This window comes from Chenopodium album, chromosome 2 (genome assembly GCF_948465745.1).
Source record: "Chenopodium album chromosome 2, dcCheAlbu1.1, whole genome shotgun sequence".
NCBI classification, from domain to species: Eukaryota; Viridiplantae; Streptophyta; class Magnoliopsida; order Caryophyllales; family Amaranthaceae; genus Chenopodium; species Chenopodium album.
This window is the reverse complement of record NC_137835.1, coordinates 29,553,112-29,625,200: the sequence shown is the minus strand read 5'-3', so window position 1 is coordinate 29,625,200 and position 72,089 is coordinate 29,553,112. Positions and strand designations below refer to the sequence as shown.

At 33.8% G+C, this 72,089-nt stretch overlaps 2 protein-coding genes across 4 annotated transcripts; one reads left to right on the top strand and one right to left on the bottom strand.

The window, feature by feature from the left end:
• The first annotated feature begins 20,604 nt into the window (after positions 1-20,604).
• Positions 20,605-60,147, top strand: LOC145597923 (histone-lysine N-methyltransferase ATX2-like). 3 transcript variants are annotated; one of them, XR_014103456.1, is made up of 24 exons: positions 20,605-21,554; positions 21,668-21,719; positions 21,814-21,888; positions 21,987-22,203; positions 22,543-22,666; positions 22,858-22,962; positions 24,698-24,797; positions 25,149-25,292; positions 25,382-25,429; positions 27,112-27,226; positions 27,306-27,371; positions 27,449-27,510; positions 27,618-27,674; positions 32,332-32,400; positions 32,551-32,749; positions 34,065-34,340; positions 41,700-41,761; positions 41,847-41,924; positions 42,230-42,325; positions 42,964-43,067; positions 43,146-43,292; positions 46,397-46,520; positions 59,643-59,718; positions 59,838-60,147. XR_014103456.1 is itself a non-coding variant. In XM_081654198.1 (22 exons), exons 1-21 carry the CDS (start codon positions 20,812-20,814, stop codon positions 43,285-43,287), a joined length of 2,934 nt encoding a protein of 977 aa, XP_081510324.1. In that variant the 5' UTR covers positions 20,605-20,811; the 3' UTR covers positions 43,288-43,292; positions 46,397-46,743. The 3 variants fall into 3 exon arrangements, 1 of the variants encoding a protein (XP_081510324.1); XR_014103455.1 differs by lacking the exon at positions 46,397-46,520; XM_081654198.1 differs by lacking the exons at positions 59,643-59,718; positions 59,838-60,147 and having other exon boundaries at positions 46,397-46,743.
• A 4,897-nt stretch (positions 60,148-65,044) lies between these two features.
• Positions 65,045-68,323, bottom strand: LOC145571048 (uncharacterized). Its single transcript, XM_081630148.1, has one exon. The coding sequence runs from the start codon at positions 68,321-68,323 to the stop codon at positions 65,045-65,047; it is 3,279 nt and encodes a 1,092-aa protein (XP_081486274.1).
• Between the last annotated feature and the right edge of the window lie 3,766 nt (positions 68,324-72,089).

Genomic DNA, 72,089 nt, shown 5'->3' with positions numbered 1-72,089 from the left:
AGGAAAACCCAATGTGGAACAAAACCATGGTTAAGGGAAAAAGAGCGCAACGCGTATTTGCTCCCCCTGATGAATGCATAATGTATTAACGTGAAATCTTCCAGTGCAATAAATCCCATGCGATATGGTTGGGTAACTTCTTCAATGTAGCTGAACACCATTTCTTGATGATTGATCCTTTCAAATTGAACTTGAATCTTCAAATCTTCACATGGGCTTATTGAGGCGTCTTCATTACTTCATACTGTGGAAATAATACAAGTGTTTACCACTATTTCATTCGATAGTTTTAATTTGATTCGAATTATCATAACAATTATATGTATGCCTTCTTCTGGAGGTCATATATGTACTACAAAATGATGATCAATAATTGATCACATCATCCAAACATAATTTCATGGCAACACTTAATATCATCATATATATTTCATTTTCCAATATCATATGAATTAAGAAATCAAACTAATTACATATTTTGCTCATGGCTCTTCTGGACCATAAGTATATTATTCTCACTCAATGGTATCTCAACTCTATATGAGAGTTCGCCAATGAATACATAGACTTGTTGAATCTCACATACTCAAACATCAGATTGAGAAATCGATGATGTGGTCATCATATTGACTTTTATGAGTTTGATAATAATTGCAATATTCAAATATAAAATATGTAAGGATGGGTATCTAAATACGTTGTATATAAGTTCTTCAGGAACTCTTCTTACATGAATCATAACAAGATATTATTAGAACGACGTCATCAATAATTTCATCACTAGTGTAAGCCCATTGGAATATAAATATTTCTTTGTAAATTTCCATCAATGTTGTATATACGCCTTACTATACATTGGATAGACATTCACACATACCACAATTATTATATAGAAACTAGCTAGTGAATGAAATATGAGATATAGAAATCATGATAAGATATTGAACAAAATATACAATGAGTAATGTATCTTACAACTTTCTAAACATGTAATAACCAATCCATTAACCTATTACTCACACATGCACATGGGTATAAGACTCAAATTAATGCAAGACATTGTACGGTGTGGATTTAAAAATCCATATTTCATTGGACTTCTGGTCCATGATAAACTTTGATGATTATCATTATGTCGACATCATAATGGACATATGTTTTAGATCCCTTATTCAACAGACCATTCTATCATGCATATGCATATTATTCATCGGTTTCATTGTGTACCGGTATCATAAAATTACCTTAATGTACATTTCACATGCTATTTTATAATGATATCTGAATACATTTCTCATTGTTGGTACCATCATAACATTTCTTACATATATAATAGGTCATCTATTATAATAATTCAGATATCTATACCACCTATCAAGGGTATTTATCACTCTATGGTATTAATATGCTATTATTATACTTTAAAAGTATCAACTGCACTATCTTGCCATATATCACATATTTATATTGGAACCGAACATACAAACCTACACTTCAGGGGAAATGATTTAAAGTACACTTCAGGTACAGTGATTTAAAGAAAATTGGCAAGATCTATCTTAATCTATGCACATAATAACGTTAGCACTATAATCAAAATATCTCTCTCTATTCCTCTAGATGGGTCATAACGGTATACAAATCAAATTATAAATGTGCAGCATAGGTTGATAAAAAGTTGGCATGTAACTTTACAAATTATCATTAGAGGGATCAACTATTTATAGTTTTATAATTTTGCCAATTTACTTCAATTCTTCCCCCTAAGTTGGTAAAATATCTCAAATACTGGGGCAATTATTCACCAACTTAGAATATAATTTCATGTGCATCAAATTTCATCTAGTAGAATAATCATATCATATTATATTCAACAAAGTTCTATCTCTTCTGGAGAATAATGAAATTTTGTTCTCTTCTAGAAATTAATATTAATAGGGGGATAATAAATTGTGCAGTTGCTAATTTCTTATTCTATATGTGCTGACATACAATAGCCCCAATCAAGAGAATTGTTTTACAAATATAAACTTTCTTGTAATTTCACTAGGTAGTGATTTTCGGGATCACTAGAAGCATTGATAGTATGATATATACTAGTTACTTAAAATTTTCATATATAACTTGTACGTGGTGAGCTTCTGGTCACCTAATATTTGTCAACATATAAATTATTCTAGTGAGCTTCTAGTCACCAATTATTCAGAAAAACCAATATATTATCTCTTGAACTTTTCTTTTAACACAAACTATTAAAAATCACAATCCAATTATAGTTCAATCTCAATGTTATGTCTTGCCATTCAATTTATTTCATATATTTAACATGAGAGAGTGTCAGCACATTATTTCTTTCATATCAAATGAAACTTTATGTTTTCATAACGGGAATTTATTAAACCCCGTATGGCCTAATTATTAATTGTCACATCCAATCACTTTTCCTTTAGTATTTTAATTATGGTCAGTTTTATAATATTAGTGATCACCTTATTAGAGATACTTTATGCATGACCATGAATGTGATGTGATATAAGTACACTAATGTGTTTCTTACTACAATTGGCAAGACAATTAACTAATACTCATACTCCACTGGAGCATTGATTGTAATCTTGATACATGCTAACCTTGTTGGACAACATTTTACTCTTCTGGAGTACTTTATATAATCATATCACATTTTAATGTATTAGAAATGATCTCTTCAAGAAATACATAAAATGTGTCACTTTCTCAAATTTGTCTTGTCGATTAGTGCTCCTTTCCTCTTCCAAGGATTTTTATCGTTGTAACCTTTGGATTACCACACTTCAGGTGTGCTAGTTCAATAGCAACTGATCTTGCCCATCTAGGACATCAACTTAATACGTACATTTATAGCTAGTATATAGGTAATGACATTTATTTATATCCATCTTCAGGGTGGTATCATTCTAAATATTTGATTATCATGTGGCCACCTCTATTAAATTAAATCATTGATATTTATGCTAGTGTATGTATGTAGGGAATATTTCAAGCGTTAACCCTCTAGCTTGAACCCCACTGTGATCATACACTAAAGTACAGTGGCGTTCAAAGGGAAAGAAGATAGAGTAAAAGAGTCGCCAACAAGTTTTAAGAACTTGTAAACCGTTCACGAGGTGAAGATTACACCCCTTAACGATCCAAGAGATTGTCAACTCCATAATGTCTTGAACCAAATAGGGTGCGGGGATAAAGGTACAAATCCAACCTAAAAGATATTGGACCTGCCCTAATAATAGGCCTCTACTTTATTCTGATCGTATTCATGTGCGCTTTCTGACTAACATGCAATCAATAGGTTAACCCTAAACCTGTTTATCTATGTTGGTTGAATATTAATGCACAAATAAATCTATTATTGGCGATCACTTGAATTATAATCAAATTAACCCTAACAAGATTATTATTTATCTTATTAAGCGTGATTACAAGTACAAATTCCCTTTAAACATGCATAAAAGGCGTGATCAAGCAATAACAATAAATATCAAGCAACATAATATAATCATCACAATAATAATAATAATAATAATAATAATCATGTTAATAATAAAGCATAATAATAGCAAGATTCTAGGCATGATACTAACAAGATTAATAACAAACCCTAGCATATCACTAAACATTAAAGATCAAATATTTAGCCCCAACATGATACTAACAATCATAAATATTAGGAAGAACATAGGAAGCATCATACTTTTAATCATACTTAGTATTAAAGTTACCCTAGACATGATACTAGGAATATCATAATAACAACCTAAACATGAACTCTATATCATAACATCAATTAAAAAAACCATTAAAGTACTTACTTTGATGCCTCGTACCTCTTTCTAATGACAAAATACACACGTTAGTAACTTCAAGGAAAATAATAAACAAACAATTAAATTAAATAATCAAAAGAGAGATTTGGGACCAAACCCTCAGAAATTAAACCTTTCACGTCTAGGGCGAATGCAACTTCGAATATGGCTAGGTGTTTCTAGATCTAATGAATGCGGAATTTTGTATGTAAAAAGCTAGTTTAGAAAAGAGAGAGAGAGTAATCGAGAGAATCTTGATGAGAGTTGGTAAGAATTATTATTGAAGAGAACTGGTTAAAACTGGTTAATGAAAACAGAGTTTTTAATACGTTATTTATAGAGAAAATCAGCCAAAAAGATAAAATATCAAAACAGAGTTCTGGCGCAAACAAAACTGAACCAGCGCCAACGCTGGCTATTGGCGCCAGACGCTGACCCTGGCGCCAAGCGCCAAGGCTAGGGCCAGGCGCTACAGCTGGCGTTTGGCGCTGACCTGGAAATTCACGCGTTTTCTTAAAATCAGATAAAAATTGCCGTACAGGAGGATAAAATCGTATTTCCCTCAAAAATGCTCTTTGATTTTAATTAAAACTTTGAAAAGTCAACAAAAGTCAATTTATCAATGCTAATTGAATTAGGAATGAAAAGAACCTTCTAGAAGAATCTAGAAGACTAAAACCATTCCTAATTGCATTAGGAATGATAAATCTATATTAGACCCTCCCCTAGATCATTGGGCCGCATATAAGGCTCAAACAGGGCCCAGTTCAGTAAATTGGCCATAACTTCCTCAATATTCATCGGAATTGGGCTTATAATATATCGTTGGAAAGCTCTTGTCAAGCCCCATCCAACTACACTGCTATTGGACCCATATCATGGACCAACCAAACTGGATTGGCTGTTTTCTTAAAATAAGTTTTAAAAAATAGAGAGAAGAGAAAAGAAATTAAAACTATCCGCAACACTAGACTTTCCACACTTTCACTTCATTCAATTATGATTTGACGCAAAAGGTACTCATCACTGGGTTTGGTTTTGGGGAGACACAAATGGGTGTCTACAATGTACCAAACTGATGATTAACATATTTAATTATTCATGTGCAAGGATTACATAAAAACAATGGAAAAAACACTATCTCCCCCTAATCCTTGCTTATAAGGTATAAAAATAGTCCAACAATCTTTAAATCCATTCTCTTTTTAAGCCATAAATTCTTTTAGCATTGCATGTATCAAACAAAGCAAAGTTATTATTTTCCTCTTGCTCAATTATATGAATCTTTATATTGAAAATTCTCAAAATTAAAGTATGAATACAATTTTCAACTAAGAATTTTATAATGTCATGCTTAATTTCTTTAGCTCATAATTTTCTTACTCAAATGAATAATATGTAGTCATGTTTGCAATTCTTATGAGCTTTTACACAAATTATAATTGTCATGTAAACATTTACCCTTTCAATCATACAATTCAATTCTCATTCACTTCTGGGAATAATTAAATAAAGTTGCCTATTAACACTCCTATAGAGTTTAGTATCTTAAATATCAATATATTTACTGTTAAAAACATTTACAATATTAGTTCCATATGACATTGTGTTTATAGAATCACATTAGTATTGTGAATGGTAGATTATATATATTTAAGCAACATACTTTAGAAACTAATAGAAATTTCTAGGTCAAATATGTATCTTCATATTATTCTTGAAGATTTGTGAATCTTATATTCATCTTACACCCAAGATAAGTAGTTATTTCCAATGATATCATAGGATCACAAAATCAAGTTTTGCAAGATTCAACATGATATGATTCACTACACAAAGCAATAGTGCAAGTTAAGCATAATATTTACACAGAATAATAATCTACACGAAGAGGTTACTACTTACTAGCAATATATAGTTTTAGATAATCTTATAATATGGGTGATGCCAAATTACTGATAAAACAGGTTACATAAAATTAATTAATAAAAATAAAATTCATTTTCAAGATACCAAAGTACATACGAGGATTACACTGAAATAATGAAGTCTAACACTGATTATATAATCACCCTATTATTCAAACAATTTAACATTAATAAATCAAGATTAAAAAATAAGCATTAGTATAAAATTGATAGAATTAGTTCATAACTTTAACACATTCTTGTAGACTATCAAACTAACAGAGATAACTCAAGCAAAGTAATTTTAGTTTTAGAAATAGATGGCCACTTGCAAACACACATGAACAATCTGTGAGATTTTCATAGGAGTAAAATACACCGTTCAACTTCAAAGAGTCAATTGGGTTCTTCCGGTGGCAGTTAAGAAATCTTACAAGCTAAAAAGAAATCTCCATGAAGGGTATGGCCTTGGTGCTGAATTACTGATCATGCAAATTGATTATTGCTTCTTTACTTTGTATTAGGTTATTGCCAAGCAAGATAAACTAAGGAAGATATATACAATATAATCTATACTTTAGCACATTTCAAATCAGTTACATTAAAACCAAAGCAAGTGTACAAAACAATGAAAATCAAACATCACACAGTAATATCTTATACCATGGTTTAAAATAATAAGGTAACAATGACAATCATAAATTTGTGATGCATTATCCGAGTTCGATAACAATGACAAATATCGTATAATTTAATTATATAAGGTGGTATTATGATTGCTAGCAAAAAGAAAGAGAGAATATACGGTATGGTCAAATGGTTTCATAAGTGTAAAATTGTGATAAACTTTGGCTTAGCCTCCTTCATTCAAGAGCAGAATATTTATAATATAATATGCTTAGTTTTCTAAACCTCCTCAAAGCCGTGTACAGCTAGCAAACTACAGATAAACATAGGAAAATGTATCTAGTGAATCTAAATATTCACCCAATCAAATATGCACCTAAATATATCTCAGTAATAAGCAATTCAAATTAAAACAAATTAATAAAATTAACTATACAAATTAGTAGTTAGTACTGACACAACACTCAATAATAGCTAAATAATTGGATCTTAACTTGACGAAACATCGAGATAGCACAATCCATAAAAGTCTATCAGAATTATAAAGTACTTCATGACCCATCTTGAATTGCTTCAAACATTTACTACGAAACTTGCAAATAATTCATTATTCAACTTTATAGCATCTAATGGATTATTGTTGATACAAGAATGCCTCGGTGCTTATAACATTCATCAATAATCGATTACTTCTATTCTATTTTCTTTAATTAATTATACTATTACATGTAAATAATTTTCTCAATAATATAGATTAACCAGTAGCTTAATGAAAGCATAAATTCATCCAATTCCACACACACATAGCTAATTTAATTGGACAAAAATTAAAATCAAACAGAAAGTTACATTCGAAATTTATTCAAGAACAATAAAAAAGAAAAAACCTAACCTGTATTTATATCAAAAATTACGTGCTATTGATTTCTTTTGTTTGTTTGCATAGTCGGCTTGCTTAATTGACTAGATTTGGTGCTGATTACGTGTTATAAAATAAATTGAAAATATTAGAGATAGAGAGAGAATTAATCTACGTGTTCTACTTTTCCTTATATATATATATACTAGTTTTGTACCCCGTGCGATGCCCGGGTTGTTTATTGAAGATAAAATTTTAATCTATATGTCAAATTTTTAATTTTATCATTCATACAAATTTAGTTAGGAATTGATGTGCTTTTATGACGATTTGCTATATTTAATCGAAAATTTTTAACAAAATTATAATTCAATTTGTACCTCTGAAATATTGATATTTTATTAAAAATAAAACTCTAAACTAACAATTTATCCTAAAATTATATCCAAATAGAATTTTAAATTAACTTTTTAATCGTCTTTTTAAATATATCCAACGCACTTGGCGAAAAGTTGAAACGCCAAGTGTCGATGCCTCGTGACCTGGCTAAAAGTTTAGCTTTATATAGTAGTTATATGAGGCTAGTTTTGTGCCCGTGCGATGCCCGGGTTGTTTATTGAATTTTAAGCTAAATTTTTAATCTATATTTCAAATTTTAAAACATATCATTGATACAAAATTAGTTAGGAATTGATGTGTTTTTGTGATGATTTAAACTATATAGTAGGCATGTAATGACTAATAATAATAACATTGGTGAAAAACATTTCTTGACCCGTAACCTGAAATAATGACCCTTTCCGAAATGACTCGTGACCCGACCCGATTGACAGGTCTACACACAGTAATAAAATTATATTAGATTGTAAATTATATTGTTTTAATTGATTAGAATATATTATAAATAATGGATGTGGTGCATTTTGAGCTAATTCCTTCGCTCCAAAAAAATACTATGATACAAAAAATAAATTTATATGATAATTTATGAGTGTTATAATTTTTTTAATAAAATTATAATTTAATTTATACATATGAAATATTGGTACTTTATCGAAAATAAAACTCTAAAGTAGGCATGTAATGACTAATAATAATAACATTGGTGAAAAACATTTCTTGACCCGTAACCTGAAATAATGACCCTGTCCGAAATGACTCGTGACCCGACCCGATTGACAGATCTACACACAGTAATAAAATTATATTAGATTGTAAATTATATTGTTTTAATTGATTAGAATATATTATAAATAATGGATGTGGTGCATTTTGTGCTAATTCCTTCGCTCTAAAAAAATACTATGATACAAAAAATAAATTTATATGATAATTTACGAGTGTTATAATTTTTTTAATAAAATTATAATTTAATTTATACATATGAAATATTGGTACTTTATCGAAAATAAAACTCTAAAGTAACAATTTTATCCTAAAATTCTATCCAAATTTGATTGAAAATAGAATTTTAAATTAACTTTTTTATCCTATAAATTGAATTCTATATAACTCTATCCTACGTGGCGCGACACTTGGCGAAAAGTTAGAACGCCAAATGTCGCTACCTCGTCGCCTGGCTAAAAGTTTAGCTTTATATATTAGTTATATGATTTATATATATACTAGTTTTGTGCCCGTGCGATTCCCGGGTTGTTTATTAATTTTAAGATAAATTTTTAATCTATATGTCAAATTTTAAAACATATCATTGATACAAAATTAGTTAGGAATTGATGAGTTTTTGTGATTATTTAAACTATATAGTAGGCATGTAATGACTAATAATAATAACATTGGTGAAAAACATTTCTTGACTTGTAACCTGAAATAATGACCCTGTTCGAAATGACTCGTGACCCGACCCGATTGACAGGTCTACACACAGTAATAAAATTATATTAGATTGTAAAGTATATTGTTTTAATTGATTAGAATATATTATAAATAATGGATGTGGTGCATTTTGAGCTAATTCCTTAGCTCCAAAAAAATACTATGATAAAAAAAAAAAAATTATATGATAATTTATGAGTGTCATAATTTTTTTTTTAATAAAATTATAATTTAATTTATACATACGAAATATCAGTACTTTATTGAAAATAAAACTCTAAATTAACAATTTTATCCTAAAATTCTATCCAAATTTGATTGAAAATAGAATTCTAAATTAACTTTTTTATCCTACAAATTGAATTTTATATAACTTTATCCTACGTGGCGCGACACTTGGCGAAAAGTTGGAACGCCAAGTGTCGCTATTTCGTGCCCGTGCGATGCCCGAGTTGTTTATTGAATTTTAAGATAAATTTTTAATCTATATGTCAAATTTTAAAACATATCATTGATACAAAATTAGTTAGAAATTGATGTGTTTTTATGATGATTTAAACATTTCTTGACTCGTAACCTGAAATAATGACCCTGTTCGAAATGACTCGTGACCCGACCCGATTGAAAGGTCTACATAGAGTAATAAAATTATATTGTTTAAATTGATTAGAATATATTATAAATAATGGATGTGGTGCTAATTCCTTCGCTCCAAAAAAATACTATGATACAAAAAATAAATTTATATGATAATTTATGAGTGTTATAATTTTTTTTTAATAAAATTATAATTTAATTTGTACATATGAAATATTGGTACTTTATCAAAAATAAAACTCTAAATTAACAATTTTATCCTAAAATTCTATCCAAATCTAATATATATATATAAAGGGGAGTTTTTTCCCGCGTTTTTAGAGAGCCACATTGGATTTTGTTATTTTAAAAAAAATATAGAGCGCCACATAAAATTATGATTTTGCGCTATGTAGGATAAAATGTGCTATGTAGGATTTGATGTGTGCCACATAGGATAAAAACTATTAAAATATTAAAATTATAAAAGTCAAGATGAAATATAACAATCCAATTCATCAAATTGATCTTACGGTGATGCCTCAAAAAAAAAAATAATTAAAGGGGAGTTTTTTCCCGCGTTTTTAGAGTGCCACATTGGATTTTGTTATTTTTAAAAAAATATAGAGTGCCACATAAAATTATGATTTTGCGCTATGTAGGATAAAATGTGCTATGTTGTAGGATTTGATGTGTGCCACATAGGATAAAAACTATTAAAATATTTAAAGTCAAGATGAAATATAACAACCCAATTCATCAAATTGATCCTACGGTGGTGCCTCAAAAAAAAAAAAAAAATCCTACATGCATATTAATGTTTATCATAATTTAGAAAAAAATTAAAATTTTTGAAGAATGAATATCGTGTTGTTCAAAATACAACTGTCAAAGGCGTTGCAGATAAATAAAATTTCGTTGTATAGATTTGATTTTGTTCAATTGCAACATTTAGATAAGTTCCGTAGTAATGCAACACTCCCCGGTATATATTTTACATATTTCGTATTTTTATTTTTAAAAAATTTATAAAGTGTTATCATTTGCTTAACTAATTTCTTTTAATTGTTTTTTTTTTTTCGTATATCACTTTGTCCTACAAGATGTGGTTGGCATGGTTGTAAACGAAGTTGGAGATTCAATTGAAATAGAAGATAACTGGTAATTATTATATATTTGTATATATTTTTAGCACATAAATAAAAAAAATGTTTATAAAAATTAAAACAAACCGTGTATCGCACGGGCTTCATCTAGTTTGATTGAAAATAGAATTCTAAATTAACTTTTTTTATCCTACAAATTGAATTCTATATAACTCTATCCTATGTGGCGCAACACTTGGCGAAAAGTTGGAACGCCCTTTCGCCAAGTGTCGATATCTCGTCGCCTGGCTAAAAGTTTAACTTTATATATATATATATATATATATATAGGGTCGGGATCCGGTGAGAACCACCCTTTATGTGAAAACCCACACCTTATGTGAGAACAAATCTCAGCCGCTAGATTAGATGAAATCCAACCGCTGAGATTATAAGCTTGCCTAACAAACTAACTTTCAGCATCTAATTTATCTCTCTCCTCTATTCTGTCTGCAAATCAAAGCTCATCAATGGCGATTCACTGAGTATGCTCTTCTTTCGGCAAATTTCAACGGTTTCTTTCTGCAATTTTCAACGGTTTCTTTTTGCAAATTTCAACGGTCACAATTTCATCCATCATTGAGGTTTGTTCGTAATTTTAATTTTGAATTGCATGTTAATCTGAATGTTCAAAATATTTTGATTTTACATCTCTGAAAAATTTAGAATTGCATGTTAATTTTCGAATTGAATTACATGTTAATTTTCGAATTACATTAATCGAATTGAATGTTTAATTGCATCAATTATTTGATTGAGTTGAATCAATTATTTAGGTTTGATTAATTTGATAGAGATTTTAATAATATCAGATTAAACTTGATAGTGATTGAATAAATTATTTATGTTGTTAGTAGGTATTTATTTTCAATTGAATGCTGTTATTATGTTCTTATTTTCAATCAAATTCAAAATGAGCAAATAAATTAAAATGAGCAAACCTAAATATGTATAATAGAACATTTAAAATGAGGTAACTACAATTAAAATGAGCAAATATTAATGACATTCATAAGTAATTCAAGGATCTATAAGTACTCAGTGTTTTGGGTAAAAACACTACGTATACAGAATTGTGTATGTATGTGTGTGTGTGTGTGTGTGAGTGAGTGTAACAGTGTGTCTGTGTGTGAGTGTGAGTGTGAGTGTGATTGAGTGTAAGAGTTTATATATGTGGGCATTGAATTGCATGTTCATTTGACAAATGAGCAAACCTATCCCCCCTGTCCCCTCCTCTTTCTGCTTGCAATTCTGATTTCAGAAACTGATTTCAGTTCTAATTATAGATTATGAAATTATTGTGTGTGTGTGTGTGTGTGTGTGTGTGTGTGTGTAAATTTGTTTAAGAATCTGATTTCAGTTCTAATTATTGAGAGTGTATGTGTGTGTGTGTTTAAGTGTGTTTAAGTGTGTTTAAAAAGGTGCATATTCACAAATGATGAGCAACAACGAACAAGTTGAGAGTCAATCAAGTACCATCACAAATGTGCCAACTACTCCTACAATAGTAGTTTCTCCTAAAGTAGCACCTTTGATCACTCCTGGAGGAACAAAAGAATGGCATCCAATATGCCCCAATGAGTTGAAACCAGCTATAAGGATGAAGTTTAATAATCTTGAAGAGGGTCTTGAATTTTATAAAGGCTATGCATTTGCTTCCGGTTTCAATACAAGGAAGTCTACAACTAAAAGACAAAGAAGAAGCAAAGAATTGAAATATCAGTATATCTTGTGCAATAAGGAAGGATACAAAGAGAAAAGAAAGACTACTGTAGAAAAAGATTTAAATAACAAGGAAGGGGAAAACAATGAAGAAAAAGCCACTACTAGAAAACAGCTTAATTCCGACGGAAAAATTCCGTCGGAAACACCATGTTTCCCGTCGGAAACCGTGTTTCCGACGGAATTCCGTCGGAAGGTGTCGTCGGAAAAGTATTTGTAGGAAAATCGACATTTTACGACGGAATTTCCATCGGAAACACTTTTTCGACGGAAATTCCGATGGAATTTAGCGTCGAAAGAGGTTTTTCTGGTCTGGAAAAGTCCGTCGGAAATTTTCGACGGAATCCGATTCCGTTGGAATTTCCCGACGGAAATTCCGTCGGAAATTTATTAAAAAAAAAAAAAAAAAAAGCCCGCACCACCAACCCCCACCACCAGCTACCACCCCATACCACCAGCCCACCCAACCAGCCCCCACCGCACACCATCACACTCACACCGACACCACCCCACTGCACACCACCACTCGCACCGACACCACCACACTCGCACCGACACCACCCCACTGCACACCACCACACTCGCACCGACACCACCACTCACACCGACACCACCACACTCGCACCGACACCACTCCACTGCACACCACCACACTCACACCGACACCACCCCATTGCACACCACCACACTCACACCGACACCACCACACGCACACAATAACCCCAAAACACCAAACTTCGCAAAACCCAACCCAAAACCCAGCCACCCCTAACCGAGCCCACACTACCCACCCCTAACAAATCCCCACCAAAACCCACACCACCCTGACCGAATACACTAACCAAGCCACAACCACCACGAAAATCACCATAATACGACCCAGACCACAGCCACCACCGAAAATCACCCAAATTTAGATCCACCACCACCGAAAATCATCCAAAAATTAAATAAAAAATCAAAATTAAAAATTAGAACGTACCTTAAGATAAAAAAAAACTTCGAAATTAACCACGAACTTGGTTTAACAAGGCCAAATTCGACCACGAAAACCCTAGATCTAGGATTTTCATGGTCGAATTTGACCTTAAAAACCATTAATTTGACTAACATCACCATAAACGACATAAAAGGAGGAGAGCTTGCTTGAGAAGAGAGTAAGGAGGAGGAGGAGAGGAGAGAGAAAGCGTGAGAAGAGAAGGAGGAGGAGGAGAGAGAGAGCGTGAGGAGAGAGAAAGGGAGGAGACAGAGAGCGTGAGGAGAGAGAAAGGGAGGAGAGAGGCGGATTGTGACTGAGGGGGGTTGGGGCGCCGTTTTAATATTAGGGTTTTGGGGTTTTTTCCTTTTTTTTTAAAAAAAAATTAAATTCCGTCGGAAACGGGTTATAATCCGTCGTAAATTTACGACGGATTTTCAATCCGTCGTAAATTATACCATTTCCGACGAATTTTTCTGTCGTAAATTTCGTACTTTCCGACGGATTTTCTTGTCCGTCGGAACGGTTCCGTCGAAATTAAGCTGTTTTCTAGTAGTGAGCTTCAATCAAAAGGAAGAGACTCGTTACTCGTGTTGGGTGCAAGGCACATATTGTCCTAAAGCATTGTGATGATAACACATTCATAGTGACAAAATTTCATGAGGGACATACTCATGCACTTTATACACCTAGCTGCAATCTATTCCAAAAAGAAGGAAGGAAAATGAACATTTTACACAAAAAAATAATTGTGAATAATTCTAAGGTAACACTTTCAAATTCTCTTATGTTTCATGAATTCTATGTATGTTCTAATAAAAGTTGTTTGCTCATTTGACAAATGAGCAAATAATTTTTTGGTCATTTGCCAAATGAGCATTGAATTGTTTCATGAATTCTCTTATGTTTCAAATTCTCTTATGTTTCATGAATTCTCTGTATGTTCTAATAAAAGCTGTTTGCTCATTTGACAAATGGGCAAATAATTTTTTTCTCATTTGACAAATGAGCATTGAATTGTTTGCTCATTTTAAAAATGAGCATTGAATTATTTGCTCATGTGACAAACTGTTTTGTTCTTTAAATAGGTGAATATTGGTCCCGTTACAACTTTTCGAATGATGAAGGAAATTGTTGGAGGATATGAAAACATTGGTGCATCTAAGGAAGATTTCAAAAATTTTCATAGAGATTTAAAAGCATACATTCAAGGAAGCGATGCTCAAATGTTCGTGGATAACTTTACCAACAAAAAGCTAATGTGGAGGGCTTTTTTCTTTGATTTTGAGATAGATGAAGATTATTGCCTTTGTAGAGCATTGTGGGTAGACCCCCTTTGTAAAAAGAGTTATACTCTATTTGGTGATATGGTATCCTTTGATACCACATACCAAACCAATAGGTAATTCATTTATATGTTATTACTAGCTATGGCTAAAATTAATGACTTTGTTTTAAATAAAATTATTTTAATTGCTCATTACTTCTATGTGAAAATTGAATATCCCCATAAGTCTAATATTCTTTGATAAGAGTATGTATATGGGCATTGAATTGCATGTTCATTTGACAAATGAGCATTGAATTATTTGCTCATTTGACAAATGAGCATTGAATTGTTTGCTCATTTCACAAATGAACATTGAATTATTTGCTCATATGACAAATGAGCATTCAATTATTTGCACATTTGACAAAAGAGCAAAGAATTGTTTGCTTATTTCACAAATAAGCATTGAGTTATTTGCTCATTTGACAAATGAGCAATCGATTATTTGATAATTTTTCAAATGAGTATTAAATTATTTGCTCATTTAAACTTTATTTTGTATGTGTAAACAGGTACAACATGGTGTTTACTCCATTTAAAGGGGTTGACCATCATAAGAATTGCATTAATTTTGCTGCTGGTTTCATAGCAAAGGAAGATATCGTGTCATTTGAATGGATGTTCAGATCATTCCTCAAGGCAATGGGTGAGAATGAACCTAATTGTATGATCACAGATCAGGATCCAGCAATGAAAATTGCTGTTAGAAGTGTGTTTAAGAAGACTGAACATCGGTTCTGTATGTGGCACATAATGAAAAAGTTACCAGATAAGGTGGAGAAATCAATCATGCAAGAAGAAACCGGTTTCCTAAAAAAATTATGTGCTTGCGTTTGGCACCTTGAAATTGAACCCGCTGAGTTTGAAGAAAGGTGGAACAAGGTGATGATTGAATACCACTTGGAACAACATGACTGGTTAGGTTATATGTACAAGATAAGAGACAAGTGGATTCCGGCCTATTTCAGAGATGTGTTCCTTGGAGGAATAATGCATGCGTACAACATCAAGATCCGAAAGTGAAAACAACTTTTTCTGCTCCTTTATCAATCCTCATGTGTCACTTGTTGAGTTTTACTTGAGATATGAAATTGCAATTGATGCCCAGAGACACACTCAAGGTCAGAATGATAATGATTCAAAGCACAAATATCCTGAGTGCAAAACACCACTAGGGATAGAAAAGCATGCCTCACATTTTTATACTAACTCTTTCTTTTATGAATTTCAATACGAGGTTAAAATTGCTTGTTTTTCTTGTGATGTTGATGAATTGAAGAAAGAAAATGAATTGGAAGTTGCAACAGTAAGTGAAGGAAATCGGACTAGAACATTTGATGTTGTGTTTAATCCAACTAACTATGACACCACATGTTCTTGTAAGCTATTTTATAGGCAAGGAATTCCATGTAGACATATGATTTGGGTTTGGAAAGCAAAAAGGTTTGAAACCATTCCCGAGCAGTATATGATACACAGGTGGACTACTATGGCATTAAAGAAACCAATTTTTGACTTGGGAGGAAACCTGTTGGAGCAATGTGCAAATATAATAGACAAAAAAAAATTGTTAAATGATTTATGGTCAGAGATACACACTTGTGTAAGTTTGGCAGAAGGCAAAGATGAAGATATTCAAGACCTTGTGATAAATCTTCAAGGAATAAGAAAGGATTTGGAAGCAAAGAGGATTGCAAGAAATAATGAAACAACAGCTGGAAGTGCAAAAAACAAAGAGCAAGACATTGAGCTATTGATTGGAGCTAGTGTGCCAACTGAAATAATTGTCAAACCTCCTAAAGTTTCAAAGAATAAAGGGACTGGAGTTCATGTATCAAATGAAGAGACTTCAAAAAAGAAAGCGACTGAGATTGATGTGTCAAATGTTGAAACAAGAGGTAGAAGTGCAAAAAGGCTTAAGGGAGAAAAAGAAAAGGCTGTAGAACAAAACCAAAAAAAGAAGAGATTATGTAGAGGTTGTGGTGAATTGAGTCATCATGATATTAGAAATTGTCCAAAAAAAGTGTAATGGTACTTTTATATACATATAAGATTTTGTTGAATTTTTATATTTAATAATATATTATTAATTTTGTACTAATCATAGTTTAATGCTTTGCAATATTGTTGAATTGAAAATAGAACATATTTAAATGAGTGACTAAATATTTGTTCATTTCTCAAATGAGCAATAATTCCTTGCTCATTTATCAAATGAGCAAATAGTTAACTACTCATTTTGTCAAATGAGCAAATAATTATTCGCTCATTTGGCAAGTGAACAAATTAGCTATTATATGAACTTGGAACAATTGCACTCCTGTTTCATCTCCCAGTCCAAAATCAGCTCTCCTCGGGTCAAATGAGAAAACATATCTTTTCTCAATCATCAAATGAGCAAGTAATTCCTTGCTCATTTAGCAAATAATAAAAAAGGTAAAAGCTTATTTCTTAAATGAGCAAAAATAGTTGCTCATTTGTGAAATGAGCAAACATTTCTTTACTCATTTATCAAATGAGCAAAAAATTCTTTGAACATTTATCAAATGAGCAAGAATTCATTGATCTATCATTTAATGAGCAAACATCTGTTTGCTCATTTAACAAATGAACGAATATTTCAAATGAACACTGGTTGTATATAACAAGGTATGTGAAGTAAAAACAAATAAAAGATTGAATTTTAATTCAAATATAATCATCACTATAGTAAAAAAGGGTAGGCTTCTGTTGGTAAAATCTGTTTATAAATCAGTTTTACATCATTCAAAGACTACTTAAAATTAGATAAAATCTTAATTTACCCAATTCCCTAAACCAAAAAAGACAAATCATCACTACTAACTATTCAATTCCCTAACATTCAGCTTTCTTCAGTCTTTTGCTCTTTCTTCCTTGAACTTTTTCTTCTTCAGGCTCTTCTTTTTCAACATTTTCATCTTTGTCAGCAACAAAAACTTTACTTTGCTTTTTCTTCTTCTGAGCAATTTCTTTAACAGATTGAATAGTGTTCACTTCACTTGTAATTATTCCCAGGGTGTACTTTTCACGAAGTTTAGCCAAGATTATCAGCTGCAAAACAAATAACATAATCAAACCCTATACAATTTAGGAGATTTCAATAACATGAGCAAACATGTAAAAGTAACACCACAAGTTGCAGTTGTAACTTGTAAGGCAATGGCCTACGGCATTGCTAGATTAATGGACCATAGACCTCAAAATTAAAGTAATCATTTGATAGGAATCCTTGCTCATTTATGAAATGAACAAGTAAATCCTTGCTCATTTGTCAAATGAGCAAACATTTCTTTGCTCATTTGATAAATGAGCAAGTAATTTCTTGCTCATTTAGCAAATAATCAAAAAGTTAATTGCTCATTTCTTAAATGAGCAAAGAATTAGTTGCTCATTTGTGAAATGAGCAAACATTTCTTTGTTCATTTATGAAATGAACAAGTAAATCCTTGCTCATTTGTCAAATGAGCAAACATTTCTTTGCTCATTTGATAAATGAGCAAGTAATTTTTTGCTCATTTAGCAAATAATCAAAAAGTTAATTGCTCATTTCTTAAATGAGCAAAGAATTAGTTGCTCATTTGTGAAATGAGCAAACATTTCTTTGTTCATTTATGAAATGAACAAGTAAGCAAATAGGCCAAAACATCTTATTATTAATGAGATTAATCTGAAAGACTTACATTATTTTTCTTCAAACTAGGACCCCACTTTGCAATTCATTGCTGGATTTCATCTCCACTACATTAATCATCTATTTTTCTTTCTTTAATGTGTCCTTTAAAACCATTTTTCCTTTGTCATTAGAAGATCCTGTCTTGAAACTCATTCCTTTATATTGTGGCTGTGTAGAACGACCAACAACTCCTAATTGTGCTGGCCCTGCTGCATCTTCGTCACCACCAACAACTCCTAAATGTGATGCCCCTGCTGCATCTTGCTCACCACCAACTCTTAACTGTGCTGCCCCTGCTGCATCTTGGTCACCACCAATAACTCTTAACTGTCCTGCCCCTGCTGCATCTTGCTCACCAACATTAACAGCAAAATCTGTCTCAACAGATGTCCTGCTCAACAAAATAGGTATCCTTGATGTCAAATGAGCAAATACTTAGCTACTAATTTAACAAAATGAACAAAAACTTAAATGCTCATTTCTCAAATGAGCAAATAGTTAATTGCTCATTTCTCAAATGAGCAAATAGTTAAATGCTCATTTGTCAAATGAGCAAATACTTAGTGCTAAAATGAACAACAAAACATAAAATGAACAAGTTATCAACTACTTTCAAAGTTGTGAAGAAGTTAGAGAACTTGTTTTTAAACTCAAATTCTTTCTCACTAATATCTACTTTAAGACCTGATGTGCAACATAATGAAATAACTTCTAGGCTTCTGATGTGAAAAGTCGAACAGTAAAACGCCTTCAAACTATCAGCTTCTTGGCTTCTGATGTGAAAAGCCGAACTAAGTACACGACAAAGTTGGTAGCTTTGTGGTGACGATAGTAATAACATTGCACAGGGAATTTTGATTGTGAGAATTTCTAAGACAAACAAAAGAGATGAGAGCCCTGTACTCCCATCTTAAACTGTTTTTTTTCCTATTTGCTTTCACATACAAGTATTAACCTGTGGCAGTTTTAGATGTATTGAAAATTACTTCCCAACATAATCTACAACTTTTTATTGCTTGTAACTGTCAATTAAAAAGCTAATATTTCATAAATGAACAACAAAACATAAAATGAACAAGTTATCAACTAATCTACAAGAACTCCCATACAAGTAATACAACTCATCAACTAATCTACAACAACAACAAAAATAATAATAACTCAAATAATAAAAATAAAATGAGCAGAAACACATACATTGTATTTTCTTGAGGAACATTTGCAGAATCCATAGCAATTACTTCTAGGTTTCCAAAAAAACAAAGAAAATGTAAGATAATTACGCATATGAAGCAAAATTAAAACTAAAATCAACTAATAATTACTCAAATAAAGCTACAATCAAACAAAAAATAAGATAAAACTAGAAAATAAAACATAATTGAGAACTAAAGTAAACCGAAAATCAAATTAAAATACACAAAATAATTAAAATACCTAAAATCAAGCTAAAATCAACATAATAGCACAAATTATCAGTGATTTCTAGGTTTCCAAAAAAACGAAAAAACTGGACAATAACGAAAATAAGCAAAATCAACTTGATAACTACTCAAAAAAACGAAAATAAAACTAAAATCAATGAAAAAACAAAGTAAAACATTATCGACACAAATTGATAAACAATGTGAGCTGAAATCAGCGAAAATCAAAACGAAAATCAACAAATGTAACTGAATGTGACCTAAAATTAATTGTAAAACACGAAAATATAAACAATAAACTCACCTTGACAAAGAATTGATGACGATTGAAGGAGTAGTGATGAAAAATCAGAGAGAATAGCAGAGAGAAAGAGAGTAGAAAACAGAGAAATTGTGAGGAGAGAGAAAATAGCGCGTGAAAGAGGAAGGAGGAGAGAGAAAAAACGCAGGAGTTTTGTTTGACCGGGATTTAATTGTGGCCGTTGGATGTAATTGATCCAACGGTTATAATTAGTCCTCACATATAATAGGGTTCTCACATAAGGGATGTGGTCTCATATGATCCCTATATATATATATATATATATAATATTATTTTTTTTAAAAAAAATCCATAGCACACACATGTAACTCGGATGGGTATAAATACGAAACCGCAAAATCTCCAACATCAAAACCCCCTCTTTTTCTCTCTCTCTACATCTTCACTCAGTCAGTCGCACGCTCTCCAAACGGCGGGAAAACGGAAGTTTTTAGGCCGAAATTCTCAAATCTTCATCCCTCCAAAACACCCCCAAATCCCCAATTTCAAACCCTAGATTAACATTCTCACTCACAATTTCATCCTCATTTTCTCTCTCCTCTTCTTCTTCAATGGCGTTTCCTGCGTCGCAAAATTCGATGCAGGAAAACTGCCATGAACAAACTCACGAACAACAGCAGCAGCAGCAGGAACATTTACCAGATTCGCAGAAATTGGGGTGTGCTGAAGATATCGATAATCATTACGCCGGAACTCCAATTAGGTTTCTTCCTCTTCGCCATGTTTACTCCGCTACTTCTCCTTGTGTTAGTGCTAGTGGTTCTTCCAATGTCGTTTCCAAGAAAGTTCGAGCTCGAAAGCTAACCCTAATTGACGACTGCTTGGGCGATCATATTTGTCATCAGTTAGAGGAAGGGGAGGAGAAGGAGGGGATGAAGGAAGGGGTTAGTAAGGAAATTAAGGGTGAACCCTTATCGGATTCGTCGCAGGTGATCCGGGTTTATTCTCGCCGGGGAAAGAAGAATTCGTCGTTGCAGCGTTGTGATTCCAAGGTGGAGAAATTGGACGGTGAGGGGGAGGGAATTGTGGTGAAAGAGGAGCCGGTTGAGGAGGAGGGTTTTGTTGGGGATGTGTTTGTGGGGTTCCCGAATAAGAAAAGGCGACTCGGGAATTCGGAGCTTGTGAAATTAGGGGTGGATTCGAGTGTTTTGTGTAGGTTGAATGGCCCCAGATTGAGGGAATCGCGGTTTCAATACAATGTAAATACTAATAAATCTGCTGTAAAGAAAGGGAAGCAAAATTCTTCGGCTAATCAAAAGAATAACAATGATTCTCGGGCAAAAAAATGGTTTCTGTATGTTGTTTGTTCTCTAATTTGAGGCTTTTGAGATCATAATATATTTATGTGTTTATTTATGTTTATGAGGATTTTTACATTAATTTGATTTGAACTGTATTATGCACCAGGTTAACTTTTGATGGTGTTGATCCTATGGTATTTGATGGCTTGAAATGCGAGGCAAGTTGATTATTTTATTCCTTTTGTGATTTGATGAATTAGTAGGGTTGAATGAAAATGGGAAAAAAATATCTTGATTTTGTGCTTAATGTAGGTTTATTGGCCATTGGATGATGTTTGGTATAAAGGGTCTGTATCTGGCTATGATGCGGTATCGAAAAAGCACAATGTATGTTCTTTTCACTATTATTTGTTTGCTTTTTGGTCGGAGTGTTTTTCATATTGGTTGGAGCTTTCTGTAATGCATGTATACAAATTTAATTGCAGATTAAGTATGAGGATGGTGATGAAGAAGAGCTGATTTTATCACAAGAACAGATAAAATTTTATATGTCAAGAGAGGAAATGCAGAACAAAAATCTTAAAGGGAAAGAATATACGGCTGACGATGATCCTGATTACAGTCAGTTGATGGGTCTGGCTGCTAGTGTAGATGAAAGTCGAGACCTTGAGCCTGGGGATATAATTTGGGCAAAACTTACAGGTGAGTAAGCTACTAAGATATATATGAAACAGTATGAGCAAACTGGAAAGTAAGGAGCTGTATTGACTTATGTTATGTCCTTCTGGACTTCATATCTTTGATGGATCTATTTTGAACGACTAAAAGTAGAAGTGAAGAGAAGAAGCTTGCATTTAAATTTCACTGTCACCATTTTGTATTATGTTGTTGTAGATCATCTCGTGTATACAGTTTTATGCTTACAGTATTATAAAAAACACAAGTTTGCACAGCGTTACGTGAAATAGTAAACAGCTGCTGCTGACCCTTCATGTGCAAACATGCATTCTTGTTATTTTGTGTTAATTTATCTTCTTTCAGGTCATGCAATGTGGCCGGCTGTCATTAGTGATGAATCACTCGTTCGTGACCGCAAAGGATTGAACAACAGCTCTGGAAAAAGATCAATTCCTGTGCAATTCTTTGGAACTCATGATTTTGCAAGGTTGGCTTTTGCTCTTTTTCTAATGATTACTTCCTCCGTTTCTAAAAAATTCTAACACTTTGACTAATTATGTGATCTTTTTGGGCAAGGTGTTGCAATTTTTTTACAAGGAGGAAGTAGAATGTAGTTTGCAGGAAACTTTTGTTGTTACTGAGTTAATATGTTCCTAAGAATTTCTTGTTGACAATCAGAATACAGGTGAAACAGATAGTATCCTTTGTAAAAGGACTGCTTTCTTGTTTTCATTTGAAGTGCAAGTCCACACGCTTTCTTCGAAGCTTGAAAGAAGCAAAATCGTAAGTTTTTGCTAGTTCTCTCTCTCTCTCTTATTTCAAGGGTAGTTATTAAAATCCCTTCTTCTCTCTATCTGCTTCTGTACCTTTAGGGCCACAAAATTTTTTCTTACCAACATAGTTCATCCTTATTAACTGACTATGTCTTGCAAACATGGCCTGTTTTTTTTTTTTTTTTTTTTTTTTTTTTTTTTTTTTTTTGATACAAATGTATTAGGTTGTTGCATAATTTATGTACGACTACGTTATGCCTATCTGTATTGTACCTTGATTACTTGGTGTATTAACGGTAAATCCTGGAATTCAGAAACAATTGATTTTAAAATAAATACATGACGAGATAAATTTGTCTAAAAAAAACAATATGTGGCAAGATAAATTGGTCCAAAGAAAAAGAGAGTTGGTTTTAAAATAAATTTCTTACCAACGTCTATGGTGTTGGATGCACCAAAATCAATTGGTAACCGTTGACTTATATAGAGAAAATACCTGTATTCTAGGGGTACAGTGGTCTTTTTGATCTGGTTAGCAAGGCTAGTGGAGTAAATTCACTATCAAGAACAGTGCTACCTCAATAGATACTAAATTGCATCGTCAGCATATATCTGTTTTCTCCCAAGTAGTTTTGTAGAATGTTTAATTGTGCTTTGTGATCTGATTAGGTGGCTTTATTTTTGGAAGTTCTAATTCCACATATAATTAGCTAATTCCACATATAATGAGCTAAGTTCTAATTTGTATGATATCCATTTGTAGGACTACTAATTACTGTAGAAGAAAACTAGTCCTGTGTTTTGACAATCAGAGTTGAGAAATGCATATCCATGCAATCCTCTTTTGATTTTGTTAAGATAGGCTTATCTGGAGCATCTTTTTGACTCTATTGCCTTTTCTGTTCAATTGGAAACCTTTATTGAGTTTGGAAGCATTTTAAAAGTTCTAGTGTAGAAGGAAGACATTTGCATCATTGCTTACTATCTCCTGCAGGGAGTGGATGTATTCCTTAAGAAGTTAAGAGTATTGCAATATCATTACCTTGCTGCTGCCTATTCTTCATGCCAAATTCCAATGGTCTAATATTTGACCTTTTGTTGTGCTGCATCTGAATCATATGGAAAACCTTCAATGTAATTTTTCTCTTAAAAAAAGTACATGATCGCATTATTGTTTCTTGCATCATTATGTGGAAGCCTTATTGGGCTGTATAATGTTGCAGTTCTATCTGTATTCTGCATCTTTATCTAGCTTACTCATTAATTTTCTTGATCCTATTAGGGGTTATACTTGTGTTTTTACTGCATTTTAGATGGTATGAAGTGGGAAACCTGTTTGGTACTATGTGTTACGTTTCAAATTCTGTAAATTATATCTTTTCGGATACAGCCTGATTATACAGAGTAACTCTGGTTGTGTATGTTAATGTTGTTCACTTTTATTTTATTGTTTTTTTTTCTTTGAATTTCCTCTTTTAAGGTAGAGGTTAAGTATGATTTAGCTAAATAAATGTTTTTTCTTAGATTAAACCTAAATTTTAGGCTGAAAATACTGGCTTGTGATTGTTCCCTCTGTCTTGTTTAGATCTTCTCATAGCACCAAAGTACTGATACTTAAGATCTCCTTGTCTACTGATGATCCTCTTGCTTCTTATCATTAGTTAGTTTCCTTATGTAGTCTTTTGGTCCTACTTAATGAGACATTTAGTAATCATACTAAGCTTGCAGACATACTGTTCTATCAGGTACTTGACGGTGCAGAAACTTCCTAAAAGCATGTTGAACACGCGTGTATCCATGGATGTTCAAACTGTTGATTCAGATGAAGCTTCAATGAAGGATGAGGTAACTACTGATCCGTATAAATTAATTCTGTCGGTTTACTTAGCATCATGTCAGTTGGTTTATTTCTTATTCAAAGCTTTTGAAATGTGGCATGTTAATCTTAACATTTTTGATGATGAACAGTATCGTATAGTATAGGTGATGTAGTATTAAAATTACACTCTGCAGAAGTTGTACACAGCAAAACAATGTGTGAATATCTTGCATCACACTAATCTTTTATGGTTTTTGTCAAATGTTTTTTTTTTTGAAGAAATTAGTTGTATTTAAAATTTTATATTTTGGTTATGTCTTCTTTAATATTTGAATGCAACATTTGAATGAATTATGATTAATGTATGGTATTGGCAGGTTTTTTCATTTTCAAAAGGGCCAATTAAACTCCCTTCACGTAAATCATTGCCTGAAAGGTTCCAGAACATGCCCAATGGTTATTGGCCTATTCGTATTAATTGGAAAGATCTTGATAGATGCAATGTGTGCCACATGGATGAGGTGAGGAATTAAATCAGTAAATTCTTAATCTTTCCTCCCTCTTTTATTATCTGTCTCAATGTGGTAATATGCTGTTGTTTTTTATATAGGAGTACGAGAACAACTTGTTCCTGCAGTGTGATAAATGCAGAATGATGGTGAGCATCCATTAGATTATCGCTTTTCCCTTTGACCATCTTTATTTCTGGCCTGATACTCCTAATATGCATGTATTTTGCACATAGTCATTGGCATATGTCCATGTGCTTGTTCCGTTAGAGGGTATGCCTGAAATTTTTAGTAAGATTAGAAGGTTGTTTGACTCATGGGGATCATTGAAGCCAGTGGCGGATCCTGGATTTAAGGAATAGTGTGTCACCAACGTTCACCAACCACATAACAATGAATAACAAAGGCATGGATAAAATATACGAATTATAAATTGAGACTTATATATAGCTCACAACATTTCATATTTTGATATCTATCGTATATACTAATTCCTACTATTTTTTTTTTTCCGGCAAATATCAATTGACAAACAATTTCAGTGCCAATCAATTTTTTCCGTATCAGTTGTAAATTAATATTTGAGAAATTTATAATTTATAATTTTACTGTAAGGCTGCTGCTTTTAATCCTTTTATTTTGCTTTCTATTTCTTTGTCTTTTAGTTTTGCTGCTTCTATTTACTAGTTTAACTTGTTTTGTTTTAGGGCCTAGCCCCTCTCCTTTACCTAAAAAAAAAAGAATTTTTTTTTTTAAAAAAAAATCATCAACTTAAAACAATATCTTTAATTCTCTGAATGAAAAGCACAGTAAACAGCAAATAATAATTCAACAACAATGAGCAATTAGATTGACTATTTAATTTGAAAGGAGAGGAAAGAAGGAATACCCTCTTAGCCTGTTCTCCCAATCTGCACCACCATGACCCCCATCCCCTCGTTCACAGCACCACCGCTGCAACCACCACACATCCACCGCAAACTTCTGTAAAAGCTACGGCTTTTTTGGTAGGGTTCTTTCCCCATTATTTCACTTATAAACTAGTGTTCTTTCTCTTCTTTATATTTAACTTAATCTGCAATTTCATCAATTTGTTAATTGTCATACCTGAATTTACTCTTCGTTTTACAAAATACTTCGTACTATTTATTCACATCTTCTCCTTTTTTTTTTTTTTCCTTTTAGAGACTTCAATTCTTCAAATGAATTTTCATCTTATATGAAATATGAATTGGTGGTTTTATTTATTTCTTTATGAATCAGTAAGAGTGGGTTTTACTGACTTGGTGAATTGGCATGGTGAAAGGAGAGAGGGCGTAGAAGAGGGCCAGAGGGGTATTGTTAAAGAAAGAAAGAGAGTTTGGGGAATTGAAAATGTTTTTGGTTGTGAGTGTGGTGGGGACCAAGACAGAAAGATGAAAATTTAATTTACTAGAGGTGATTATTACTTACTGAGTTAGTAATTTTTTTCCAAAAAAAGTGTCACTTGACACACTATGACCATAAGTGGGTTCACCCTTGGTTGAAGGTGGTGTTGATATTGCATAGTGGAGATGATTGAGATGGGATAGGGGAGGTAGAAATTTTTATGTTTGAGAGAGGGGGGTGGGGGGGTGGGTTTGGGGTATAGGTTCCCTGTTACGGGGGTATGTATTAACCCTTACTGAATTTTTATGTTAATTCCAATCCCAAAAATCTGCATGATATACCCCCAAATTTGTTGTATCAATTATTCCTCATTCCAAGCATACCTTGAGGCCTGAACGTCTCTAGTACTCATGGAAACTATTTTGATTTGAAAAAAATTTGTGATAGCATGCTTCTTTCTCAGGTTCATGCCAGGTGCTACGGGGAGGAGTCTGTTGATGGTAGACTTTGGTTGTGTAATCTGTGTCGAGTTGGTGCACCTGAATCTACTCCACCTTGTCGTCTCTGCCCTGTTGTAGGTACATATAGCTGCATTGAAGATGGTTAAATAAACACATGACTGTCACATATTAATTTCGTAATTGATGCCTTATACAGGTGGAGCTATGAAGCCCACAACTGATGGTCATTGGGCTCATCTAGCTTGTGCTATCTGGATTCCTGGTTCGTTTGTGCACTATGTGTCTTGCTCTTTCAGCATTTTTTTTCTTCCTATTTCACCATATTATAACCCCTTACAGAAACGTGCTTATCTGATATCAAGAAGATGGAGCCCATCGATGGCGTTAGCAGGATTAATAAGGTAGTTAGTGTTTGTATGTATTTGCTTGCTTTGTAGTATGGATGCCCATTCATGGATGCCGTAATGCTTTTCTACTGCTAACTTTCTCTGAGGCCTTTTCCTTTTAGGACCGCTGGAAGCTCATTTGTAGTATTTGTCATATCCCTTATGGAGCTTGCATCCAGGTAAAAGCGGTTTATGCTGTATTTTTCAATTATTATTAATCATATATGTTTGTCTTCAAATTTTCTAACATTTCTAAGTACTGAGTAGAATATATTTTATTTTGTTGAAAAGGAGTTGGGATTACTTGCTTCATTTTCCATTTTGGGCTGTCCCAATTTGCTTGCCCTGTTTCCTCTTTAGAATTTTTTTCCTCTACTTTTTCTCTTGGGTTGGGTTCCATGCTTAAGCTATTTGTTTTCCTCTCTTTTTCTTACCTGAATGAATTCCTCTGCAAATGGCTTTAGGCAACTGAATTGAGATGGAAGGAGTATTCCTTTTTTTTTTTTTTTTTTTTTTTTTTTTTTTTTTTTTCTTCTGGTAATTTTTAAAAAATACACTACTTGAGATTGTGGGAATTGAGGCAGCTTCAAGACAGCAGGCTTAAGTGTTAAGTTGTTATGCGTCTCTAAGGAATGAATGGGTTTTTTTTTTTGTTTTTTTATTCTTTCTGATTTTGACCTCGGAAACTTGCATTTTTTGTGCAACGCTCAAAACAAGTACGGGAAATATACTGGTAAAGTATCAGCTATAGCTATAATCTATTGTGGATCCTGCATTAATTGGATCTGTGGAGTGCTGACTGACTTCCCTTAGGAAGCCATTATGCTAACAGGGTAGTTGATCACTTATCTTTCATTTGATTTCTTATGGATTGGTGAAAACTACTAATTAGTAGTAGAAGAACGAGTGGGAGAGATAGGAAAAATGGCTCAGTTAGGTGCTATGTTACACGAACATGGGTATGGGTGTTAGGACAAGAGTATATATTCTAGTGTCGGACCCAACAAAGCTAGAATTTTACTTCATGGAGACCTTGTCGGCTTGCCCTAATCTAAGACACAGGCACGGAGATATGATGATTGTTTTAATAATAAAAAAACAAACTGCTGTTGAACTGTAAGAGAAATAGGTGGATGATTCAGGAAATTTGCAACAGAAGACAGCTTTTTGACTGTTGTACTATTCGCAAGGTTGATAGGGAATTGGTGGTAGATGCTCATAACCGGGCTCAGCTAGCAATCCGTCTTGCAATTACTTTTGAGGATGATTTGTAATCCCTCCGTTTTTTTAAAGTGCCCCATTGGAGTTTTGGCACTATTTATTAGGCCTACTTTGACCAATGTTTGTGAATTATAAGAAAAAATACTCTTGTGGGTACTTGTTGGAATTGTCTGAACGAGTAGATTATTAATATTGAATTGTTGTTTTTTTTGAAGAAAAAAAACATTGGAAAATGCTATACATAGCCCTTAGGGCTACATATAAGCATTAAATTTACCCTTGAAAATCGTAAAAAGTTAAGAAATCATGAAAATATAAACACTGATTTACGCGTGTTTTTTTCATGAATTCCTAATTTTATACAATTTCCAAGAGTATATTTAATGCTTATATATAGCCCTTAGGGCTACATATAGCATTACCCAAAAACATTAATGATTACATTCTTAAAAAAAAAAAAAAAAAAAAAAAAAATCAATTGTTATAATTTATAGTTATTGATAATTAAAGATATTAGTGGTCAAATTATTGCATCGGCATGTATGTCATGTCACATTGAGGCACATATTAAGAAAACAGAGGGAGTATTTAGTTTATTTTGTTTGTTTTCCAGATGTCTAAATAAAAAAGTATTACAAATTTAATAACAACTTTCATGACTACATGATACTTTTTCTCTTGGAAAAGGTTACCAATGACTTGGATAGTTTATATAAATGAGAAAAGAAAGGGAAAGTGCAGGTGTAAATACTAAATAGTATGAAAACAGAAGAAAAAAGTATAATAGTAAAAGTTTCATTTGGGTTTCTAGTCTTTCCACTTTCTCAGGCTTTATCTCTATTCTACTAGAAAGAGAAAGATGAACAGACTTATTGTGGAGTTTGCAAACAGCATGTCAGTTCCTACGGGTTCACCAAGCCTCATGACTCTGGGAAGACCATTGGTGTAATTTATCCCTACTTCCCTACTTTATAAAAAATATAACTATACTCTTATGAATAGTGTGTCTCCAATTATGCCTGTAAATATGTTATTTTACATATTTGCCCCCCTTAAAATTTTGAAACCTTTCTTCTCTCTCTTCTGTGGAGCTCAGTCTGGTTCATCTTGTCTCATGTCTCAATCACGTTTCTTTTATTCGTTTTCTCTTCCTCCAACTCCTCCATGGCAGACCCTCTCATCTTTCATCATCTAATTCATTTTCTCTTTTTATTTTATTTATTTTATTTTCACTTTCTAGCCAAGATTTTATTATTTTATTTTTTATTTTTTTTTAAAGTAAATTTACAATTAAGTTGGGGTAAATTATGGGGTTTTTTTATGAGTCGGAGGTAAAAATTATGGCTATGGCCTTGCTTGACAATTGACTGCTAGCTGTTCGCTGTCGACTGGTTTGATTGGCTGGTTTCACTGGCTGTTTGTATTGGTTTTTTTTGTTGGCTGTTTGACTTTTTATTAGTCTAAAAACATGTTTGGTAAAATTGGATGTTTGATGTTATTAGTAACTTAGGTAGCCAAAAGCCAAAAGCTACTCTTCTCCAAGTAACTTTTTCATTTTGGCTTAAAAGCGAGGCTGAAAAAGCCATTTACCAAACACAAATTTTGGATGTTTGACCAAATGAAAAAGCCAAAAGCCAAAAAGCAAATGAAAAGCCATGTACCAAACAAGCCCTTTAATAGCCTGCAGCCAACCGATGTAGCTTTTCTCCCTCTTACTGTTTCAATTCTTCCTGATTCATACAGATTTGTTAATTTTGAATGGAGAAGTGTCATTGTTGTTCATTGTTGAAATTAATTGAGATTTCATTTTTAGGCTTTGGGTGAGGGGGTTGTGAAGGTGAGTAGTGGGGCTGGGGTGTTGTCAACAATCCCTAACAACATGAAAAAGACTATTACTGGAAATTAGTGTGATGATGAGATTTATGCAATGCGTGAGGAATGTTCTATGGATCCTAACCACTCAAACACCCTATTTTACCTATTGTCTATCTCTTTTAGTCCTGTAAATCAGTGTGATGAAGAGATTTATGCAATGCGTCATCACTACCTCTATATTTCTCTAAGTTCCCATTTTCCCCCTTTACACCGATTCATCTCCCTTATACCCTCTAATTCTTCCATATCATTAATATGATGACCAAGAATCACACGCGATATGATATTACTGACCAAATTCTTAAGGTGTGTTTTGAGTGCCTATTTAAACTCTCCACCAAGATTAATTTAAATTTCAGGGAGAGAGACGGGCTGATATCAAAACAATAGATTGTTAGCAAAGTAAAGGAAACTATATCCTAATGTTGGCTTACTGAAAGATAAGTAGCCACCAATGTTGCATGAAATGATTAGTATCCCATCACAATGAAAGTGAGATTTAAAGTGAGATATCAGGTAAAGTTGAGCACAATTTTCTTATATTCTAATATATATTTTGTTAATGTGTTAATTTCTTTTCTATCTTTGTTCAATGTATCCCATCTGCTAGGACATAGCAAAAAGGTTGGACTACAATACAAATTATGAGGGATTGACAATTGTTTGGCTTGAGTTTGCCTTAGACATCATTTGGTGATTGGAAGAATAGTTGTATATTGTGTACAATGAGCATTGCATAGCAAACAAGAATACACATTACATTCTAGCTATATATATAGTTACAACAAAATACCATGCAAAGGGCCATAAAAAATAACACCAACTACGAAAACTCTTCTAAAAGATCTAGCTGTATTGCGCGGTTTGAACCCTTAGTATTGTAAAAACACATTGGTCTGTTTGGATTTTACCCCCAAAATATACAGACCTAGGGCTAATAAACTAAACAATATACTTGAATTGAGTCCTTCCTCTTGCAAATTCTCTTTCTTTTGTCATACCATGTCTGACTGATCTTTGGATCCGGTATGGACTATGGATTCCATACTTGGATAGGTGTTGGGTCATGCCAACCTGGGTATGAATCTTAACTTGTTTCAAAGCAAGATAACATAGGTCAGGAATGGTGAAATATAGTGTAAGGAATGGTGAAATACCCAATTTATTGTATGACTGGTCCAAAGCGTCCACCTACTAGGGTTTAACCTGGATGAGACACTAGGGTTTAACTGGGACGAGACAATTTTGCTTCTGATTTTTTCTGAATAACTTTGATTGAGCTATTTGAATGAGGTGAATGTTGGGAATCATGGGATTGCTTAATTATGGTATGACAGTAACATTCACAGGCAATTTCTGCTCTACATGTTTCTGATGTCTCACCTGTCTTCTATGAGTGTCAAAGTATTACAATCTAGCGTAAGGAGAAACTTTGTGAGTGTTTGATTGCTTTAGAGGCCATCTTGTTCTCTGTTTTTGTAGTTGGACTTCAATGGGTATCCTTATTTCCTTTTTTAAAGCACGGGCAAGAAAGACAAGCTATGGGCTACCGTTTTTGTTGTTCTTGTTGTTTTTCTTCCCTTGTGTCCCAATTCTTGTCTCTGCCAATTGACTTAATATTGCATTTTTCTTATAGACCTAATATTGACTCTTATGTGGAGGACATGTGTCATTTTTTTGGCGTTTATTATTCTGTTTTCTTACTATGAAATTTACAAAATTTTGGCCATTTGATTTCAGTGCTCTAACAACACCTGCCGTGTTGCATATCATCCACTCTGTGCACGTGTTTCTGGCTATTGTGCTGAGGTATATCTTACTTTGTTAGTTTTAGTGGTTGCTTTGTGAGGATGCTATTAGAAGCCTCTTCTGGAATGCTATCTAATTTTTTTCAACATCAGAAATAATGTCTCATGTAATTTTACTTTTGCAACCTCTGTTGGGTATCATTTTGCTTAGCTTGAAGATGAAGACAAACTTCATCTCATTTCTGTAGATGAAGATGAGGAGGAACAGTGTATTCGCCTACTTTCTTTCTGCAAAAGACATAAGCAGCCATCTAATGACCGTCCAATCACGGATGAGGCAAATGGGAAGAAGTCTTGTCAGCAATTGAGCTACATCCCCCCATCCAATGAATCTGGCTGTGCACGCTGTGGTAGGTTACTGCATATCTGGTATCTGGAAATTATGTTTTTTTTTTGACAGTGACTATTTGGAATTATTAAGTCCAACTTTTTTTCTTTTTACGCCGTGCTTAAGTTTTGGATAAATGGGAATACAATAGTATCAAATATTAATGGCATGTATGCTCTCTGTCGCATTATGATGCAATTCCAAGGTATCAATATTATCATTATATTATATTTATTTATTTATGTCGAGTCTTCTATTAATCCTGAGGTTTAGTGGCGTCAATCCAAGAGTTACGCATGATTAATCGAATTAGGGTTGTAGTAGAATTAGTAAGATTGATAAGATATTATTTTCTAATATTATTTGAAGATATATATTTTGTTATTGGGACTATTTATATCTTATATTATTTAATTTATCTTTTGGTTATCCTAATGGCATAGGATGTTTGCTTATAAATAGTAATTCATTTTCATTGATGATGTTAGAGAAGTTTTGAGTTATATCTGATCAATACGTATGGATTGTTTTAGCAAGAGAATACGTAGTATGATATTTGTTGAGAAGGCTACAAATTTAGTCTTGGTTAGATTAAATAGCTTTATATCCCCGAATTTCTTGAAGTTTTCAAAAGAGCCCACTAAATTACTCATCTTATTACCTTAGAGAGTTGGAGTTTAAACCTTAGTTTTAAAAAGTGCGCCTAGGCGCAAGGCACAGTGAGGCTCAAGAGTTGGCGCCTTAGCTTTGTGAGGCTCAAAGACCTTCAAAAGGCGCGCGCCTTTGCATCTTTTTTCTAGGTTGCTTCTTGCGCCTTTGCGCCTTATGTTGTTAAGCATCAATAGCTATTTTGTAAGTTTTTCTTTTCTATAAAACGCTATGGGACTTTGTGATAGGCAGGTTAATTAATTTCTAAAAGGAAAGAGGAATCCATATCCCCCAATTCGATTTGAAGAACCCTAGCTATTGATCACATGGCCCTTTCACCTTATCACATAATTCCAATTTTACACTTATTTAATAGATATTATTTGTTTTCTATATGAATAAAGTGCACCTCACCTACAAAAGGCGCGTGCTTGCGCCTTGTGCCTAGGCTCCAAGGACTATTGCGCCTTGGTGCGCCTTGCGCCCTTTAAAACTAGGTTTAGTCAAATGTGTAAGTCAAATTTGCTGTAAATTTTTTTACCTTTCTGTTATGTTTTAATGTGTTGGCGTGTTGCTTAACATCATATCTTTTTTGTGGTGCTCATGTATTGGGTTATTTAAGTTTTTTTTTCTATGGTAAGGTTGTTTTCATCAATTGCTCTTTGATTTTCTTTTGCAATCATGAACAGAGCCTTATGATTATTCTGCCCGAAGAGGACGTAAAGAACCAGAAATCCTTGCTGCAAAACGTTCATTTTTGCTTAATATGCCGCACCTGGTTGGTTGTTACTACGTGCATGAGATTTTGGTTCGCATGGCAGTGGAGGACAATATGGATAATGGCTCCAAGTCAACTCCAGTGATTCAAAATGTATCTTCAAATCAGGAAGCTCTGCCTAGCATACTTTCGATGGCTGATAAATATAGATACATGAGGGAGACTTCTAGGAAACGATTATCATTTGGTAAGTTTAAATGTTCATGAGTTACATAGTTAACTTCATCAATGTGTTGATACCATGCTCAATCCCTGCGAAATATCTGCATTACTTATAATTTTGTATTCTGAAAAGTTCTAGGTATCTCATTCTCAATGATTTCTGGCAAGGAAAATTTATGTAGCCAATGGTAGAACTTGGATTTTAATCTTAGAGGAGGTGGTATAAGTTTTCCAGTCCAAATATCCAAGGGTTTGAAAGATAAAAAGAAAGGGCATCAAAAAAGCTTGCCACAAGTTTCAAACCTAGGAATTGGATTAATCTGTAGTAGCTGCTTTTGCTTGTAGGTCAGCTTGTTCTACTTATTAGTGATACTCTTTTGGCAAATATAATACTACCTCCGTTTTTATTTATTTTATTTTATTTTTTATATACTTGCAAAACTTTGACTTTTACACTATTTACTTGCTTCACTTTGTCTAGCTTTGATGATTTATATTTAAGTAAAAATATAGTCATGTGGGATCTTGTTAGATTCGTTTCAATTTATACTATATTAATTTCCAATGTTTATAATTTTTACATATTGGTAATTAAAGATATTAACAATTGAAATAATGCATTGACAAGCGTGAAAATTGAAGTTTTGCAAGTAAAAAAAACGGAGGAGGTAAAAAGCAAGCGTTTCAAATATTAAGAAAGTCAAGCGGAAAAAAGGAGATAGGAAGACATAGTTTTTTAGCAAATCCCAGGCCATTTTTCCTTTTTTACAGTTAGTACATGTCATTAATAATGTTAGTACAAATACATGTCATTCAATACCTAATTAAAGCTTTTTAATTTTGAAAATAAGATTAAAGTGTTTAGAAATAAGGCATGCATAAAAAGACTGTAGCCTTTTTTTCCTATCTCTCACCTCTAAAAATAGATCATGGCATCATACTAACAATTCAACCTCCGATGAAAGTTAGTCTGCATAATTATACGTAAATTGAGGAGAGAGACATAGAGAGAAGCAATTCATTGATTGCTGGATCGAAAGTTGCAAGTTCTCTTCCGACAGGAGAGCTTTATGCAAGGGATCAGCCCAGGCCATTGATCACATACACTCGAAGGAAGCCCAAGAAGAATGTTCCAGCAACTTGATGCTGAGGTGGAAGTTTGTTATGAGTTTGTTATGGGGTTTAGGGTAATGTGGTAATTTTGGGAAATAAGCTGTTATTCCTCTTAGCTGTAAGGGATGCTAGTAACTGATTATAAATAGCAATTTTGTAATAGAAGGAAGGATGCTAAATATTGATTAGAGTGAAGTTTGTTGGAGAGATTCCTTCCTCTCGAAAGAAGGAGAGTTGTATTGCATAATTACTCTGATTATCAATACATCATATCAATTGAGCTTCCTATAATTTCTGTGCATTTTGTGTTAACTCTGTTTTTCTGACCTGAGTCCTAGCAACTTGGTATCAGAGCAACCACGATCTTCACCGGAGTGTAGGATGGCTCGCCTTACCCATGCTCAGCGATTGGACCTGCTCGAGCAGGAGATTGCTGGTGTTCCAGGTCGGGTTGCTGAAGAGATCGCTTCAGCTCTGGCTTCATTTAAGGCTGATCTCACAGATCAGTTTGCTGCCAGTTCGGAGAAGAATCGATCGGAGATTCGATCGGAGAATCGTGGACCTGGAATGAATGGATCCCATTATCAGTGGGATAATCCATTCGCTGGTGCGCAACCGCAGCTGGAGGTTGGCGCTGGGGGTGTTCAGGGCTGTCAATCTAATTGGAAGATGAGGAAACTCGACTTACCAATTTTTGACGGTAACAATCCAGATGGTTGGATACTTCGAGCCGAGCGTTTCTTCCACTTCTATCGGCTCAGCGCGGAGGACCAGCTGGAGGCGGCAGTGGTGGCTCTCGACGGAGATGCTCTGCTTTGGTACCAATGGGAGCATCGTCGCCACCCGTTGCTCACTTGGGAATCCTTGAAGAAACTAATCCTCCGGCGATTTCGCACCACCGCCACTGGGACGCTCCACGAGCAATGGCTGGCTCACCAGCAAATCGGCTCGGCGGCGGATTATCGGCGACGCTTCATTGAGTTGCTTGCTCCCTTAGCTAAAGGTCAATATATTAATGGGCTAGAAGAGAAGATCCGAGTAGAAGTTCGGATCATGGATCCGGTCACACTGGATCATGCTATGGAATTATCGATGCGGGTCGAAGAGAAAATCCGGGTCAACCCGAAACCCAGATACGGGAGTAATTTACCCACGTGGAAAGTGCCCTACCCCACCCAACGTTCTTCTCCAACCTTATCCACCCAAAACACGAACCCAGCCCTCACCACAAACACGAACCTAAACACAACACCTAACCTAAACTCTTCCACCCAGAACCACCCAAACCGCCTTCCTTACCACCCCAAAAACTCCGGCGATATAAGGAGGTTGATGGAGAAAGAGGTTCAGCAAAAGCGCGAACAGGGCTTCTGTGACGAGAAGTGGAATTTGAACCACCGTTGTCGCTGCCGTGAGCTCAGTGTGCTTCTCACCGTCGACGATGACGAGGTGGAGGATGACGAATCTACTGAGTTTGCCGCCGTTGAGGTACCCGCCCCTCTTTCCCCTCTGTCTTCTTCTTCTTCTCTTGACCCGAATCCGGGAGTGTCGATGTGTTCTATGATGGGCATAACAAGCCCGAAAACGATGCGGATGGTAGGCTCAATTAATGGGAGCGAGGTGGTAGTGATAGTGGACCCTGGGGCCACACACAATTTTATTTCAGCCATAGCAGCGCAACATTTGAACTTAGCCATTTCAGACTCCAAGCATTTTGGGGTTACCTTGGGAACGGGTGAGACGGTGCAAGGGGAGGGAATGAGCAAAGGAGTACTGCTGACATTGCAAGGTATCTCTATTATTGAGGATTTTCTTATCTTACCTTTGGGCAACTCTGATGTGATCTTAGGAATTCAGTGGCTTGAGAAATTGGGAACTATTGCCTCGAACTGGAAGAATCAGACCTTGAAATTTCAGGTTGGTAGTGAAATGGTGACTCTCAAAGGAGACCCACATCTGGAGAGGACTTGTATTTCACTCAAAGCAATGGTTAGGACCTTGCAAAGGGAAGGACATGGTGTTCTATTGGAGTTCAATCAGTTAGAGGGGCTGCAGGAGACTGACCCCCATATCCCTGTTGCTCTCCGACCCCTCACTGACCAGTTTCAGCAGGTGTTCGAGATGCCATCAGGGCTGCCTCCCTCCAGGGACATTGAGCATGCTATAGTCTTGAAAAATGGGACTAATCCTATTAGTGTGCGACCCTATAGGTATCCTCAATACCAGAAAGATGAGATTGAGAAATTGGTACAGGACATGCTCAAGGCAGGGATTATTCAACCCTCTTCTAGTGCCTATTCTAGCCCGGTTCTTCTCGTTAAAAAGAAAGATGGCTCGTGGAGGTTTTGTGTCGACTATAGGGCCTTAAATAAGGAGACGATTCTCGACAAATTTCCTATTCCGGTGATCGACGAATTGCTTGATGAACTCAATGGTGCTAGTGTGTTCACCAAGTTGGATCTTAAATCAGGGTACCATCAAATTCGAGTAAGAAAGGAGGATGTGCCCAAGACTGCTTTTCGCACTCATGAGGGTCATTACGAATTTCTCGTAATGCCCTTCGGACTCACCAATGCCCCTGCAACCTTTCAGTCCTTAATAATGAGGTGTTTCGACCTTTTCTCCGGAAGTTTGTGTTGGTTTTCTTTGACGATATACTCATCTACAGCCAATCCATGGATGAGCATTATCACCACTTACAGCAAGTTTTGCAAACATTAGCCTCACACCACCTTTATGCTAATTTGAAGAAGTGTGAGATTGGGAAGGAGAAGGTGGCGTATCTTGGCCATGTAATTTCAGCAGCGGGAGTGGAGGTTGATGCCTCGAAAATTAATGCCATGATCAATTGGCCTGTTCCTTTGAATCTCAAAGCCTTGCGAGGGTTCTTAGGCCTTACGGGCTATTACAGAAAATTTATCCAAGGATATGCTGAAATAGCTAGGCCTTTAACTGACCAGCTGCGTAATGAGTGTTGGGGTTGGACTGCTGAAGCTACACAGGCCTTTGAAGCGCTGAAATTAGCTATGACCAGAGCACCTATTCTGGCCATGCCAAATTTTTCTTTGCCCTTTATCATTGAAACGGATGCCTCAGGCTTCGGGTTAGGAGCTGTCTTGTTGCAAGGAAGTCACCCTATTGCATATTACAGCAAGGTCTTGGGTATTCGGGCTAGAGCAAAGCCTATCTATGAAAAGGAGCTGATGGCAATTGTGTTTGCCATAGAAAAGTGGAGACATTACTTGTTAGGAAGGCAATTCATTGTGCGCACTGACCAGAAGAGTTTAAGGTTCTTATTGGAGCAACGCGAGGTGGGGCATGCTTATCAAAAATGGGTGAGCAAGCTTCTTGGTTACACTTTTGATATTCACTACAAACCCGGTCCTACCAATAGGGTAGCCGATGCTCTATCAAGGCAACAACAACCAGAGGTGGAGTGTGACACTCTGGTAGCAGCATGTGGGGTGAGTTGGGAGTATGTTAAGTCATTCATTGACAAGGATTTGGGGCTGCAAAAGCTGAATTCTCGGTTCCAGGAAGGTGGTACTGCTCCAAAATGGTTTTCAGTTGAAAATGGGGTACTTAGGTACAAGGGAAGGGTAGTGATTCCTTCCAAGTCTGAGCTCACAGCTAGGTTACTCAAGGAGTACCATGATTCACCAGTTGGAGGGCATGCTGGAGACTTGATTACTTCAACCCTTGCCAATTCCGGACAAGGTATGGGAAGACATATCCATGGACTTTGTGGAAGGGTTACCTAAGTCCGGAGGGTGGGATTCAATCTTAGTGGTGGTTGATCGCCTCACTAAATATGGCCATTTCATTCCCTTGAAACATCCTTACACAGCTCAAGGAGTAGCCCATTGCTTCATGAAGGAGATCGTTAGGCTTCATGGAATTCCTTCTTCTATTGTCTCAGATCGGGATAAGGTGTTTCTGAGTGTGTTCTGGTCTGAATTATTCAAACTTCAGGGCACTCAATTGCGGAGAAGTACATCATACCACCCCGAGTCTGATGGTCAGACAGAGGTTCTCAACAAGGGAGTAGAGTCTTACCTTCGTTGCTTTGTCAATGGAAAGCCTAAGTGCTGGGCTTCCTGGTTGCCATGGGCAGAATACTGGTATAACACAGCATTCCATACAGCCACACACTGTACACCCTTCAAGGCACTGTATGGGAGGGACCCTCCTCAATTGGTGCGCTTTACTCCGGGCAGCACTTCTGTCTCTTCCATTGAAGACCAGCTATTGGAAAGAGATGCCATCTTGGATGAACTGAAATTTCACTTGATTCAAGCTCAACATTATATGAAGCAATATGAGGACAGGAGCAGAAGGGAGGGTGAGTTTCAGGTTGGGGATATGGTGTATTTAAAACTACAGCCATATAGACAACAGTCTTTGGCAAGGCGAAGGAATGAAAAGCTGTCTCCTAGGTTCTATGGGCCATACACAGTGCTGCAAAGGGTTGGACAGGTGGCTTACAGGCTGCACCTACCTGCTTCTGCCAGGATTCACCCTGTTTTTCATATTTCTCAGCTGAAGAAAGCCATTGGAACAGGACACTCACCATCACAGCTCCCCTCTCAACTTACTTCAGACTTGGTTCTTGATGTGGAGCCAGAGGCAGTTCTTGGGGTAAGGACTTCTCAGCAAGCTACTGAGGTTTTGATCAAGTGGAAAGGTTTGCAGGAATTTGAGTCCACCTGGGAGCAGACAGGTTCCCCTCTTTCCACCTTGAGGACAAGGTGCAGGTTTGGGAAGGGGGTATTGCAAGGGATCAGCCCAGGCCATTGATCACATACACTCGAAGGAAGCCCAAGAAGAATGTTCCAGCAACTTGATGCTGAGGTGGAAGTTTGTTATGGGGTTTAGGGTAATGTGGTAATTTTGGGAAATAAGCTGTTATTCCTCTTAGCTGTAAGGGATGCTAGTAACTGATTATAAATAGCAATTTTGTAATAGAAGGAAGGATGCTAAATATTGATTAGAGTGAAGTTTGTTGGAGAGATTCCTTCCTCTCGAAAGAAGGAGAGTTGTATTGCATAATTACTCTGATTATCAATACATCATATCAATTGAGCTTCCTATAATTTCTGTGCATTTTGTGTTAACTCTGTTTTTCTGACCTGAGTCCTAGCACTTTAGTTCGTGGAACTCTTTTTTTTGGCAATTGAAGCATCTCACTTTAAATGGTTTATATAGGCAACTTTGGCGAAGATAATCTTAAGAATTTTAATTTTTTACTACCTAAAAGTCAATTTTTTTAACATGTGATACTTTTGGCATTGATTCGGTAGTTGATTATAATAAATTACGATTTTTTTGCCTTTGTGGTTTTCTATCATGTTCTCTCATTGACATGATTATATCAAGATCACTATTACTATCGCCACATATTTTTGTCTTGTCATTTGGTTTATCTCAAAAAATTAATTAATATGATTTTTGGTTTGGGTCTGTTTGGTTCAGGCCAAGTAGAAGTAGGGTAATCTAGTTTTGGGTATAATTTGATTTGGGTTAGGTTATCTTAGGCTGGGTTACTTCGGCGAGGTTGGACTTTTGGCCTACCTTTAGTTAATGTGTAAATTGTACTGTCAATAGTTTCTATTTATCCATATTGATTTAATTCATTGTTCATATTCCCATTTTGACCATCTTTGATTATCATTAAGGAAAATGGATCTTTTTAGATTTTTCATAATATGAATTTTCAATCTACTAACTTAATATATCATCTATTTATTGATAGAAAATTAAAATTCGTAATGGTCAAAGTTGTGGCATAGACAAATTTGCCAAATCAATGAGGACAACCAGGAAAATGGAGAAATAATTCATATAATCATGTGTGTAGTTATTTTATGTACTAGAGTAGCTCTTGCTATTTGGTATTGCTTATAATTGATAATTTGTGAAGGTCTCTGATGCCTTATGGATATTCAGCGCTAAGCATGTATATGATGTTAAAATACTAAAGTGCGTGAGCTTACTATTTCCAATTACAATTTGTATGTTTACATGTTTGAATAAGCTTTTGAATGTTCCTTGACTTTTTACCTTGATTTATTTTTCTTTGTGATTTATATCAAGATTACCTGGTCATCGTGACATGAAATTCTTAAGGTATTAATTTGTGTGCTAGTTTATAAAGGTTGGATTTGTGTAGATTGTGTTAGGACACTGACAGTATTTTTTTTATTGAGAATATGTAGTGTTGAACTATATATGTTTTTTTGTATTTGTATTGATTGCTAGTATTTTTATGTAGGAAAATCTAGAATACATGGATTTGGGATCTTTGCGAAGCAGCCACATAAAGCTGGAGACATGGTAAATACACACCCATTTGTTGTAGCCTCTTCACTTATATAAAAGTATAGCTGGATAATTTAGTCACTTGTGTTGTTTGATTCAGGTGATCGAATATACCGGTGAACTTGTAAGGCCGCCAGTGGCTGATCGAAGAGAACACTTAATATATAATTCCTTAGTTGTAAGTCAAATGTAATCTTTTTACTTGTACACTTTGATTTAATTCAAATCGGCAATTATTTGTTTGTATGATGTTGATCATCTTGGAAACAATATTGACGCTATCATGGCCACATGTTGCCATTTGTGTGGAATTAGCTATGATTCTGAGCTATCACTGATGTATTATTCTCTCTTCTCTTTTTGAGTTTCCATTGTCTTAATCTATTATTTGTTACTAGTTTTCTTGAGCTTTGCGCCTTTATAGCCATTTTCAATTGTTAATTACTGTGAGATTAGCGTCAGTTTGACTGATTTTCAATGCAGGGTGCTGGGACTTATATGTTCAGGATTGATGACGAGCGTGTCATTGATGCTACACGCGCTGGAAGTATTGCTCATTTAATAAACCATTCTTGTGAAGTAATTATTTTGTCCTTTCTTCTATGCAATGCCGTCCAGCTCATGGGAAATTTCTTATTTCTTCTTGGTGCTCTTTGCTTCTATCTTATAATTTTCAAAATTATCACATGAAACACCAATGGCAATAGACTGGAAGTGTTTTATAAGTCTAATTTGCAACATGTTCAATTGCTATTTGTGTTGCATCATTCATAAGTTTGATAAGATTTTATTCTCTATATTCATTTTATTTATTTTTTAAAATGTCACTAGTCTCTCCTTTCTGTTTTTTGTGTTGCTTTTGTAAACATGTCAAGTTACCAAATGCCTAAGTAACAATTAATGTATTGAATACATTAATTGTTACTTTAAGCAAATCACCATTGAATGCCTAAAGTAACAATTATTGCGAATACATTAATGGTTTCTTTAGGCATTCAGTCACCTGGCATGTTTACAAAAGCTGGTTTAAGAAATATAATAAACGGGCCTTGGAAAAAAGGAGGCTTATTAATTTTTTTTTGATAAATATGTTTTGAGGTTTTGAACTTTGGAAAGGGTTATGTGTTTGTTCTGTAAGCATGGTGATATTGTTTTTTTTTTGTTTAGATTCAGTAATGCCAAGAATGTTTTGTAATTTTGCTTTGTATTTTTTGCAGCCCAACTGTTACTCTAGAGTTATAACTGTTAGTGGTGACGAGCATATAATAATTTTTGCGAAAAGAGATATTGAACAATGGGAGGAACTGACTTATGACTACAGGTTTGACTTGTGAGCTCGTTTCTTTGCTATTCATCCTGTTTATTTGGCGGCCTGTAAGCTTGAGTTTTTATGATACAGGTTCTTTTCTATTGATGAGCAACTTAAATGTTATTGTGGCGCTGAAAGATGTCGAGGAGTAGTTAATGATATTGAAGCTGAGCAGCAGGCTGCTAAGCTATATGTTCCTCGCAGTGAGCTGATAGATTGGAAGGGAGAATAAGAGCTGTAAGTGAATGCACATACCAACTTTGTTTTTTCCCTTGTAACTTTTGCTCTTTGAAATGCTCTGGATGGCGATTTTCACTTTTTAAACTGAAGATAAAATCTTTGAAGATGTTGTGACCTTATCCTGCTTTCCATTTTATTTTCTATTGTGTGGGTAGGGGAGTTGTGTAGTTGTGGAAGGGGAAAGAAGACACCTTGTGATTTTCTTGAGATGTCCCGTTCGATTATCCTCACTGTATTTTCCAGCTGCTAAATGTTTATATGTGTGCAAGTTTATATTTATTACCTTGAATAAGGCGAGTGCTGATACTAGGTTTTTTTTTAGAAGTGGTGCAAAGGCATCTGTTACAAGAATTCAAAAGTGTAGTTGAAGTTCAAAATAGAGATTTATGGTCAAATGAAGAAGTTCATCTGATATAGGTACAACATTGTGACTTTATGATTTGCAAAGAGACTCCATTAATATTACTTGGTGATGGAAGAGAATACATATCGTGAGTAATGGTTGTGACTTCTATTACTTTGAAGAATAATTAGTGTTTAGCTTATAGAAGTCTTTAAGTCTTGAGTAGCCTTTTCTTATGATTATGGGTATTGCTTGGTATATGTTTGGAAACTTCCAATGAATTTTTGAAGAGAAGTTGGACATGTTAGGGAGTAAAATAGTAGGATAGGAAGGAGACAATAAACAAAGATCAGAGATCTTTTGCAGTTTTGTTGGGTGATGTTGTTGCTGACTGGAGCCTACAGAGATGCCTGAAGTGTTGAAATTTAAAAGACATAACTGTATGTGGCTTGAGTATCTTTTTTTTTTTTATTATTTTTTTTACTACGTATATTTTAATGAGCTGTTGAACATTCCTTGGTCTGCATGCGGTGAGGCATCTTTAATTATCAGAAGAAGACAATCAATTAGCGAAGCAAAAAAATTGAAAAAGATTTAGAAGCTACCCTTATTTTTGCGGTTGTGTAATTATTGGCTTGCTGTGTTGTTAGGTATCTTGAATGCCAGCCTTCAGAATGGTTGAAAAATGTTATTTAGGATTGGGAATACTGAACATGCTTGAATGATTGTATCAAAGATCTATGTGGTTCAATATCTAACGATGACAACAATCCTAGAATTTTTAGATAAAGAAGAACTTCATTGAGTGGAAACAAGGATTGTACTACTTATCAGACCAGTTTTACTTTATGTATTATCTATAGAGTTTGGCTGGTTGCTAATTAAGCTGTAGGATTTGGGGGCGAACAAGGATAGAAATGTTTTCCATCTACCATTGAGAAAATTCAAGACCTTAGTAGGTGGGGCCTGTACTGTACCGTGAAAGGCTGTTTAGGATTCTAAGATCTATTAAAATTAATGTGGAGACATGAGTTTTAATTTTATCTAGCTGGTGAGTTAATTGGTAATCTGTTGCATTTTTATTGAGTGAATTTGCTTCATTTGGCAGGGTTTATGTGTTAGTCAAATAAAACATACGAGTAACTTGATATTTATTTAGCACATTCTGCCCAAACAACACTGCTGTTGCCTAGAAATCATGCAGGAAGAGCAGGCGAAACAACTAGTGGATACGAAGTCTTGAAAATCTAATAAAATAGCAGGCCGTCTCATAGTGATAATATGCAGTTAGAATGGAACACAGGTGGTGGGTCCATTACTCCATTGCATTCTTTGTTGGCTCACCTACAAGAATGAACTGAGATTTGAGTGATATGTTTGACTTGTGATTTGACTTGTAAAGAAAAAGCTATAAAAACTTTAAATAAAGGGTACTTTGTTAATAGAGCTTATAGGCCATTGCCAATTTGCCATGGTAAAATTGTCGGTAATAACACTATCTTTGTCCGATCCTCTAAAAACAGACCTTTTGATTTTCCCAAAATAATACAACCTTTGATGGTTATCCGCTCTTAAAAGAATGTGACTTGATGGTAATCTGTTTAATAGGTTTATTTTGACACGTGCTGCATTGTGATTGGTAGAAATTTAAAAAAAAAATATTTACAAATTTTTATCTAATAAAATTTGATAAAGAAAAAAAAAAAATCAAACACCCATCCTATCAAATACCTATATGTCACCGGCCCCCGCTTGCCCTGCCACCCAACCCCCCGCCTGCCCGAAATCCTCGCCTAGCCTACCCTCCACTAGTCTAAAACCCCAACTCCCAACCCTCCACCAGACCCAACCGTCCTGCAACCCCGATACCCCACCAGACCGAAAACTCCACACTTACCCCTTCACGAGCCCAAAACCCTATGCCTCCACTAATTATGGCTTTTTTTTGCTGTGGCAAGGTTAATACCTCGCTCCTCTTCCACTGCCCCGCCCCATGTTCTCTACCGCTGCCAAACAAAAATCTCACCCATTTTCTCTCTCCTCATTCAACCTTGCAAAGCAAATCTCTCTCCCCCTTGCAATTTCAGGCAACACCGCAACACCTCATTCATTTAATCACATTCGATGACTTCGTGGTGGTGGTAAGGATGGAGGAATGGAAGAAAATGGTGGTGGGGATGTGGTGATTAGATTGCGTGACTAAGGGGTTAGGGTCAGGTGGAGTTGGCTGTTGGGGGGAGCAGGTTTTTTAATTGTTTATTTATTTTTTATTTATTATTTTTAAAAAAAAAAAAAAAAAAATGTTTTTTAAAATAGAAAAATCAATTTCTTAAAAGTGAAATAAAAATGTAAAATATAAATTCTTAACCAATCAAAATGCAATGCGTGTCCGGTTGAACCTATAAAACAGGTTTCTGGTTTTTAGTCTTTATTCAGATACCTCCAAAGGTCATATTATTATAGGATAATTAAAAGGTTGTTTTATATTTGTAAGACCGGCCAAAAGTCATATTATTCTTAAGACACTTTTTCCTTTGCGATGAAGGTTGTTGAAAATATGTGTTCTGCGTAAGGTGGGTGAGTATGTCACTCTAGTTTCATCTGCACCTGTATGGTTGCACAATTGCGCATCTTAACCATCTTCTTCTTTCTAAATTGACTCCTACTTTCATTTTTTTTCCTTCAGATTTTGTTGTTACAAACTTGTTCACTTGTAAATGACATCGTAGCTGATACATCTTCTACTTCCCTTGTGCAGAAGATCTCTCCTGTCAATTGCAGCCCCTCTGAGTGTCTTTCTGCTGGCGAGAGCATGTTTCTTTTCTACAATCTTCTCTGATCTGAGATTGCCTTGCCTTTTTTTTTGGCCAAGAAGAGCTATGGTTCTTTTTCAGTTTCTCACTGCTATACACAGATAGTGTTTCAGCTTCTCATGCTTTTCTCTATTTTCTTGCCCTCTCGGATTATGAAAATCAATGGAAGCCATAAGTCCGTTCCTTTTATCTTTTAGTAATCACCTTTAGATCCATGACCGTGAGTGGCTTTGTATGTACATAGACCTTACATGTTTTTAATCTTTCAATCATGAGTACTAGTCTTATCATAGTTTGATGTGCTGCAACATCTTGAGTACTATCACTATTATGTGGCACTTGCTCACCTATAATGTGGCTTATGCCTTTTAGCTTCTCATTCAATCATGGTGGATTGATTTTCAGTTGCTTTGTGTTGGTAGCTACATGTGCTTCTAACTTATGTGCTGAATATGAAATTAAATTAAGCTGTATCTGAGTTTATGAATTGCAAATTTATTGAACTATATTTCAAGGGTGATTTGTTCTAAGGGTGCCTCACACCACTATTGTCTATGTTTAGTCCCTATACCTTCTCTGCTGTATCACTTTAGTTACTAAGGGGCAACTATGTGCTTTTCATAGTTTAGCAGTAATGTCCCTGAGTTGGTTCAGGTGGCAAGCCATTTGATCATTGCATCAGTGGAATTGTTGTGTTTTGGTTTATGGTCCATCAATGGTAATGCAATTTAGAGGACCGAAGCTCTTTGTAAAGCATGTCTTTTTTGGCATGGCAAATTGACAACAATCAAAGAGATCTAATATGACTTTATGATATGTGGAGAATGAGTTCACTAACTTAGAGGACCAAAGCTCTTTGTAAAGCATGTCTTTTTTTTTTTTTTCCCCTCTTGACTCTTGTCCTTGGCATTTGTATGGAATGTGTTGGCCTGTTGGGTGTGACCTCATTGTACCATATGTTTTTGTGACTTGGAAATTTTGGATGAACAAAGATTGAATTGTTGTAGTCTACATGATATCATCTAACAACTAGTGGCCTATGTTACTTGTACACTGAGGATTTTTGGATACAAAATTATTTTAAAAAAATTTGGCTTGTCTTTTTGATTGGTTTGATGTGGTACTATGTTAAGAAAGAAAAAAGCGCAATGAAAATATTTTAGAAGTATAAATGATGACATTTATGGATACATTTATTTCAAAAGTTGTACAACCTAATTTTTACTTGTATTTCACAACGGATTGCTATTTCCTTGTTTCACGGTTGTTTGATTACCCATATTGCTTCGAACTTTTGACTTGTAACTTAAACCAAAACTTTTAAGTTTTAAGCATTTTACTCGTAAGTTAGTTTTAAAACTTTTAATTTTGATTTGGCTATCAAAATTTTTGATCTTATCGATACTAATATTGTAAAATAGGAAGTTGGAAGGACATTTTTCCTCTTCTAGTTTTATAAATTAATCTTTTTTTAATTTTTTTTATTTGACAAAAATTCAATGAAACATTTTTATATCCCATGTATACTCTGAATTAATCATGCCTTTTCGAAGTATATTTCTTTTTCTTTTTTTAATTTCAATCCCCTCTAACAAAAATAAACTAATGTAAATTAATATAAATCTTCTTTTCTGTCTCAAATGCCTTAAAGTTCAATTCTAAAAAAATCATAATAAACTAATGAAAATCACTTGTGTCTCTTGGTTCTTATAACTTTCAATATAAGAATTACATTGAAAATAAGTTTTTTTCACCTCACCCTTTTCTTTGTTTCTTCCCTTTCTATATTGTTCCTCCTTTTACCCTCAATCTATAATTTTTATTGTAACTTTGTTTATGATTTATTTTAAGCTTTAATTTATCAAATTTTTTCCGAAATTAGTTTTTATATTTAAATTTGATGATTTTATGTTTAATTATTTCTTTTTCGAATTCTCCTTTATATTTTATTCCGAATTTTATGTTTAGATATGTATAATTTGTGCTTTGAAACAAAAGGTATGCATAATTTTTTTTTTAAACAAAAGTTTTTTTTTTTTTTTTTTTTTTTTTTTTTTTTTTTTTTTTTTAAAAAAAAAAAAGAATTTTGTTACTTATATTTCCTATACATTAACATTTTGGTTTTTATTTACTTTTTTTTTTTATATTTTTTTTCCAATTTGTGAACAAAATGCTTTTTTTTTGTTAGATAATTTTTGTGTTTAGTTATTTTTCAAAGCAAATTGTTGTTTAGAATTTTGTATGGCTATTTTTTGAAAATTTATTCAATTTTAATTTTTCTTTAACTTTTTCAAAGTTAGATTTGTAGTTTTTATTTATTTTATTTTTGTTTTATGTTTCCGTTTTTATTTAAGAACACTTTTTAATTTAAATTTTTTTTTTTGATTTTTGTAATTTAATCTTTACAAAGTTGTTCGTGAAATGTTCTTTTATCCATTTTCTATGATTTAAACGAATTGTGCATTGAACTCTCATCTAGCTTCATATATATATATATATATATATATATATATATATATATATATATATATGGGAGAGATTCGGTGAGAATAGGTTCATATGTGAGAATTCATACTTATATGAGAACTGATTTAAAATTTAGAACATATGAGTAAAAATTTAGAACATGCGAGTTAAAATTTAGAACATGTGACTCAAACTAAAATTCTGAACATATGAGTAATAATTTAGAACATTTGTGTGAGTAATATGTTTAGAACATTTGATTTTTTTGACACAAGAATAAGTGATTAAAAATTTATAAAATTTGCTTTATGAAATTTTTAACATATGAGTAAAATTTAGAACATCTGATTTAAGATTTTGAACATGTGAATAAAAATTGAGAACAAACTGATATAGAATATAGAACGTGTGAGTAAAGAATTTAGAACATAAGTGTAAAAAAAATAGAACTTACGCTTTAAAATCTGGAACATATAATTAAAAAACTTAGAAAACACGTTTTAAAATTTAGAACATATAAATTAAAATTTTGGAACAAGTTATTTAAAATTTATGACATCAAACTTAAGTAATTTATGGTTTAGAACATGTGAATACTAAATTAGAACATTTGATTTTATTTAGAACACCTAAAGAAAAGTTTAGAACATCAGATTTAAAATTTAAAACATACGAGTAAAATTTAAAACATAAAGAGTGTTCTCACATAAGAAAAATTCTCACGAGAGCCTTCCCCCCCCCCCCCCCCCCCCTCTCTCTCTCTCTCTATATATATATATATATATATTTTTTTTTTTTTCTTCTTTTTTTTCCTATGTTTAAAGATCTGCTATTTTTGTTTTATATTCAATCCTCAATTTTTTCTATAATTTCGTTTCTTTTTTTTCGAAAATCTAGAAAAATATTGTAATATTTATATGGATTTTCTTAAAGGAATTGGTTTATTGTTTTCTACTTTTCTTGGACTATATACAAAAATTAAAAAAAAAAATCATAAAAAACATTGCTTGTTTTTTTCGTTATTTATTTTTTTTGTTTTACATATTATTGCTTTGGTTATATTTTAAATTAGGTCCACAAATTAAATTTAAGGATTTAGATAATTTTTTAATTTACATTTTAAAATAGGTTTTTTTTTTTTTTTTTTTTTTTTTTTTTTTTTTTTTTGGTGTTGTGAAAAATCTTTTGTTTAAAAGTTGATGAATTTCGCTTTATTTTTTATAATTTTCTATATTTTTTTTTTACCTTTTGTTATTCTTAGTTTGATTTTTTACAAAATTATCTTTTTCTATAGTTTATAGTTTACTCTACAAGCAGATATTTGTATTTTGTATTAATTCTTTTGATGTTTTATTATTGTTGATTTTTAAATGGAATTATTTTTCATAAATATATTTGTTGTTAAATTTTTTTCTTCATTTTTATTTTTAAAGGTAGGCATAACTAGATCCACCCAAAAAAAAAAAAAAAAAAACAAATTTTTCTCTTGTTGCTTGGGCTAAATACTAGTTATCAATTTAAAAATGTTACTCCCTCTGTCCCTATTATCCCTATTTGATAGTCAGTTTTGGACAATTTTCATGGGAATTAATAAACATGAATAAGAAGTAGCAAAAGTTCATTAAAAAATTTAGTAGAGAGGGGAAGTAATTAAAGTTCATGAGAAATCAAAATTTATATTGGAAAGTTAAATTTGCACACATATTTTTGCAAATTGAAGTAAATTTTGGTAAAAAAATTCAGGGGTCGTCTGGCTCACACGCGGTAATCAAAATGGAATGAACAAAGGGAAAGACAAGGAATGGAATGAAAATACCTAAAATTTTGTATGCCCTTTGTTTTGAAAACAAAGGGAATGAGACCCACCACCACCACACATCCATCTGAAGTCTACTCGTCATCTGAAGTCTACTCGTCGGAGGTTGTCGCACCTCCCTCACGATTCGCCTCCCTTTTCCGGCCATCCCCGCCCCTCGCTAAACCTCCAACCCTAGAAAGTAGAAACCAATGAGGGAGGTGCGACAATCTCCGACGACAACCTTCGGCGAGGAGGGTTCAGGTAGGAGCGAACATGGGCAGCGTGATACCTTTGGGGGGGGGGGGGGTGGGGAATAAACTTAGAAGGACTTGGGGGAATTGAGGGGGTAAAGAGAAAAGGGAAAAGGGAAAAATGACTATCAAACAACAACAAAGGGAATCAGGGTGCGAATACTCCCAACCAAACGACCCCTAATATTAATGGTACTTGAAAAAAGCAAATTTGACTAACATTTTGGGGCACAAAAAATGGAATAAGTGACTATCAAATAGGACAGAGGGAGTATTAATTAAAAATAATAGTCGTAAAGCACTACTACCTAAGTTAACAAAATATAATTACTATTATACTTTTTTTTTTTGTTTAATTAAAGTAAAATATAAGTATCATTAAGTAGCTAGTTAGCTTAAAACATATTTAAATAATGAAACGAATCTTATGGGCATTTTTTTTGTAATGTTCAGTTATCACTTCTGCTTTTGTTTGCATTATAAAATTATATATATTTAATAATTAATTTAATCTTGTGATTTGATTTTATTTTTTACTCATTATTAAAACTACCCTCTCGTAGTTCATCCCAAACCAAGTAATTTATAATATTATTTCATATATGTTATAACATCATAATATTTTTTATTCAGTTTTTTTTTTTTTTTAATTTTTTTTATTTCTTCTATTTTAATGATACTTGTTTGTATATAATCATATTTTCTTCATATTTTGGCATTGTGTCACTTATCAATCCTTTTAAATTACATGTCATTTATTTATTGTGTAACTGTCTTTCTTTATATAACTACTATAAATGTTTTTAACTTGGTTTTATTCTAAATTTGCGTTGTGATAATATTTATATTTTTCAGCAATTTTTATATTTTTATTGCATATCTTTAAGCTTTCTTTTATCAACTAAAATTGTATGGTATTTTTTTAAACTTTAAATTATCTTTTGACTTTTTTTAAAAAAAAAATCCTTATTTTGTATATCATTTAATAATTTTCAACAAAACAATTGATGAAAAACCCAATTAAATGGTGGGGGAAAAATGCCCTAAGAATCAACATGTGTTGATATTGCTATCTAGTATATAGTTATATGTTATAGATTGATTATTATGATAATTATAAATTTTTGTAGGAATAGCAAATTTATGTTAGTGGTTTGACATTTGTATTGCTTTGTTGGAGTACAAAATTTAACTAATTATTTTAGGACAAAACAATCTGAAAAATTGTTTTTGTTAATCTATTTTTTGCTTTTGGCTTATTATAGTCTTGTTTTTGTTGTTGTTTTTATTATTGTGTTGTTGTTATTGTTAGAAAAAAGCTATTTATTTCTTACCTATAAGATCTGTTTTGTGAAAATAACTTATTTGTTTTAGAAATAAACAAATATTATCGATACACTCGAAGATAATGTATTTCCTTTATATATATATATATAAAGAAAATACTTTATGTGAAGTTAATTTAATTTCAAATTTTCACGAAAAATACATAGATCGATAACTATCTTGTTCACCACACAAGTTTTATCATGTTGCTTATCGTAGCTATGCGCACCTTGATAAACCCATTCTAGTAGTTCTCCCAGCGAAACTTTCAAGTGTCTAAATGTACAAGCTCTCATAATGAAAGATACATATTGTTGGTATGGGTAGGGGTGTGCAAATTAGAGGTGAGCATATTCGGGTACCCGATCAAATACTTAGGACCCGGAACTGGAACCGGTTAACACCGGGTCTGGAAAATTAAAACTAGTTCCCGAACTTGTGAAATCGGGTCCTAGATTTTTAGAACTGGTCCCAGATTTTTAGAACTGGTCCCAGATTCGGTGGGAACCGTTTCCAAAACCGGGTACCCGTTTAAATGTCAATGTGTACATAAAAAAAAAAACCCAAGCTATGTCACATCAAACCACCACTGTCTGTTTATTCAAAAAAAAAAAAAAAAAAAAACCACCACTGTCTGTAGCCGGTACAACCCTGTCTAGCTGCCGTCAACCTCCTCAGCCACTTAGAAACTCAACCATCAGCACCATGGATGAATTCTTGATGTATAAAAAAAACCTTGATCATCAAATTTTCAAATCAACTCATGTAAATCTAAAAGATTGTAGATCTACTAATAATTAATTAATTTTTTCAGAAAATGAAAAACTAAAGACGAAGTTCAACATTGATGGAAGAAGAAAAAGGCAAAGGGTTGAAAAGAATTATTAAAAAAAAAAGAGTAAGAAAACTGAAGTTTTCTAATGGTATTATTGTTACAAGATGTATAAAAAAAACCTTAATCATCAAATTTTCAAATCAATTCATATTAATTTAAAAGATTGTAGATCTACTAATAATTAATTAATTTTTTCAGAAAATGATAAACTAAAGACGAAGTTCAACATTGATGGAAGAAGAAAAAGGCAAAGGGTTGAAAAGAATTATTAAAAAAAAAAGTAAGAAAACTGAAGTCTTCTACTGGTATTATTATTACAAGAAGATGGGTAAAAAAAAGATGACTGCGTGTTTGTAAGTGAGTTAGGTTTAGGGTTAGTAGGATAAATGGGTTGGGCTTAATGCAAACTATGTAGTACATTTATATTTTATGGTTTGTATTAATAGTACGTGGTGGGCTAGGCTAAATTCAAGTTAAAGATATTTTAAACTTTCTAGTACCGGGCACCGGGTCCAAAATTCTAAGAATTGGAATTGGTACCGGTTATAACCGGGTCCCAGTTTTTGGATTTGGAATTGGTTTCGACGGGTCCAATTACGGGTTCGGACCTACCGGTTCCTAACTAATTCCGGGTCCACTACTGGGTACCTAATATTCATGCTCACCCCTAGTGCAAATGAATACTTAGACCTATGATCGGATCAAAATCAGACTTGATTGGACCCGATTGGATTGATTGAAATTGGTTCCTAATTTCACTACTACACTAGAGATTTCCTTTTCCCCTACTAACTTTTGATCGTCCAAAAGCATATGTAATTCACGCTACATATGCTATTTTGAGATTTCGTTGTGATCCGATTCATCTCGAATTATTCTTGTTTTGACTAGAAATCGATCCATATTTTTATATGCATATCTTTTTAATTCCTTTTAATTGTTAACCTTTTTATTATTAATACAACCATTTGCAATATAAAATGTAAATCCTAAATTTTATTTGTTCGTTGCAAAACATTTTATAAATTCATACAATATGATTATTAAATTTCCGGTTTATAAAATTTTGGAATTTTATAATTTTATAATTTTATTGATTTTTGTATGAATTTTATAATTTTTGTATTTTATTGATTTTTTTACTATAACTTATTTTTTTAAAAAAAATTAGGATTTTAATATTAAAATCACAAAAGCAGCTTTAATTGGTCAAAAGTGGTCCAAAATTGGATCATACAGTAATAATCAAGTTTGCACAAATATGACCTCGTCTCAATTCGGTCCAACCATAGTCATATGTATATACTATGTGTAGTACATCAAATCTCTGAAGCTATGATATGTGACCTTGATAACTTCGTTGCGCTCAAAAAGTGCCCACATATTTGGTCGAAGCCAATGGTATAGCCTTGTAATGGAAATTAATCACATATTCGACCATAGCCTATGATGTAACCCCATACCCACCTCTAGGTTAGGCGACTAACTTGTCACAAATTGATGTGGGACCATTTGTAACACCTTATCCCTTGGTGGAGTATAGTGTAACTAAATTTGTTTTTAGAACTAATAATTGTTCCTATAGAGTATTGACTAACCTAGGCTTGGTTCATGGTGAATGGTGACATTAGAATTTAGAAGGCATCAACGATTATTTGCAATGTGAGAAGGCGTAATTGGTGGTGTGTTTAGGCAAGGAGGCGTAAATCAAGGCATGTGCTTTACACAAATAATTTTTGTTGGAATATTTATGTTAATAGATCGATCTTGGTAAAGGTCCTCAACCACCGACTTGATGTGCATCGAGGAGGACTCACAACTTGCTTCACAGACCAACACAAGGATGATCTTTGATAAGGTCCCAAAATGCTAGTTTTAAAAATTTTTAATCTAAAATAATATACATCTTTTTTTTTTTTTTTTTTTTTTTTTTTTTTTTAATGTCCTATTAGTAAATGATTGTTTATGCACAAATATATATATATATATATATATATATATATATATATATATATATATATATATGTATGTACATGTACATATGTACATATAATTGAAATCTCTTATCTCATTTTAATTGCTATGTTGTGGTTTGATTGATCCATGAAATTAGATAAAAAAAACTTTAGTCTTATTCGTTTTTTTAATTAATAAAAATTAGATCTCACATGCATATCTTATTTTCGAAATAAATTGCATCTTTTGTTTTCATTTGTTGGAATACTTTAGATGGCATCTTTTAACAAAATATAATTTTTTTTATTTATTTATCTTGAACTCTTTATTTTCATTTGTGAGAATATAGGCTCTATTCGGTAACAACATTCTAGATAGTAGATTGAGTTTTGCTCCCTTCATTTTCCTCGGCGAAACTATAGTTACGCAAACTATGGAAAGGTGAAATAGAAGATCCTTTATGTGGATAATTTTACTTTAAGGAGGAGAGATATAGAGTAGGAGTTTAATTAAATATATTTGGATATAAAGAGTAGAAGTTTGATTTAATATAACTGGACCCCCATGAAGTGAGGCTTTATATGATAAAAAATGCATAAATTATTGACATACAAGGAATAAAGTAAGAGTGAGGAGAACTTAGAAAGACGGATGAAAACGGAAAGTGAGTAGATTAGGAAAACGGAGGAAATATAAAATAAGTGTATGGCAAGGTGGTGGTTCATGTAGCGGGGTTAATGGTAGAGATACCATGTGACTAGCTTGTCTTGAAAGTAAAAATTTTAGTGTTCAAAGTTTGTAGGTTGCGTTTATCAAATTTGGTTACTTTTAAAACATTATGTACCGATTTTATTGTATTTTAATATTTTAAGCACTACTTTTATCAATTACTCATACTATTAACCACTACACTGATAGTTACTTTTTTTTTTTGTAAGCACAACACTTTCCTTTTGCGGCTTTTTTTGTAAGTGTATCACTTTACTTTTATGGTTTTTTTTTGTAAGTGCATCAATTCCTTCTTTCATCACATAAAAGGTAAAAGAAATATGTTATGGTGGTGATGGTAGTTTAAAATTTTAAAGGTTATCTTAGTTTTGGAGAATAAGACATTGTTGAAGTTTTAGTTTCTCCATAAAAGTTTAAACAAATACTTAAAGGTTGGCACCACATGATTGATAAAAAATGGGGTGCAAGATGAGAGCAAAAGTTTTGTGTTTTAAAGGTTTTTTTATTTTTTTATTTATTTATTTATTTATTTTTTTTTTTGTTTGGCTTCTTTGGAGACACTACCTCATTAATCGCAAGAGTTTAACTTTTTCACTGTTCATATATATACTTGGTATTCTTTGGATCAATATTTATTTATATTTTCATCATATCAACTTTTAATATTTCTTACTAATATATATTTGCCAATATTAATGGTCAAAGTTTTGCTTTGATATGTGTAACCACCAAATTATTGCCATTATAGGGGGTAGCAATTTTGATTAGTGCCATAAATAGAGAAGATATTAAGTGAGAGTTGGGTAGCAGAATATTGGTGGGAAATGAAGGATGAAGGCTGCGATATCATAATAGATTTATGCTAAAGATTGTAGAAAGGAATTGGAGAAGCCTTTATTATATTAGTGAGTTTTATTGAATAATTATGGTACTTAAGAAAGCACCATGGTTTATCCAAGGTATATTGCCTATATATAGGTGATTATAATGCAATTACTTTATTGATATCAATCTTGAGTGAGGTATATCTTCTACATGAATTTCAGGTGGACACAAAGGGAAAGTCCACTCTTGGAATTGAGTTGCAAGATGAATACTCATTGATTGCTTGATTGGTGGCTTACGATGATATTGTTTTGAGTTGATGATTTTTGAGAGAGGAGATGCATGATTGAAGAAAGGAAGAAGGTTTAATTGAATTTTTTAAATTATATATTATGTTTTACCAATAATTAGTGTTTGGCCTGTACGATGTCTTGAGTCATTGTACATGAAATCAAAATCGTCATTAAGTATCTGAATTATGAATGAATTAGCGATATAATGGTTAGATATTATAACAATCATTAAATTACACAATATAACCAAACTTTAAAAGAGAGATGTAATTACTTCAAAAATGAATTCTGAGCGTTTTGTAGAATAATACGAAGTAGAAAATAAAGACTGTGTTAAGCTTCGTTCACTTCACCTTATTTTTCCTGAATTGAAATATTTTAACCAAATAGAAATTAGTTTTGCTGAACTTGTATTATTTTTATTGACCTGAAATTAATTTTATGAAACTGAAATTATTTTTGCCGGCTGAAACTATTTTTACCGATTTTCTAATAAATTTCTTCTTTAAAGATACTGAATTTTACTGGAATTGAAATTATTCTTACTGAACTAGACTTATTTTTACTGTAATGCTAACTTAAATTATATTTGCTGAAACCGAGATTATTTTGGTTGAACCAAAATTATTTTTTTTACAGGTTATCTACTATATTTCTTCTTTAAAGATATTGAATTATACTCAACTGGAATAATTTTTACCAAACTAGATTTATTTTTACTGAATATAAATTATTTTTACTTAATTGAAATTATGTTTACTTAATATTATTTTCTTAAGATGAAGTGAACAGCCTTAATGAACATAGTTGATTATCATTTAGAAAAATAGAGATAATAAAAATTAGGGTGATTGTATGGAAAGGAAACAAATATAAAATGCAGCACTGTAGTGTAATATTAGTTTATTTGTTTTTTTTTTTTATTTTTTTAAGAGAATGAAGCAATTATTGCAAGGTGAAAGGGAATACAAGACTTGTGTGCCATGTCCAGTGGCGGAGCCACCCTTGTGCACGGTAGGTCACATGACCTAGCACAAAAACAGAGAAGGTTTAAATATTAAATATTGCAATTAGTAATGATATGTACTCCGTAGTCCAATGGTGGAGGCTTCGTATTTTTAGACTAAAGTTACTGGTTCGACTCCTAGGGGAAGCTACTTTCCTTCCTTTTTTCTTGCATTAAGAAGATGTAATATATAAACATTTAACAATGCAATTATACAAGTAAGTGCTTAGTGTTGTAATGGTGGGAGGCATTGTAAATTTTGCCAAAGGTTATGGGTATGACTCCTAAGGACAACGTTTTTTTTGTTTTTGTTTTTTTTTTTCCTTTTTACATATATCTACCACTACCTACTTAGTTCTCAAACTGGTACATTGTTAAAGTCATTGTTCGAAATTTTTTTGGTAGTTTCATTAGTGACTTGTCATTATCCTTCTCCTTCCCCGTAACATTTAATATTTTTGGAATGTCTTTTTTTAGAAATTTTTTTGGTAGTTTCATTAGTGACTTGTCATATCCTTCTCCTTCCCCGTAACATTTAATATTTTTGGAATGTCTTTTTTTAATTAACTTTTAGAATATTAATGCATTAATTATGATTGGTATCGGTCGATGGGTAACGGTGACCTAGCACCCGTAAAATCCTGGATCCGCCACTGGCCATGTCATTGGTCATGTGGCATCAAGTCATGTTGAGGGAAGGATGACAGAGGTTAAGATGTTTCTTTTATAATATTATAGATTATAGATTTGAATATATATAAACTTAAAGGTTTTATAGAATGGAGACAAGTGGTTGACAAACACTTAGGTTCTTCTCTATACTAGAATTTCTTCTATCCTTGTTTATTTTTTAGTAGTTTATCTCTAAAACATATTAGCCTTTATTAACACTATCTTATCTTATCTTGTATGAATTATTAGACCGGTAGGTGAGGCGAGTAGGCCTTAACTACAGTGTGTCGAAAGGGACTTAAGACGAAATTTTGAGTTTGAAGCTCTCCCGATTTTGGCTCGTTTGGTGGTCACAAGTGTTTCACTACCACGCTCTTTAGCTTGGCTAGTTTGATAGTGAAGATTTTACGACTACCATTGATGGAGAGAGATAATGAAGGGGTTACCAGCTGAATAAATGGGGAGGATAGGGAAAAATGGAGAAAGATTAAGGTTGTGATATCATAATAGCTTTATGAGAAAGATTAATCATACTGCTGAGATGGTATAAGTCTACAACTATAAATTGCGTTACAGGAGATTTAAACTCATTACAAATTTTACAATTCACTAGAAGATACATTAATAATCTATAAAAGATATTTGTCTAAGATATTGGCATTATAATATCTGGTGATACCAAGAAATATATATGCTAACTGTATAATTTACTATCCGAGACATTGATATGCCTTCATGACATGGGTTAGCTGCATTTTGAACTGTGCTTGTGCAGGCAGTTGGTTCATCGCACTACCCCTTTAGTCTGTTGGCTGCTAGAATTAGGAAGTCAGTAGTTAGTTCATATTTCCTTATATTGATTATGTATTTTAAGGAATTATGGTATTTTATTTTTAAGATATTATTGGAATTGTGGAACTTAATTATGTATCTTTATCCCCGTTTTCCTTAAGCATATGCACGGAAATTATCATCTGGTTTCTGTTAAGTGAATTTCTGCTGACTGGTTCTGCATTTCTGTATGCCTCTTGCAGCAACTTGTGTTAGATATTTGTAGTTGGGAACATCCCAATTTTCGCTGATAGACGGGAGTAACCTGTTGCAGATTTTGTAAGTTCTATTACTCATATCGTTGCAAGTCTTGTGGCTTTAGCGTTCGGGGTTTCTTCCCTGCTTTTCTTTATTTGGTGACCCACTTTAGACTCTTAACAGCTTTTTGTCTGCTGCAGATACATGTTTGGCGCTCTTGTGCTCTCCTTATCAGGTTTACGCTTACTCTTTGCTGATATGTTTAGAAGGGAGATTTTAACAATATGAGCGGCTATGAGTTTTATCTGTATTATTATTGTTTTGAATATGCATATTTAATTTAAGAGGGAATCAGGAAGAGAGTTTGTGTACATGGGAACTCGAATTGATACTAGAAATAATTAGTTTGCACTTATGTTAAGTAACCACACACTACCAGTTACAGTTGTAATTTGTAATAACAACTAATAGAGTGTTTCATATTTATTTAGTAATGGTTACCTATCTTAACTATCATCCCTTTAATTTACCAACCTACATTTTGCTCCCATGATTTTACTAAAATAAGAAGCAAAAAAGTTAAAATAATCCGCATTTAGGTGTAGTTATTTATTTATTTATTTAATTATTTTTGCTTTTGTTTTAAAGGACAATTTGTCATGTCACCTTAAAAGAGAAAAAAAAAAATAAAACTGCAAGACCTGATGTAATATTATAGAGGGAGACAGAGGGGTGTGTGAAAGATCAATTTTAACGAAATTTAGATTTTTGATTCACAATTTTCAACACTGACTTCTCTTTTAACCCTCCATTTTCTCATTGCTATGGTTACTCCGCTGTCGTTACCTCTCTTCCCTTAGCCACCACCGCATCCCCCCCCCCCCCCCCCCCCCCCCCACCTATCCACCATGCCTTGGGGTTGGGTTTTTTTTTTTTTTTTTTTTTTTTTTTTTTTTTTTTTTTTTGTAGAGGTAATGTTTATAATGAGGGTGTGTAATGGTGGTGGTGGGTAAATGGTTTTGAAAATATCTACCCCTTTATCTCTATATTTTTTAATTTCCATACAACCTGACTTACATATTATTTTAATAAATTCAAATCAAACGTTTACAAATTTTTGCAGTCAAATTATTGTACTTAAAAATCAGAGCGAATATTGAAATGAATATTATTATAATGAATTAATCTCTCACAATAGTTTTGAATAATTCATATATGATTAGAGAGTTTATTAAAATTTCAAGTGTTAAGTTATAAGTTACATTCATAAATTAAGATTTATATTAGTTTAGTATGTAACCATTGTATAATGACGCTTAAGTTGAGGAATTTGAAAGAAACCACCTTTTATATCACTTTTATTATTATTATTATTATTATTATTATTATTATTATTATTATTATTATTATTATTATTATTATCTCAAAAACAAAAGTCATACAACCTACAATAAATTAGTGGGAAGCCGAGATACAATTTGGGCCCCCACTCCTCTAGCTATAGCAAATCATACCCTAGTGAAGATATTATTATTATTATTATTATTATTATTATTATTATTATTATTATTATTATTATTATTATTACTAATTATTAAATTAATTATTATTATTTTTTAAGAATTACCTAAAGCCACAATACTTTTTGCAAGAAAATACCTTAGGCCGTTTCAGGGCATTGACCATGTTTCCCGGCGTTGATTCTCACATGAGTATCAGTGCGCAACCCCTCCCTTTTTTCCCCTTTTACCTCCATTTACTATTTTTCTCCTCAAAACCACCAAAACCATAGCCTAACCAACCCCATCCGCCGACGCCCCTGACTAGCTGCCACTAGAACCACCTCTACACCATCACCCATCAACCTAGTTGTCATCACCGCCCACCCAAATTACTCTAAACCCACCCGAAATAATCCAATTTAATTCTTTTTTTCCCTCCAATTAGACTTTCTCCCTCCTTTGTTCTTCCTATAAACCCTCGAATTCAATTAATTGAAGGGGCAAATCCAGTGTTTTGTTGGAATTGTTGCAAAGAACTACTTTAATTAACTTACTTTTGAGGTAGGTAAGTTGTTAGAATGAATGAAATTGATTCATTGTTGATTTAATTGGTTTATAATTTACCGTAGGTTTGGGTTTTTAATTGGAGGGACAAGGGGGAAAAAATCGCTACCAACACTCTTCTCCTCTTTATTGGTTGTTTTTAAGGTGTAAAGGGTTGTTTTCGGGATGTTTAGGGTTGTTAATAAGGTGGTTGGTGGTGTTTATGAAGATGCTAAGGGCTTTTTAATTTGGTGGTTTTCGATTAGTCTATTGGTTTTGGAAGGTGATGGATGGTGTATGGGGGGGGGGGGGGGTGGGTGAGGGGTTAATTTCAAGTGAGGTTTTTTTTTTTTTTTTTTTTTTTTTTTTTTTTTTTTTTTGGGGGGGGGGGGGGGCGGGGGGGAGGGTACGATTTTTTCCGAGTGGACTTGGGTGGTTTTGGGTAGGACGTGGGTGGTTTTGATGTGGGCGGAGGTTTTTTTGAGTGGGTTTAGAGTGATTTGGGTGGACGATGATGGAGGCTAGGTTTATATGTGATGGTGTTAGTAATTGGAGAAAAAAGGGAAAATTAAAAAAAAGAAAGGGAGGGCTTGAGCACGTGACCCTCACGGGGTCAACGCCGGGAAGCAAGATCAACGCCTTGAAACTGGTACAAGGTGTTATCTCGTAAAAAATATCTGGATTTAGGTGTGTTCTTACCCACAAAAAAAAAAAGTTTTAAAAAGTTGTTTTTGACAATTTTATAATGGGTACATGTTTAGTAAGACAAATGAGCTTAATTTACTAGTAAATGCTTTCTCCTAAGCTAATTAATTTTTTCTTAGTGAAATCTCTCTCTCTCTCTCTCTCTCTCTCTCTCTCTCTCTCTCTCTCTCTCTCTCTCTCTCTCTCTCTCTCTCTCTCTCTCTCTCTCTCTCCATAAAAGAAGACTCAACCACATTTCCTAAGAACCCCGTCATCTTGACAAGGACATTGCAATGGAGTGAATGATGAAAGTGACAATAATTGCTTCCCTAATTGCGCAATTACGGTACAGTTTTTTTTCTCCCTAACTTAGCATAAAAATATCGAATTTAAATATGATGGATTGAATTGTGAATTTTGAGTGATTGCCGTCCATAATAATGTCAATTTGAAGTGTTTTATGTTGCATTTTAGTTGGTGTAGGTGTTAAAGTCTGAATTTTGGCTATTTCAAATCAATTGCAAGTAAACTGAGTTATGGTCCTAATGTTGGAGTTAGGGTTAATTGGTGACTTGAGAAAACTGATAACCTGTTGATATTGATGTGATGTTAATGATAATAATTTTAATAGAAATTAGATAAAATTGAAGTAGCTAAGTTGTCTAAGACACAAGATGCATTTCTAGTCATTTTTTAACTGATTAAAAAGCAACTATTGTAGTTGTGATGAGATTCATTACTAAAACGTGAAATCTATTTTCTAAACCATAAAAAAAAATCTATATATATATATTTTCATAATGATGGTTGTGTGTAAATGCGTTTTCATTTTAATTGAAAAAGTGTTCCTAATGATGATGGTTTTGTACTGAATAAAATTGTTTCAATTGATGTTGAAAATGGTAATGTATATTTTATACTAGTCCACATTTTAAGGAAAATTGTTTGTCACTTACTACCTTGCAAATTAGGCACCTCAGTAATTACTACCTTCAAAATAAATTAATAAATACTATCTTTAAAATTAGATTATTTTTTCAACTTTTGTGTATTTTTTAGTACAAAAGAGTTGGTGATGATTATAAAAAACCACATTATTTAAAGAAAAAATTGACAATTGCAGCTATTTAAATTTTGATTTTTGTAAATTACAATCATTTAAAAAAATTTGGGAAGTGCAGCCCAAAAGTACTAATAAATTATAAATTGCAACCCAAGTCAATTTTTTCTTGATTTTTGTGTCGAAAAATGTTCCGTTACGGTTTAGGGGTCATTTTTATTCCTTTAAAGACCTAAATTGAGCTTGAAATTTGCAAAAAAATTACGTAAGTGTCTCGTTTTTTGTATAAAATATGTATCGATTTTGTGTGCAACTATTTTTTGATGTTTAAACGAAGCCCTTATGTTAATTTTTTGCCAATTCCGAGTTCATTTTGGTTATTTTAGGGCTAAATTAGCTCCTAAAACCTCACCAAAATATTTTCAACACGCAAATCAATTAAATAATTGAATTGGGTTGCAATTTTCAATTTATTAGTAGTTTTGGGTTACAATTTATATATTTTTTTAAATGGCTACAATTTGCAAAATATTAATTTTAAAAGGCTGCAATTGGCAAATTTTCCTTATTAATTGCTCATGATTTTAGAGTGTTTTTGAACCTTAATTTCTTGATAAATAAACGTTTTGCTTCACTTTTACTCTATTTTTATACGATTTTTGTGTATCCTATGCTTCATGGTTATTTATTTATTTATTTATTTTTGGAGATTTAAGGTCCATAGACGACCAACTAAAGCCTATGGATAAAGAACTGAAGCTGGAAACAAGAAGACAATGAAAAGAAGCAAAAGATCAAAAATAAACTTTTCATCAAAGAATTGAAGGGCATGGCCTCTCCATTGGGCACTATCTCTCCTGATTAGTGAAGAGGCCTCTCACACATAATACAAACCTTCCTACACAAAGTCAATTTTGATGTTTAGAATGTGGCGCGTCCTCTCCATTAGTATAGTGCGGTTTATCACATGAAGTGGCCTCTCTACCTATTTGGTGGTGTATTCTCTCTACCTATTTGGAGAGCCTTCTCCACCCTAGAGCTGGCGTTCTTGACTTATACTAGACCTAAAGTGGCACGACCTCTCCACATGGCGTGGTTGCGCCCGTCTTTTCTTGAAATGGGCACTAATTTTTTTTTTCGGGAAATCTCATCCCGGGAGGGAATTTTGCTCCAAACCAAAGAAGGAGTTCATGCACTTTCGTAAGATACAAGATTGAAAGATATGGCTTTGTCCAGGCCAGATGACAACATTTGTTGAACTAAACGAGCGAGGGGCGCTAATGTGCCTTGGATGATCCACATCTCAAGGCTAGGCGTTGATGGGCACATTGAACTATCCGTGTGGTTGAGAGCCCTCCCAACGACGCTCTTTTTCTTTTCATTATGTTGATTCAAGCGAACTTTTGAGCAAAGATTAGTATGTAATTTGGAGGGATATAAATACTTCTTTAGCTTCTTTTGTACGGATATCCAATTTCTTATTGTTTTTCTCTTAGTTAGCAATTGTAGTTTATAAAAAAATTTCAAATTATTACTTGGATCTTTTTTTTTTTTTTTTTTTTTTTTTTTTTTTTTTTTTTTACAAAGGAGACTAACAACAAAAAAAAACAAACAACAATTAAAAGTAATAACAAAGTAAGTCCCTACGACGAGCAGCCCCTGCCAAGGCATGAGCATCAGCAACAGAACTTCTAGACACCTTTCTGATATGACACGTAGAAAAACCCACAAACATATCCTGGATAGCAGCGAGAATCCAAGCAATCGAAATATCCCTAAGACCCAAATTTAAAAGCATGTCAGGAATAGCTGCACAGTCTGTATACAACAAAACCTGCATAAACCCCAACTGAGACGCATGTTTAAGCCCCCAAAAGCAAGCTAGCAATTCAGAATGTAGAGCTGAAGAAGCCATACAAGCTCTAGCCCCACCAGCCACTACCTGGGAAGAAACAGGCTCTTGAAAACACCAACCTGTACCCGCCGATAGATTCCTATGCTCCCAAGCACCATCAAAAAACAAGGATATCTCATAAATATCCTGTAAATTACCCTTGAGAGCAAAAATCGACTGACGACCAGACTCCAGAAGAGGAGGGACTAAATGGGGCAATTTTAGCAACCGAGCCTCCCTACTCCGGACACTCCAACTCGAAGCTAAATGAAGAACAGAAGAAGGAGAAAACACCTCAGAACGAAATTTGACGTTATTCCTAGTCAGCCAAATTGCCCAACATAGACCAAAGAAATCATCCAAAAGGCCCCAATTCTTAACCTTCGCAGCCTCAGACACAAAGGTTGTAAACCAAACATGAAAGGGAGTCGCAATTCCCAATCTCAAACGATGAGCCCATGGTAAAGCATCCCAAAGAAAAGTCGTAACCTGGCATTCCCGGAACAAATGTTCCCTGGACTCAGAAGCCGCCCCACAAAGCACACACACAGGATTAATGGGAAGACCTTTTAAAACAAGTAGAGCCGACGTTGGCATAGCATTACATAGAAGTTTCCAAGAAAATAACTTCCATTTTGGGAGAATGGGTAAACCCCATAAACGCTTCCACCAAGAACTGGGAAGCATTGAAGTTAAATTCGCACGGTGGTCCAAAATGCTTGAATACGCCGACTTTGTAGAAAAGGAACCATCACGAGTGAATTTCCAGTAAACAAAATCATCAATCTTCTGTCTCGGCCGATCAAGCCCCAAAATAGCCGAAGCTACATGCTGCGGGAAAAGATGCCTGACAGAAGAAGAGTCCCAGGAGCAAGAATCCGGTAACATTAATTCCGACACCATGGACGGCCTAACAGCCTGAGGAATATCCGGGATGAAACGAACATCAACACCAGGAAGCCAACAATCCCCCAAAATACTAACCTGATTACCCTGACCAATCTTCCAGGCAGTACGTGTAGAAATGACTAAACCCCCATCCATCAGACCCCGACTACCCCATGACGGTCGAGAACAAGAAAGACTAGGCCGAGGATTAAGAAGCCTTGGATACTTAGCCTTATACACCCTGGAAACAAGAAGCTGAGGATTATGCATTAACCGCCAAGCCTGTTTGCCCAACAAGGCCAAATTAAAGGCTTGAAATTGACGAATCCCAAGACCACCCACACCCTTAGGTAAATGAAGTATCGAAGAAGAAGCCAAAGCTAAACCTTTAGAATCCTTAGCAGATTTCCACCAAAACCGAGAAAGGAGGGAGTCAATACGATCACAAATCGAAGCCCGCACTTTAAAAACTGAAAGGATATGGTTGAAAGAAGCAACCACAATTGAATTAATAATAACCAATTTCGCTGCCGCTGATAATTGATACGTAGCATAAGACGCCAAGCGCTTTACCACCTTATCTACCATGAATTGGAAGGCTTTACATTTACTCCGCCCCAAATCAACTGGCATACCTAAGTAATCACCAATAGATGATCTAGATTGCATTTGAAGAGCAGAAGATAAAAACTCCCTATAATCATCTGGCGTATTCGGGCTAAAGCGAACAAAGGACTTCTGTAAACTGATCATCTGACCGGAAACCACCGAGCAAAACTCATTGGTGACCGAGAGGATGTGGTCACAGGCCGAAGGAGAAACCTTAAAAAATAACAAGGCATCATCCGCAAAGAACAGATGAGAAATAGACGGAGCACGACGCAAAATCCGCAAACCTTTGAATAACCCCAGTCTCTCATCCCTTCGTAACATAGAAGAAAAAACTTCCATGCACATGACAAACAAGTAAGGCGACAACGGATCACCCTGACGGAGGCCACAACGAGGCCTAAAAGTCTGAGTTGGAGAACCATTCACCAAGATTTGATAAGACACCGTTGTGACACATTGCTGCAAAAGATGGATCCAGTAAGGAGGAAACCCAAACTGGCGAAGTATCTCCCACAGAAAATTCCAATTAACTCTGTCATAAGCCTTATTCATATCCAGTTTCAAAGCCGCAGAACATAACTTAGACGATGAATTAGTCATATAAGATAACAATTCATGAGCCAAGAGACTGTTATATGACATTAGTCTTCCTGGAACAAAAGCTGACTGAGATTCTGAAATCAATGAAGGCAAAACACGACGAAGTCTATTTGTCATGCATTTATATACCACATTACAAAGACCAATCGGACGAAACTGAGAAGGAAATTCTGGGTTTTCCACTTTTGGCAGAAGAACCAAAAAAGTGCGGTTCCATTCTTTTAGTAAATAACCGTGAGCAAAGAAGTACTGAACAGCCGCAACAATGTCAGAACCAAGTACATTCCAGTGGGCTTTAAAAAAGCCCGCCGTGTAACCATCAGGGCCCGGTGATTTGTCATCACCAATATTAAACATAGCTCTCCTAATCTCAGAGGCAGAAAAAGGTTCCAACAGGAATTGACAATCCAACGGCGATAAAGATGGGATATCCAGACTGTCCCAATCACAGATAGCCGGTGGAGGGGACGAACTGTAACAATTGTAAATACCCAAAAAATGACTTTCCAAAATAAACGAGATACCCGCATGGTCTGAAACCCAAATACCCTGTTCATCCCTAAGGCTCATAATTTTATTCCTCCGACGACGAGTCTGAACCGAGCGAAAAAGTAAACGAGAATGAGTATCCCCTAACGCGTCCCATCTTGTCTTACAACGCTGTTTCCAAAAAAGAAAGGCCGTGTGAGCTTGATCTAGTTTCTGCTGACGAAGACGTAGAAACGACTCTCGATTAGAAGAGTCACATAAAGGAAAAAGGTCAATATCAATAGAGGCTCGTAAATCCTGCCAATCAATACCCCACTGCTTCTTATGAGTAACACACCAAGACAGGAGAGAACGTTTCAAGTCTTCTAATTTCCTGGAGATTGAAAACATGTGAGAACCAGGACAAACCTTCATCCATTTAGACGTAACCAGGTTGGATCTTAGTTGTGTTAGAAATGTCAATTTCAATTTCAATCATTGTAGATGACAAGCAAGTTCCATCATTGTTATTCAAGTTTGAACCTTCTAGTAATACTTTATTCCCTTACTCTTCTATCTTCTCTGTACTTTAATTGCGACTAATTTCTTAGATTGTTAAATTCCTTAGCATTAATTTTGATTTTGTTCGTGAACTTCTAGATGATTGTTAATTTCTTTCTCTTCCATGGATAATGAGTAGTCTAATTTCTAAGGTTTGGGTAAACCCTCAATGTAGTCATAGATAATTTGTTGCATATGTTAATTTTGTTATTGTTGGGTGTTAATTAGTTGAGCTTAAGTGGTTTCCTTATTAGTTCTTGTATATGTTCACTGCTAGAACTAATAATACAAGTTTTCTTAACGAAGGATCGAGAGATGAAATTGAATTAGATCCCTTGTGCTTAATTGACTTAAAATACCATGAGAATAAGAACTTTTAGTCGGGACCTTTGTGTGTGTGTGTGTGTGGGGGGGGGGGGAGCTTGGGAATGGATATTTATGCAATTTTAGTTGATTATTTTTTGCTCAATCCAAAAATGATCCAAAAAAGCCCATACAACCAAGCCATTTTGGGTGGGCTTAGGCACGTAATTCTAGCCCAAAGCTTGGCTCGACCCGGCTCGAGAAATGGGCTTATTTTTTTGGCCTTGGCTCACCCCCCAATGATCAGCTCTACTGTAGATGACCTCCCCTAATCTATCCCCCAATTTACCTTATTATGCATGCTTATTGTGGTTTGTGATGAGGTTGAGTGGTGTAGCCTGATCCCTAGGCCTCTCTTAATATTGTTAATCTCCTCCTAGCCTTTAGTTGATTTGAACTAGTAGTTATTAAAAAACCCAAACCAAACTTAACTTGATTTAGCATATTCAAATGATAACATATCAGTGGATGATTCAATTCTTGGGTTCAACCCTTTTCTTACCCTTGCTATTAGTTTAGTTAGACCAAGATAGGTTTATCTTAATTGAAAAGCTCGATGACAGCCTATCAATTATGTTAGGAACAATGTTAATTAGGTGAAGCGAGCAAAAGTCCCCTTAAAACCATCTTTAGGAAAAACGTAAGAGTGAGGGAAGTGTTGGTAGTGCCAAAAAAAAAAAAAAAAAATTGACATTCAAGCTTGTATAAATATTTTAAAAATGTCTATCGAGGTTGACGAACTATCAATACCACCAACTAAATAGTACATGTATATCTTTCCAAATTGTAGAACCTCTAAAATGATATAAAGGAAGTTAAAGAGATGGGTGATTCTTTTGTGTTTCAATATATGCAATTTTTATGACAAGGCAATAATGGTAATAACTTCTTTTTGGCACCCTTTTTAAAAGAGCGGAAACTCTTGTTCCTGAAGACGTATTTTTTTAACAGTAAGGTCAACTGGACCCCAATCGAATCCTCTTATCACAAGAAGTCTGGCTGGCAATGCCCGGAGGGGGTAGGGTGAAGGGATTTGTGTTTGATGATAATCTAACCTCGCACCTTAAGGATGTGAGGCGGCCTCTGGACCACTGCTTCAAGAGGTCTTTCTCACTTAAATAGCTTATGTAATTTGATGTATTGTCACTATTATATTTGTTTTATTATAAGTTATAGGTTAATTTTTAAATTACCACCCAAAAATGTACCCATTTTCGAACTAACCACCCGTTTAATATTTTATTTTAAATTACCACCCTTTAAATTAAATAAATGCTCAGATTACCACCCATTTACAAAATCCGGTGGATTTTCCGTCTGTAGGCCCCGCATAACACTAAGTTTGACCCTTTTGCCTGATTTTTTCCCCGATTTTTCACTTAAAAAATGCTCTCTAAACTTTAATTCACATTTTCTTCACCAAATTCTAACAAATTTCAAAGCGAAAAATGTGAATTAAAGTTAAGAGAGCGTTTTTAAAGAGAAAAATCGGGGAAAAAATCAGTCAAAAGGGTCAAATAAACGTTAGATCGGGTCCACAGACGGAAAATCCTCCGGATTTTTGAAATGGGTGGTAATCTGAGCATTTATTTAATTTAAGGGGTGGTAATTTAAAATAAAAAATTAAACGGGTAGGTAGTTCGAAAATGGTTACATTTTTGGGTGGTAATTTAAAAATTTTCCATCATCTTTCAAATTTATTTAAATAGTCATCTTTTTTTTTTTGGGAATTTTTTTTTTTTTACATCTTTTTTTTTTGTTATAATCATAATTATAAAAGTGTCATCTAAAATTAGAATCTTACGATTTTACGATTTATGTATTTCCCTTTCAAGTTGATTTACGATTCTACTTTATTTTATATACTTCTCTTAACTAGGGAAAACCTTGAAGTTTAAAACATGTCTACAAAGTTATTTATAAATATATGTTGTCAATTATTGGTTGCTTAGCGGATAAACAACTATTTTCTATTATATTAATAATTAGGTTTTTAACTTATAATTCAAATATATATTCAATTAAATTTGGATATGACGTCTTGATTAAGCATGTCTGTACGATTCTAGGATTCGATTAAAAGAGACCCTTTCGATTCAAATTAAAGTAGAATCTCGATTTCGATAACTTTGGTTATAATGCTATTGCATCTAATGTGTTGTAATGGATATGACTTTTGTTTGGCCTTGTGTGATGATCATTGCATTTGAAAAAAATAAATAGAATACTTGGCCCACTCGAAAGACAACTCAGTGTAAGGGGTGACCCCGATTGTGATTAGATCCATAGAATATTGTGTGCTCGTCCTAACTATTGCAAGGACAATACTTAAGAAGGGATGGCAATGGGTCGGGTCCACCCTGACCCAGACCCGAAATTTTGGAGGCGGACCCAGATCCAACCCAGACCCAGATCCATCGTGTAATACCTCGTATTTTTATACGTATTTTATTCAAAATAAGTATTTTGTGAAGTATTTAAATGATTTGAAATGTTTTATTTATAGTATTTTAATTATTTATTTTAAATAAGTTGGAAATATTTTATAAAAGAAAAATTTATTTAATTAGTAATTTTATTTAAGTTGGGTTTAATTTAAGAAAGTTTTATTTTAGTAAAGTTTTATTAGGAAAGGCATTAGGAAATATTAAAAAAAAGGAAAGTTTAGAAAGAAGGGTTTCTAGAGAAGGGGTAAAAATATTCAACACTTGGGGCAAATCAAACTTTGCCCATAGTGGAGAAAAACCCAAGGTAAATTTTCTTTCCATTCTCCTTTATTTTTCCTTTTCTTTTTCTTTCTTTTTCCCCTTCCCCTTTTTTGGCTTTCACCACAGCCGGCAGCAGCGAAAGCCACTGGCAGTGGCGCCGACCTGCTGTCCGGTTGCCCTTCTTCATTTGAAAAAAATAAAAATTAATCTTTGTTTTAAATTTTGATTTAATCCTAGATCTAATTATTAAATATGGGTTTTGTGATTAGTAATATGATGTTTGATTATAAGTAGTATGTAATTTAATTTTCATATTTTAATTCTAATTAAAAAGCCCCAATTTTGAAACCCTAGATTCATAAATTATTAATTATCGAAGGATTATGATTTAGGATGGTTTAAACCTTTGATTTAAGTGTTTTAAAGCCTAATTACGGCAAGTTTCATTAGTATATAGTGCTGGAATTTTTGGTAGTACATTAAAAATCAAGTTTCTTTAAGAAATTTTAATTACCCATAATTGGGATTAAAGTATGATATTTTTAATATTATTTCAGCTGATTTTAATT

Coding starts and splice junctions, on each gene's coding strand:
- LOC145597923 (XM_081654198.1), top strand. CDS start 20,812: ATGGCGTTTCCTGCGTCGCAAAATTCGATGCAGGAAAACTGCCATGAA. Junction 27,372..27,448: donor TTGTGCTATCTGGATTCCTG/GTTCGTTTGTGC, acceptor AACCCCTTACAG/AAACGTGCTTATCTGATATC. Junction 41,762..41,846: donor CACATAAAGCTGGAGACATG/GTAAATACACAC, acceptor TGTTTGATTCAG/GTGATCGAATATACCGGTGA.
- LOC145571048 (XM_081630148.1), bottom strand. CDS start 68,323: ATGAAGGTTTGTCCTGGTTCTCACATGTTTTCAATCTCCAGGAAATTA.